The sequence below is a fragment of the Silene latifolia genome, unplaced genomic scaffold (genome assembly GCF_048544455.1).
Source record: "Silene latifolia isolate original U9 population unplaced genomic scaffold, ASM4854445v1 scaffold_20.1, whole genome shotgun sequence".
Lineage (NCBI taxonomy): Eukaryota > Viridiplantae > Streptophyta > Magnoliopsida > Caryophyllales > Caryophyllaceae > Silene > Silene latifolia.
In genome coordinates, this window is record NW_027413163.1 from 7,064,867 (window position 1) to 7,136,955 (window position 72,089).

The 72,089-nt window shown below is 38.1% G+C and overlaps 5 protein-coding genes and 1 long non-coding RNA gene across 7 annotated transcripts; 3 read left to right on the forward strand and 3 right to left on the reverse strand.

Moving 5' to 3' along the window:
* Positions 1–11,336: 11,336 nt before the first annotated feature.
* Positions 11,337–15,409, forward strand: LOC141638235 (tubulin-folding cofactor A-like). The gene is made up of 4 exons (XM_074447647.1): positions 11,337–11,663; positions 13,058–13,211; positions 14,248–14,334; positions 14,986–15,409. The coding sequence occupies exons 2-4, from the start codon at positions 13,059–13,061 to the stop codon at positions 15,085–15,087; spliced, it is 342 nt and encodes a 113-aa protein (XP_074303748.1). The 5' UTR covers positions 11,337–11,663; position 13,058; the 3' UTR covers positions 15,088–15,409.
* Positions 15,410–16,016: 607 nt separating this feature from the next.
* Positions 16,017–21,028, forward strand: LOC141638556 (phosphatidylserine decarboxylase proenzyme 1, mitochondrial-like). Its single transcript, XM_074447966.1, has 12 exons — positions 16,017–16,312; positions 16,434–16,522; positions 17,671–17,724; positions 17,824–17,889; positions 17,985–18,045; positions 18,142–18,251; positions 18,358–18,611; positions 18,742–18,848; positions 19,153–19,220; positions 19,375–19,452; positions 20,375–20,497; positions 20,714–21,028. The coding sequence occupies exons 1-12, from the start codon at positions 16,135–16,137 to the stop codon at positions 20,867–20,869; spliced, it is 1,344 nt and encodes a 447-aa protein (XP_074304067.1). The 5' UTR covers positions 16,017–16,134; the 3' UTR covers positions 20,870–21,028.
* Positions 21,029–22,281: 1,253 nt separating this feature from the next.
* LOC141638557 (uncharacterized) lies at positions 22,282–24,496 on the reverse strand. Of its 2 annotated transcripts, none has more exons than XR_012542106.1 (3): positions 24,364–24,496; positions 23,217–23,365; positions 22,282–22,680 (listed from the first exon to the last, which is right to left on the reverse strand). It is a non-coding gene; the product is annotated as an uncharacterized LOC141638557 (long non-coding RNA). The 2 variants fall into 2 exon arrangements; XR_012542107.1 differs by having other exon boundaries at positions 22,282–22,718.
* A 4,048-nt stretch (positions 24,497–28,544) lies between these two features.
* LOC141638525 (formyltetrahydrofolate deformylase 2, mitochondrial-like) lies at positions 28,545–33,458 on the forward strand. Its single transcript, XM_074447935.1, has 8 exons — positions 28,545–28,847; positions 28,987–29,099; positions 30,857–31,007; positions 31,107–31,180; positions 31,549–31,708; positions 32,285–32,383; positions 32,489–32,575; positions 33,120–33,458. Exons 1-8 carry the CDS (start codon positions 28,707–28,709, stop codon positions 33,264–33,266), a joined length of 972 nt encoding a protein of 323 aa, XP_074304036.1. The 5' UTR covers positions 28,545–28,706; the 3' UTR covers positions 33,267–33,458.
* Positions 33,459–34,339: 881 nt separating this feature from the next.
* On the reverse strand, positions 34,340–35,494 carry LOC141638276 (F-box protein At5g07610-like). The gene has a single exon (XM_074447683.1). The coding sequence runs from the start codon at positions 35,492–35,494 to the stop codon at positions 34,340–34,342; it is 1,155 nt and encodes a 384-aa protein (XP_074303784.1).
* Positions 35,495–49,080: 13,586 nt separating this feature from the next.
* Positions 49,081–50,220, reverse strand: LOC141638277 (F-box protein At5g07610-like). Its single transcript, XM_074447684.1, has one exon. It carries the CDS (start codon positions 50,218–50,220, stop codon positions 49,081–49,083), a length of 1,140 nt encoding a protein of 379 aa, XP_074303785.1.
* Between the last annotated feature and the right edge of the window lie 21,869 nt (positions 50,221–72,089).

Here is a 72,089-nt window from a genome sequence, read left to right on the forward strand (position 1 = left end):
CGGAACCGTACCACCGAAAGCGGTACAATGATCACACCCCCCTGGTCGTATCTGCCGCCGAGGTTTTCGCCCTGAGCAAAAACGAGGGTCAGAAGTGGGAAAGGCCCCTGTGCCGAGGAGTGACGGTGACACGAGCCAAGATCGTGAGTACCACGGCCACACCGCCACTTAACAAACGACTGCCGGCATCTGAAAAATGCCATTGAAGAGCTGATCCGGAAGGGGAGCCTCGGCAAATACGTCGCCGGAGGCCAAAGAACAGATGCCGACGGGTCAAATAAGAAATCCGTCTTTGAACGGGTAGGAGTAATCAATGTTGTCATCGGGGGCAACGAGAACGGTGGGTCCGCTCATGGGCACAAACGGCACCTGAATGAACTATATCAGGCCATCAACTTTGTGCCCAACACAGCAACCCCCGCTTCCAACATCCCCGATATGACCATTGGGAAGAAAGACTACGAGGGAGTCATCGCTCCTCACAGCGACCCACTCGTAGTCCACCTGGACGTAGCCAACCACTTGGTGAAGAGGTGCCTGATTGACACAGGCGCCTACACAAACATTATGTACAGAGAATGCTTTCTCAGCCTCGGTCTGAAGGTTGAAGACTTGAGCCTCTGCACCAACCCGTTGTACGCTTTTTTTGGGGCCGGCTACTGGTACCCCGGGATCAATCAGCACGGTGATGTTCGGCGAGGGAGGTGCGGCCAAGAACGTTATGTCTGAGTTCGTGGTCATTGACGGTTCATCTGCCTACAACGTCCTCATAGGCCGAGTCACTCTGAGTGAGGCCGACGCAGTAATGTCCATCCGGGCCCTGACATTGATGTATGTCTCGGACCGGGGGGAAGCGCATAAGCTCGTCTCAAAGAACGAGAAGGATGAGGTAGTCAATGTCCAAGTATCTGCCAGAGGGTGCAACGTGCAATCCTTCAAAGTGGCGAAGAAATCGGAGAAGGGGAAGAGCCCATCCTTGCAACAGGAGGGCGAACGCATGGATACCACCGTCGGCATGGTCGAAGGAGCGGAGACCGAAGAGGTGGAGATTGACCCAGGCCGCACCGTAACTATCGGTGTCAACCTGGAACCAAAATTCAGGGCCGCTCTCCTAGACCTGCTGAGGAAGAACAAAGACGTCTTCGCCTACTCAGCGGCCGAGATGCCAGGCGTGAGCCGGGAGGTAATTATTCACAAGCTTAACGTACTCCCCACCGCTCGCCCTGTCAAGCAAAGGATGAGGAACTCCTCAGCCGAGAAAGATGAGGCCATCAAAGCCGAGGTAGATAAATTACTAGCGGCGCGCTTTATCATGCCTTGTACTTATCCTGAGTGGTTAGCTAATGTTGTGATGGTGAGGAAGTCATCGGGGGCATGGAGAATGTGTGTAGACTTTACCAACCTTAATAAAGCATGCCCCAAAGATTGTTATCCCTTGCCTCGGATAGATAGTTTAATTGACGCCACGGCAGGCTACACTATGCTGAGCCTGCTGGACGCCTTCTCGGGTTATCACCAGGTATTCATGGCCGAGGAAGACATGCCTAAATGCGCATTCATCACTGCTAACGGCACATACATGTACAAAATGATGCCGTTTGGTTTAAAGAACGCCGGTGCAACGTACACAAGACTGGTGGACAAAGTGTTCCAAAATCAAAAAGGGCGAAACATTGAGGCCTACGTCGACGATGCTATTGTAAAAAGCAAGTCTGACAGCGAGCACTTGGCCGATTTACACGAAACATTTTGTTCACTAAGGAAATACAAGATGAAGCTCAACCCAATGAAATGCAACTTCGGTGTCCGGGCAGGTAAGTTCCTCGGCGTACTTGTCAGCGCCAGGGGGATTGATGCCAATCCAGACAAAGTCCGAGCAATCCTAGACCTGTCGGAGCCAAGGAATCGAAAGGAGGTTATGATGCTCACCGGGAGAATGGCGGCTCTAGCCCGTTTCATCTCTCGGTCAGCCGACAAGAGCACCCCATTCTTCAAAGTATTGAAGGGGAATAAAGACTTCAGCTGGGGGGAGGAACAGAGCACAACTTTCAAGCAACTGAAAGCTCATCTTCAGACTCTCCCAACCCTGTCCAGACCGATGCTGGGGGAGACGCTATACCTATACATAGCAGTTACCTCGGCCACGGTCAGTGCCGTAATCGTCAGAGAAGAAAACAAGCAGCAGCACCCAATCTACTTTGTCAGCCACACATTGTTGCCCGCCGAAAGAAACTACCCGCTTATTGAAAAAGCAGCCTTTGCTGTCGTCGTCGCCGCAAGGAAGTTAAAACCCTACTTCGACGCCCATCCCGTGACGGTCCTAACCGACCAGCCATTGGAGAAAGCATTGGAAAAATTTGAGCAATCCGGCAGACTCATCAAGTGGGCGGTAGAGCTATCCGGCTTCGGCATTCAATACAAACCGAGGCCTTCGATAAAGGGGCAAGCACTTGCAGATTTCCTGGCCGAGTGCACATATCAAGAAGAGATACACCCCGGTGTATGGGAGGTATTCACCGACGGGTCCTCCACAATGAACAGCGCAGGCGCCGGCATCCTTATCATCAGCCCAAACGGGGACGAGTTTGAGTACGCTTTGAAATTCACCTTCCCGGCCTCAAACAACGAATCCGAATACGAGGCGGTGATAACTGGGGTCGAATTAGCGTGAGCCACGGAGAGAACACATTGTGTTGAAGACAGACTCACTGTTGGTTACTAACCAAATCAGAGGAGAGTTCGAGGCGCGAGACGATGGGATGGTAAGATACCTGGAAAGGGTGAAAGCTGACACAGCAAAATTGAAGTTCTTCAAAATTCAGTGCATCCCCAGGTCCGAGAACAACCGAGCCGACGCTCTCTCAAAACTTGCCAGTTCAACCATCAAGAATATCAGCCGAACCGTGCTAGTGGATATCAGGACTGCTAAAAGCATCACTGACGCACTCTGCACGGTGGGCAACATCGAGGCCGAGACGACGTGGATGACTCCGATAATGAAATACAAACTTACAAATGAGTTGCCGGAGGACCGCAATCTCTCGGCCAAGATAAAAAGGATCGCCGCTAGGTACTTGTTGTTTGAAGGAGAATTATACAGAAGGTCCGTAATAAGACCACTCTTGAAGTGCGTCGGCCCAGCCGACGCGGAGCTAATTTTGACAGAAATTCACGAGGGCATCTGTGGTCATCACATGGGGGCAAGAACGCTGGCCCACAAAGCTCTCCGAGCTGGCTACTTCTGGCCCACCATGCTTAAGGATTCCAAAGCCAAAACGAAAAAGTGCAAGAACTGCCAAATGCATGCTCCGGTGATACACGCTCCTTCCCGAGACCTGCAACCGGTGCTTAATCCCCTTCCTTTTGCACAGTGGGGGATGGATCTTTTAGGGCCATTTCCAACGGCCTCCGGAGGAAGAAAGTTCCTGATCGTCGCCATAGACTACTTCACCAAATGGATTGAAGCGGTGGCGGTACCCGCGAAGACGACGGCGGCCGTAAGAAAGGTCATCTGGGAAAATGTCATAACTCGTTTCGGGTTACCCCAAGTCATGGTATTTGACCACGGCCGAGAGTTTTGGAGTGACACAATAATGGGCTGGTTGGAAGAACTTGGTATCAAATTTGCATACTCCTCCGTCTGCCACCCACAGAGCAACGGACAGGCGGAGGCAGCCAATAAAACAATCCTCAACGGTTTGAAGAAGAAAGTTGAAGACCTAAAGGGAAGATGAGCCGATGAACTACCCGGCATCCTGTGGTCCTTTAGAACCACGGAGAAAGAAGCAACGGGCAAGATCCTTTCCACTTAGTCTACGGATCAAGCGATCCCCGGTTGAAGCAACGGTGCCGACATACAGAACGCGAACCTTTGACCCAGCCGAAAATGACGAAGGCTTAAAAGCCTCCCTAGACCTGGTCGAGGAAAGTCGAGATACAGCACGCCTCAACTTGGCAGTATACCAAAACCGGATGAGAAGAGCCTACAACCAAAGAGTCCACAAAAGGGACTTAAAAGTAGGAGATCTAGTCCTAAGAAAGTCGGCCGCCACCAACAAAGGAAATATTCATGGTAAATTGACGGCCAACTGGGAGGGTCCCTACAAAGTGGTTGAAGAGATGAGGCCGGGTACATACCGGCTGACAGACATGGAGGGTGTGCCTTTGATGAGCCATTGGAACACCGACAACTTAAGAAAGTACTTTGTATAGCGGCGGAGGTGTCCAAGCCCATTGTGGACACCCCAACGCATGATTATATCAAATGAAGAAGCACCAGAGTTTGCCACCAAAGTGCTTGTCCTCTCCATAGTCATTTCGAGGTAGACGCCGACGGCTCCCACCGGGCAGTCACCCCAAGAAAAAGAAACGCTATCGAGCCGTAACCCCGATTACCTCGGCCAAAGCCGAGAGCGACGGGGACACAACGACCGATACGCTAGAAGAAACGTATACTCAGTGCAGTTGAGACGCAAATCTAGCGATCAATATGCCTACAGATACGAACGCTATCGAGCCGTAACCCCGATTACCTCGGCCAAAGCCGAGAGCGACGGGGGCACAACGACCGATACGCTAGAAGAAACGTATACTCAGTGCAGTTGAGACGCAAATCTAGCGATCAATATGCCTACAGATACGAACGCTATCGAGCCGTAACCCCGATTACCTCGGCCAAAGCCGAGAGCGACGGGGACACAACGACCGATACGCCGGAAGAAACGTATACTCAGTACAGTTGAAACGCAAATCTAGCCGCCTCGGCCAACCAAAGGCCCGGCAGAGGACGCGATCAATATGTCTACAGATACGAACGCTATCGAGCCGTAACCCCGATTACCTCGGCCAAAGCCGAGAGCGACGGGGACACAACGACCGATACGCTAACATGTTCACAACAGCGGTTGAGATACGCATTCTAGCCGCCTCGGCCAACCAAAGGCCCGGCAGAGGACGCGATCAATATGTCTACAGATACGAACGCTATCGAGCCGTAACCCCGATTACCTCGGCCAAAGCCGAGAGCGACGGGGACACAACGACCGATACGCTAACATGTTCACAACAGCGGTTGAGATACGCATTCTAACTGCCTCGGCCAGGCCGAAGTTAAAAACGAAAAAGCGCTCAATTAATAACGCAAGAAGACAAGTATGGTGATCAAAAAGCCCCGGCCAAGCCGAGGGCAAATAAGACGAACTTTATTGAAAGTGATTGAAAGGAGAATACAGACGACGGCCGTCCCCATAGGGATAAGCCTAAACACAACCTACCAAGAGTTTTACAACAAAACAAGGAAAAGAAAAGCAAAAGATTACAAACATATAATTTGAAGCGCCAAAAAGATGGCAGGGAGGAAAGGCTCAATAGTTGGCCCCCGAACAGCTAAAGCTATCCGAGAAGCCGGGTGAGTCTGGTGACGACCGCCCGTCCCCCTATGCCTGTTGCTGCCCTCCATCGGCAGCAGCAGTATCATCTTTGGTGGCCGGCTCAGGAGAAGGCTCGACATTTTCAAGTGCTTTCAGCCTCTCAGCCTCCTCGTTGGCCTCCCTCACCTTTGCATCATAGGTCGCCTTGGCCTCAGCAATCTGAGCCGCCTTCGCCGCCTCCGCCTTCTCCGCGGCCGCTGTTTCCGCAGCATCGGCCATCTCATCCAGAAGCTCGTCAAATCTATCCCACGGGAAGGAGCCTTCGGGGAAGAGCTTCTTTATTGCCTCCCTGGCCGCCTCCTCGGCCTGGTCCCGGAATTGGGCACACATTTTAGGGATAAGCTCAGTTTGAAGCATCTCAATATCCTTCTCCTTTTGAGCAAGGATAGCCCTTGTGCCCCTGTGCGCCTCCGACTGGGCATCGTACAGATCCTTCCACTCTTCCCTTTTGGCAACCACGGCGTCATGAGCGCCCTTATACCTGTCCCGCTCCTCCATCAACTTGGCGGTGGCGGCATCAGCAGCCTCAACTTTGGCCCTCTCGGCCAAAAGCCGCTTCTCAGCTTCCTCCTCACGCTTTCGGGAAGCAAGGAGGTCCAGCTTAGCCTTCCCGGCTTCCCCCTTTGCAGCGGAAAGATCAATCTTGAGCCGTGCGATCAATGGCCCAGCTTGGGCCATGGCCTTTTCTTGCTCCATAATGTGGGAGCCGGCCAGTTGAGTCCACTTCGCCAGCCTCTTGTAGATTCTCGTACCCTCTGCCACAAGCTCGGTGGGGGGAATCTTCTGAAGCAAGGAGTCAGCGGTGGCACTTCTATCATCCGCCTTCTCAGGCTGCTTCTCTAATTGCCGCTCAGTGAGAACGGCGACTGCCGACGGCGGATCTACAAAAAATTTACACAGAGCATCCATGTCAACATGCATTGACACGTCAGAGAGTCTATCATCGGGAATGTCCAACGAACCAGCTAGGTCTGAACTGCAAGTTAGATCCGTACCAGTCTGGACCCTCTTAGATGGAGGGCCAGCTGAGTCAGTCTTCTCCCCGGCAACGTTGGAAGCAGACGGTGGCTCTTTTCTCTTCTTTGGAGGAGGAGGGCCCTTTGCAACGGTCACCACCTCCCCAGAGATATCGACGACCTCCACATGCTTGTGCGATTGCTCCTTCTGAACTGCTGGGGTCGAAGAGGGAGTTGGCACTAACGCCGTCGCCAACTTGGACGCTGCCTTCTTTGCTCTCTTCGGCACGCCTCCGAGAACCCGTGCTTGGGCCGCCGCCGGATCCAATGCCTTCAGCTGCTTGTCCATAAGTTCGTTGGGAGCCAGTCTACGATCACGCGCGTCAGCCGTAGGATGCCGTTGAACGACCTTCCCGTCCTTATCAAGCCCTAACCTCTTCAAGGTCCTCTCAGACAGATCCTGGCCAAACCGGTCTGCAAGAAATTAAACAAGAGTTACATAAAATAAGTAAAACAAAGCTCTAAAACAGGAACATAACAGGCAAAGATGGGCCTCACACCGACCCCACTCACCCTGGTTGAGGGCCGGTATGAGGCCGACGCGGCAAAGCAGCTCATCCTAAAGAATAATCTGAGTCGGGGGCAGCCATCCCTTCTCAGCATCAAACAGCTGCATCGCCCGCTTCTCATCCGCAGTAAGAGGGACCATCGAAGCGTCCATCTTAACCTTACCCCGGGAGATACATTTCTCATATTCTTCCCGGTTCTCACACCGCAAGTAAACAAGGCTCTGGAAAGACCGAGGCAATGGGTAGTCCTCCGGCACTTGGACGTACACCCATCGCCGTTGCGCGATCCTGCAAGAAGTAAGCTTGGACACGGAGACGTAGCCTGGCTCCGTCTGCACGCTGTACCACCCCACTTTACCGGAGATTGACGGCCGAAGATGATGAAGGCGGCGGAATAAGTTAACTGTTGTGACCTCCCCCCTAAAGAGACAGAGCCACACGAAGCCAACTATCGTCCTAATGGCCAACGGATGCAGTTGAGCCACAGCGACGTTCATAGCTTTGATGATGGCCATGACGTGTTTATTCAAAGGAAACCGGAGCCCATACTCCATGTGCCTGATATATATGCCGATATGACCTGGGGGAGGGCAACAGACCGCCTGACCCTCCTCAGGGATAACAATTTTGTACCCCTCACCGAAGGAGAAATGGCCTCCGAAAAGAGTCCCACCGGAACAACTGGCGAATTTATTGGTCCAGACACGGTCAAGACCAGTCGTGCAGGCCTCGCCATGATCCGGGATAGGCGGCCTCTCACCATCAGAAGGAGTCCTCTCATCATCATCAGCATCATCATCCTCATCCTCCCATTCCTCCAAAATTGGTGGATCAACTACGGGAGAAGGAGACCTAGGGCCCCCAGACCTTATCGGGATGGCATCTAGTATCCCCTCCTCATCAAGACGCGACGGGGAACCCCCCGGCGCATAAGTGCTAGTCCCGGCGTCAGCAGCAGACATGATAGCAATGATTACGTAACGAAATAAGAGATTGAGAAAAATTTGTTTGTTTACCTTGAAGAAAAGCACTAGCCGAGGTGACAACTCTGAAAATGAGAAGAAAAAGAAGTCCTTGAAAGTTTAGAGAGATGAAAATTTTGGAGAAAATGAAATTGGTGGCCAATTTCACGGAATAACTGCCCTATTTATAGGGGAAAGCCCATGAAGAAGGACCAATCAGGGCACAGCCCATGAAACGTTAGCCAATCAGCGGACAGACACGTGTCAGACATGCAACCACGGAATGTCAATCGTTGCAACAGTTGAACGTCAATCAATGCAACAGTGACCAAGCGTCTTAAACACGCCCCTTCATATATCTTTGCCTATTCATCTTCCTCAACAAATTCCTAAGTATCTGCTCTCCGCCGGCCACATGATCAACCAAGCTAGGAAGCACCGGCCGGGGGGCAATCAAAAATAACCGGCACCCTCAACCGGTCAACCCTGGTCTCGGCCAGCGTCAGTTTCTTTTCCACATCGGATGCCCTTTACACATCCATGTGGAGGGGGGATATGGCACGGACTTAGCATAACCAGGCCGAGGTAGAAGAAGCCGATGCAGAAATGCGCATTTTTTACAAATTACTTGCGCAGAATATACGCTCAACATACATCGGAGCCCATACCACGGCATAGACTACGCTGGGGGCAAATTGATGGGGCATATTCTGCACCGCTGACCAAGTCAACATATTGAGCAAGGTCAAAGATATCCACAGCAAAGTCAACAACTTAGACAGCCTAGCCGATGCAGCCCATCGGCCTGTCACTTAGGTCTCGGCCAGGCAACTAACCAGCCGGGACACATATCCGCGTACTCATATCCAATACCCCTCGGCCGGCCTGCCATGGGCCCATCGGCCGAGGGTAGAACGGTCTTTCCACCTGCTAGCCACTTGGCCACTACGTGACAAAAGGTGAAAGTCTATAAATACTCCTCAACCCTCATTGAGGAAAGGATCCCACAATTTAACCTAAGAATCACTATTCATCTGGTAATATCTTCCTTATCTCTATACAATACATACTTCGCCAAGTAACACGGCTTATCTCTCTAAGTTTACTAACTTGAGCGTCGGAGTGAGTACGCTCGGCCAAAGCTGAGCCCTCAGTTTGTTCATCGTTTCAGGAGAGGTCAAAGGAGGACTCAAGCAAAGACGTCATTCTACAAGCCACGGGTGGTAACAATACTTGCTCTGGAATTACACCCGGAACAGGGTGATTAAGAGTAAAATTATGATTGACCCGATTAAGTCGATCTTTTGCTTGGGGATGGTTTTAGACTACCATTGTTTTCTCTTTTTTTTGGTCAAAAACTACTTGTGCTGAAACTATGGCGAGATTTGGTCGATTTACCGACATTAACGTATCCCACATGATTTTGATAACATCAAACAACAATGACCAAATGCGTCCAACCCACAATTTAACTTTACATAAGCAAAATTTATGTTTTCACATTTCAGTAATAACTACGAACATCTACTGAAGTTAACCGTAAGTACATTACGACTTCCCAAAATCGTGCCTAAGCAAGATTAAAACATAAAAGAGTCAAGGGAGATAGGTTTAAGCCGAAAAACTGACCAAATTTGTCTAGATTCTTAGAGTATATAGTTATTGACCAAGAATAAAGAAAACAAAGGTAGTAGAAAAAAAAAAATGTAAGGTAGTCTTTTTACAAATAACCCTAAATATAAGGTAGTTTTTGACAAAATAAATCCTAAAAATAAAGGGAACAATAAAATTAGAATAAAAAATACTCCCTCCTATTCAACATAACCTTCCCTCTTTCCTTTTTCATCTATTCACAATACTTTCCCTATTTCCTTATTTAATAAAGTTTTATACTTATTTTAATCACATTATCCCACAACAATACCCCACCCCACTCCTCAACAATACTTATTTTAATTAACTTACCCACAACAATACTTATTTTAATCACTACACTCACAAAAGTCACAATAATACCCCACAATACCTTCTCTCTCTCTCTCTAATTACCTAACTCCACTACAATACTTTACCTTATTTTAATCCATCTCCTTAATTCTAGTGCCCCCATGAATAGGGAGGGTTATCTAGAATAGGAGGGAGTATTAGTTTTAAGCAAACTATTAATTCATTTAACTGGGCCGGATATACAACTTAATCCATAATCCATTATTATACCCTATAGCAACTCATTTATAAAGATCTGCATATCTCATAATTTAAAACCCTAAAGCTCCTTCACCTACGACACCATTTTTTCCATATGCTAGCTACATGCCTCTCTCATACCCCTCTTCCTTCATCAGTTCATCACTCCATCATCTTTATTGAAATCTTAAACCAATCAACCAATGTCATTTACATCTTTAATGCAATCTCCAACTTTTTTTTATTTAGTTTTACAATTTTTTAAGCACAAATGATATTGGTATAAGCTCTATTCCCAAATAGTGATAATTTACAACCTTTATTTCAGAACCAATAAATATTATTGTTGTGATTTTTTTTCCCCGATTTTGATATGATTTTCTCTTAATAGTAGTGTACTTACGTATACGATTTCTTATGTTTTTTTTCGTTTCTCAATTTCTCAATTTTTTTTTTCTATTTATCATATATTTATATGATTAATTTTTTAAAAATTTAACTAAGTTCTTAAAATATATAAATGCCAAATTTTTAAGGATATAGTATTTGTTTTCAAACTTTGGGTCGAAGTGGTTTAGTTCTAGTTCAAGTACAAACACACTTATAAACTAAATTTAATTTTATCAAGTTTTTCCTTTTCCTTTTTATTTTCTTTTACAAAATTTTTAGGTATCTGAATTTATTATTTTTAAATTTTAATTTAATTATTTATAGGAAAGAATTATACTATAAATTTTAATTTTATTTACTACTCTCACAATTTATGAAATGAATTGTATTTACGTTGAACTATATTTACATGAAATCTAATACAGAGTAATTAAATAACTATGAAAACATGGGGGTCCTACCTAAAAAACACTTTTGCAAGCCCTAAACATCAGGAGCCAATGAGAAATTAGGAAAAAACCTATTCCCTCCTATTCCGAATAAGTGTCCAATTTGGACAATGGTACGAAAATTAAGGAATATAGTTAAAATAATGAAAATTATTGTATAAGGGTAAGAATATATGAGTTAAATAATGAAAAGTATTGAATATGATGGGTTATGGGTGGTTGAGGACTGGGGTGGTAAATAAAGAAAAGAGCTAAGGGTAGGAAAGTAAAAAAACCATGTCCAAATATGGCAAATGGGACAGTTATGTGAATAGACGGAAATGACAAATGAGACAGTTATTTAGAATAGGAGGGAGTAGCTTTTATACTAGGTAGATTTCTAATTATTCATTCCTCTCTCCAATCCACATACCACATCATCTTCCTTTATTTATTCTTTAATCATCTCCTAAAATTTTGTGCCCAAATCAAAGGGGAAGAAGATACCGAATAGAAGGGAGTATGAAAATTCAGATCGTATAAAACCGTATATCACATCGTATCCATATATTAAAACCGTATGGTATATTTTTGTAGTACTCAATAGCTACTACAGAAATGAAATTAGGACTCGTTGATCCCTGACTCCTTCCTACGCTACCATTTTCGATTGTTGCAAATCGCGGACCTCAGAATCCAACGCCATTGTCAAACTCTTCTTCCAGCACACACCTAACTCAAGGTATATCAATCCATCTATTTTCCTTTACTACTGCTTTTTTTCGCAATTTTATGAATATACACCAAATTATAATGTGCCAAATTTCTTTATTTGTGAAACTTATATATTCTAGGGTTTGATTTGATTGTTACAAATTAGGTTGAATATATAGTTTTAGTAATGTTGGAAAATTTAATGTAATTTTTCAATTAAAACGACGTTTCCATTGATATCGTCAATCTCACCTTCTTCTTCCCTTCAAATCGTCATTTGTGAATCTCACCTCCTCCTTCACCAATACTACCTCTCCTCTGGCCTCACCTGCTCAGCAGTCATGTGCTTAATTAATGAATGGTCATCATTAATTGAATCAATGATTTAATTGTTGTTTGAGTATGTTCTTAATTTTTTAAATTTTTGATGCTAATTACTCAGTACTCACTGCCGCACTGCCGACTGCCCTGCTACTTCATTAGTTTGATTTTTTTAATTTTTGATTAACTCTATTCTGAATTTGTAGTTTTGTTTTAGTGGTTGTATTGCTTAATTTGTTTTGTGACAGATTATTAGTGAAGTTTTTTTTGTTAAACACAGTACAACAACTTGCAACAAAACCATAAAGCTACAAATTTGAACTATTGTTTGGTTCCATTTATTGAGCGAGAATTTTTTGTACAAGTGATGATGATATCATTGATAGCTTCCAAAACATGAAATCTCGTCGAATGGTATTAGATTGACTCTCGTCGAATGGTATTAGATTGACTCTTTAGGTATTGTGTTTCAGTGACACTATTTTTATATGTAATGTTAACGATGAAATCTATGTAATGAAATTTCATATTTTTTTTTCATTTGTCTCTCTTTTTCCTATTGTGCCCGCTTTCTATGATTCCTAGGTCCGCCACGGGTTATCGCCCAATTGTGTTCCCTAATTTAGTGGATGCTCTTTTTTTGATATTGAATTAGTTTGAAAGGATCAGTTGCTCTTTTGGGTATGCTTTTCATTTGTTTTCCGTAGTTGTGTTGAGTTATATTAGTTATCAAACAAAAGGGAGTAATTATTGTGTGAGACGGTCCTTTTAAGTAGCAGATTCGCTAGTTTACTAGAGTAATCTTTTTACACAATTTACCGTCTCATAGTGTGTGACCGTGTTAGTCAATAGTTATTGGACAAAAGAAGGCTATAGATCTCAAACTGTGTGGAATTTAGAGTGAACATTAAAGTCTACATTTACGGATCGTAGGAGTTAGAGATTGAGCAAAAGATTAGTGTTTCTTGTTCGCCAGATTTTGTGGAATAATGTCTTGAGACTATTGATGGGCGCCTTCATGTTTGGTTTAGTCTGTGATTCTGTACTTCTTCAGGCTTGCATTTGTTTTCGCTATCATATTAATAGATGCTATGATTGTAGAATGGCAACCTTAAGGAACCTAAAGATCAAGACGAGCACTTGCAGACGTCTTATCAAAGAGCTACATTCCTATGAGGAGGAGGTTGAAAGAGAAGCTGCTAAAACTGCTGACATGAAGGAGAAAGGCGCTGACCCTTATGACCTTAAGCAGCAGGCATGTTTGACTCGGTTTCTTCCATGATTTTTTGTTACTTAATTCTGCTTGGTGGCCGGATTTACGTGAAATGCTCAGCGTTCCTTAAAATATTTAGTTGGATTATAATTACTCAAAAGTGGATCTGAGTGTTATCTACTTCCTTCCTCGATTTAAAAACAAATGCCCGGGTCCTAGCACTTCTATGAGATAGATTTTGAAATCATGTGACATTTGAATTCGAAAGAGAGCGATTAGGGAGTATCCTTTTATCATACAGGAGTTACAGCATGGTGGTCATTTTGTACTCCCGTTGTCTATCAAACAAAATTCTTGAAGCAAGTGAGAGTTAGAGGAATTACTTTGATTGTTATGATGTGTTGTATTGGGGTGCTTAAGTACTCTGATTCTGGACCATTCAGATTTTTGCGTCAGTGAATGTTTCATTCAATGACTATTTCTAGGTATAAATGGAGGTTTTGGAGAGTTGATTGATCATTGTATGGCATGTAAAATGTACATAGAAACTTCTCTTAAGCAAATAGATCATGATGCCATGGTGCTAGGAATTATTGTGTGTTGTTGTCTGACATCTGAAGATTAAGATGGATGTTGCGTGTTTGTAACTTCAGTAGGGTACTTCTTTCACCAATTGGTTTTAGGATGCGATGTCACTACACTTGTGAACATGGATATACACTTCTTGTTGGCGTCCCTGTAACAGATGATACTAAAAAGAACATTGTATACTGACTGCCATATTGATTTGAGGATCTAGACATTCGTAGACTACCCATGCATGCCTGCTTTCATTTCCTTTTTGTTCCCAATACCACGTAATCTTGTTTTTTCTAATTATTATAATTAGAACTATTACATGCTTATTCTTTTTCTTGTCAATTGCTTGAATTAAAATTAGTTATGTTACTTGTTAAGACAATAGAGTTGTAATTATATATTTATGTTATTTGAGTTTGTTGGAAAGTAAAATAAATGAACCTTACTAACCTGTGATAAGAGTGATCCTCTGAATTATTCTCTGTTTTAATTTCTGTAGGAAAGTGTGCTAGCCGAGTCAAGGATGATGATTCCTGATTGCCGCAAGCGCTTGGAGTCTTCCCTGGCTGACCTAAAGGCATTATTGGTATGTTGTTACTAGTGCAGATTGATAGTTAGAAAAGTTGCTCTTTAAACTGTAGAGCCACAAAAACAGGGTTGAGTGCAAATTGTGAATATTTTGGATTAGGGGGGCAAATACTTAAAAAATTGGATTGAAAACGTAAGAAATTGCAAATAGCGGCTTAGGAATGCCAGTTTTGAGTTCCTAGCCTCATTCGATTGACATCTTGGTGCTATGCCTAAAGCCTATGAGACTTGAGGAAACGAATTAGTAAACTTTGTTTGAAGGAGTGACCGACTAGTCTCTTAATCCAACTGTCTTTCCTCTTGTCATTTTCATGAAGTAGTGAAGTATTAGAAGTAGCATACGGTGTTCTTTTTGTTTTGGTAAAGGATAAACTGGAAGCACCGTCTTTGTTGTTGCCAAAGAAAAAATGCGTGACCACCTCTGTTGTACTTAGAGAGGTGGCTTCTTAAGCGGCGCTAGGGCAATGATACTGACTATATTAGTAGGTTTTCAAGATGACTGGTAGATGATAATGAGTAAACACCGTCAACATGTGAGTTGTGAGTTGTGAGTTTTGAGGCTTGATAGGACTTTGGTATATAGTACTCCATATGTGGTAGTGGAGAAGTAGCGTACCCATGAGATTTGATTTCTTGAAATACTTTGTAGGCGGAGCTTGAAGAATCAAACGAGAAAGAAGGCCCTGAAATTGATGAAGCTCGGAGCATGATTCTAGAGGTGGAGAAAGAATTCCAAACTGCAGATGCTTAGATGAGAGGCTGACCATCTGAAGAGACCAAACTTTAGTCTTCACAATCATCATGCAATTGCAAATGATGAAAAAGAGTGTATTTAGTTTCATTTTGTGTTTTATTAAAACTTACAGACTAACTTTCAGTATTGAAATCCTTCGTGGCGAGCTTGGTCCCTACTTGGTGAACAGCTTAGCAGCTTCAATGACGGCATAATGTATCCATTTTGGTTTTTGGGTGATTCAGAAGCAGTAAACTTAATTTGTACTACTTAGAAAGGCTGTGATTTTGTGCTTGAACGAGTGCAGTATGGAATTATGGATGAACGTGACTTTTGGGCTGAGTTCGAACCCCCTTTCCAACAGATCATGCTGTCTACAATTCTTCCGTCCATGCAACCGAAAATTAGGGTTTAGAGTTCAGAACAGCTCCTTCCCTCCCATCTAATGCATTGCATATTCTGCCGGAGGACAGAGGGCTGGTGGGATGTGGATAGTCTGGGACATGGAATGAAGTAGTATGTATGTATGATGTACCATAGTGGTCCATATAATTCAGTCGAGAACTTGAGATGGTAAAACATCTCGAACTTGGGTACAGTCCCAAACTCCCAGTCCTACCAATAAATCTTCTATCTCCACGACTTGGTTTTAAGTCCTGAGTGAGTCTCAAGACTCGTTCAAGAATACCAATAAATTATAAACACAATTTAAAAATCCATTTTATATAACTTTACTTATATATTTAATTATTCCAATATAATTATGAATATGGTTAAAATATTAAAATTAATTAATAATGTTTGATTTTGTAAAAAAAAATACTTTCTCGATTTGAAAAATGGTTAGAAAAGGTGTATTTCGACCCTAACTCGACTCAGAACCCAACCTGACCAATCCTATCCGATCTGTTCCGTTTGACAGGTAAACCTATAATAGGCGAGTCGAGATGATGTCTTGCCCACCAAGACAACCAAAGAGTAGAAAGTATAATACAAACGTAATTAACCAACAAAATTCTAACCAAAACCTTGAAAAACCTTGACCACCTCCTGTAGGCTGTAGCAATGAAGTATAAGGGTAATCATAGATTTCCATGGTTTATCCACCATTTATCCAATCTCAAATTCTTGCAATCTCATCGCAATATCAATTGTTCCAAACTCAATCAATTTCGTAGCTTATCTTCTTCTGCTTCTGCAAGAGCTTCGTTTAATAATGCCTCCAGCTCCACTTCCTCTAATGGTTGCTCTCCTCTCCTCTTTAAATTCAATTCAATTGCATTATGTTATATTTGTATCAATTTTATGGTATGAATTGGAGTAATTGAAATTGTGGTAAATCTGTTTTATTTTATTTTGCGCAGGGAAATCGTATTTTCTACCAGGTGCAACCGTTGCCACCATGCTTATGCTCGCTACTCTCCATGCTCGCCGCCTTTACGCCGATAACAAGGTCTTTTTTTTTATGATGCTTGTCTACTAGACTAGTTTACTGAATGTAGTGTAGTGTAGATGTTGATTACGTTTGCTCACTTTAGTCTTTGAAACTCTAGTCTCACGTGCATTCTAGTGTTTTCGAGTTCATGTCTTGTTCTTGCGTATGTGTTTTTGACACGGGAATTAAGGCGGAAATGAAAGTTGAGGAAAGATGCGGAGTCACAGTGTACAATGACTTACATGTGGATGATTCGAAAATCAAAGTAGGATCTTTATGGTAGATAGAGGGATTAATAGTGTTTTGAAGTTGTATGTAAGGCTCGGGTTCAAAAACACGTCCGCGTTACTACCCCCTTTGTGGCGCTGTGTTTGAACTAATCAGTGCAGAAAATTCCTTTTCAGAATGAAAGGCAAATATGTATTTCCTCCGTTCAAGTCATTTCCATACGTTTATTCAACATTCCTCTCACATAATTTGAACAAATATATGTAAATGCGTTAAAAAAGAGGGTCTAGTAGATTATTATGTGAGTGATTGTTTAGATATGTTCTTGAAAGATATAAGTTAAAATGTGAGTGAAAGGGTCAGTCACTGATGTTAGAGAGAATGAATAGGCTGGTGGTGTCACATAATAGAGAAAATATTGGCAGACCATTGGGCAGAGGCGATGGGAAGGTGTCCAGAAGGGGTTGTTTCATAGTATTCGTAATTTGTCAAGTAATGGAATGCATAAGACTAATGGGGAAACTTACTATTCGAAACATAATGCAAAAGGTGAACCCGTTTTAAGGTGTTGGAATCAGTAAACCATGTATGCTAAATAGAATGCATTACTTAAGTTTCACAATTTTCCTTGATGTTTTATATCCAAGTTCTTACCATCATTCGTATGGTGATTGCTAAATATCAATTGGCACGAACAAGGTCCCAAGTCCTTTCCAACCCAATATCAATTGGCAGTTGGAGTAACTCCTTAATTTAGAAGTGATCCACGCTATGCTCTCTAGTAAGCGTGGGACACTCGCATATGACTTTTAGCTGAAGCTCTCATCAGATTTGACGAAATAATGAACTTCTAATGTGCGTATTAGTACTATAATAAGTGTGTGCGTGTCTAACCTCTTACATTTAATTGATAATCTGGTATTTGATTTATTGGATAGGCTGAAGAAGCAAAAGCAAAAGGGATAGAAGCAGGGTTTCAGCCTGACGCTAAAGTAGAGCACTTATTCATATCCTTTCATGTCTATATCCTGTTTTACCTTTTTTTTTGCTTCAGTAACATATTATTTTTTTCCCTGTTTTGCTTGCCTTAGGCATCATTTTTGAGCATTCTTCCTTTGCGCACGATTTCCCGTATCTGGGGTTCAGTGATGAGTGTGGTGAGATTACTTTTAATCTTCTTCTTCCTTTATTTCCCTTTTGTAATGGGCTTCTTAATGATCTGAGAGCACACCTACTTGTCTATTTGTCGCAGGAACTACCTGTACAAATGCGGTCATATGTTTATAAAGCATGGGCACGGGCATTTCATTCGAGTAATTGTCATTTGCCTGCCTTTTTGTTACTTGAAAATTGAAATATATACTGCTTGAATCTTCTCATGTATTCTAATGTAATATTGTAACTTCCAGACTTGGAAGAGGCTGCTTTGCCTTTGACAGAATACTCTTCGATGCGTGATTTCTTTGCTAGGGGACTTAAAGAAGGATCCAGACCTATAGATGGTGATCCTCAATGCCTGGTAAACTGGTAACAGTTTCTTAGTTTCTGTAATCATCTAATATCTGATTCTTGAGATGTATCCATGTCAATTTACTCGCTAGTTCTTCTTAAATTTGCCATTATAGATTAGCCCTGTGGATGGAATTGTTATGAGATATGGGGAGTTGAAAGAATATGGTGCCATGATCGAGCAAGTGAAAGGTTTTTCGTATTCTCTTTCCGCTCTTCTTGGTCAAAACTCTTTCCTTCCTATGGTATCCCGGAGAGATGTGGATGAAGAATGCAGCGATGTTGGAGATAATCATAGGGATCAACCTAAGAAAGCTTGGTGGAGACTTTCATTTTCCTCTCCTAAAATTCTGGATCCTATACCACCTAGGTAAGTGGGTAGTCGAATCCCAGGTTTTGTCCCAGTAACAGCTCTCAATAATCTCTGCCAGAGATCATGAATTATGTTGTAAACTTGGTGCTGACAATTTGACTTATACCCAGATTTTTTTTTTTTGCAGTCCAATTAAAGGTCTTTTCTATTGTGTCTTATACTTAAGTCCTGGGGACTACCATCGAGTACACTCACCTGCTGACTGGAATGTTCTTGTTCGAAGACATTTTGCAGGTGATTCTTATTTTGGTTTATTGAAAGCTCTAACTAGATTGGAGTCTTAGACAGGATCATCTAAGGCACTCGATTGATATTATAATGAGATATACGTTATTCTTTTTGTTTTATTTTTTTGAGTTTTTAGCAGCATTACATTTCAGAATGTATATTTCATTAGTCATCACTGTCGAAGATCAATTTTCTTCGCCTGAACTAGTGAACTTTCTGTACCTGTTATAAAAATTTAGGTTCATTTTTTTCCCTTTTAACTGATTAAATATTTCCACAGTAATCTCAAGGGATCTTTTTTTCGCTGCAGGTCGTCTTTATCCTGTGAATGAGCGGGCAACCAGAACCATCAGAAACCTGTATGTTGAGAATGAAAGGGTATGCAGACTTGTATAATTATTTCCTGTTATAGAAAACTATCTAACTAATAGACTCAACTCTAAAGACAGAATTAAAGGGGTTACTGTCATGACTGAGATGACTGTAAACATTTTAGCTCCAACGACTCGCTCTACTTTTTTTACTTTTCCAGGTTGTCTTGGAAGGTCAATGGCAACAAGGATATCTAGCACTTGCAGCAATTGGTGCCACAAATACTGGGTCAATTGAGGTGAACTTTATCTGCATTTTGTATTTGTATAGGGAATTAGCTAATGATTTATGACTTATTTTTGCCTTGAGTCCTTGTTGCAGTTGGGAAAGGAGAGTATCCCATCAATTGTCTTTCATTTTGTACATTTGATATTTTGATGGTAGCTTAATTTGCAATTTGTCAGTGTGGTGTTAAACTGCTGAGGGAGTCTCATGTTCAGAAGAGCCCTAATCTTGTCTATGATTATGTTTTAAGAGTATTTTCAGTTTAGACTGGTTCTAAATCCTTGGACCTTGATACACTATTGCTGCGACATGTTTAGCATGTGCAGATGCACCACCTGAGAGAAATTCATTGCTCAGACCATAGCATTGGCTCCAGGGCCTCCAGAGTCCAGCCAATGGCAAGGCAAGTGGGGTCGGATGTCTACTGCCGTACCCATGTGTTAACATATACCCTCATTGGCTTGAAACATTCTAATGAGAAGTTGCGTTTGAATGCTTATTACGTAGGGTAGGGCTTGCTTGTAATAAGGGTAATTGTTACGGGAATAATAGAGTTCAAAATAGAAAGAAAATGATGGTAAGGGACTCGAGTGATAGCAGAGCTGCGAAGGGTGGAAATGAGGAGGCGGACGATTATAGCTACCCAAAAGGGAGAATTGTTCACCTTCCGCTTGGAGTAATACACTACATTACCTCGTATAGGAGTCATTATTCTTCCATCCCTGCCTGTCTCCACTCCTCCGCTACCACCATTTACCACCATTTTCTTCTTTTCCATTGTTTGAGCTCTATTTAAAGAGTTAAAAGCTAATTACAAGCTGGCCTTAAGCCAATTGTCTTATAACGTACTCTCCAACTGTCTGATAGACCGTCTTTCGTACTCTCCCCCCTTCTCATCTCTTACCTTCTGGATTTATTTATATTTTTGCACACAGCTTTTGATTGAGCCAGAGCTTCGGACAAATCGACCTATGAAGAACTTTGTACAATCAGAGCGACCAGCAGAGCGTGTATATGAAAAAGGAGGTGTTGGATTGATGGTCAAAAAAGGGGAGGAGGTTAGTTATGACATCTTTTGCCATATATCTTGAAATATTAATTTCTTTAAGGGGGTGATCCTTAGATTTAGGTTTTAGCACATTTCCGCATTAATACTGACCTTCACCCCCAAAAAACTTGTTAGCCTCCATTACAACCACCACCAAGTTGTTTTTAACAAAAAATATGCAATGTATGTTGTTGATAATTGTTTGTTGATTCCGCGTGTTTCTCAGGTAGCAGCCTTCAACATGGGATCAACAGTCGTCGTTATCTTCCAAGCTCCAGTGACAAAAGAACATACATCATCAGACTTCAGTTTTTCTGTCAGGCGCGGTGATAGGATTCGTACAGGTGAAGCACTTGGGAGATGGCGCAATTTCGCAGAATGAAGAGTTACGTGAAATATAGGAGCATGAGCATTTATGAAGTCTTTATTTTGTTTTAAGCCAAGCGAAATCTCACGGACATATAATTTAATGAGTCAAACTGAATTAATCTTACTCGAGTTTATATCTTTATGAATACAGAAACTCATTTTCACGAGCATGATACTTCTCTATTCGACAAAGGAAGAGTACAGTACGGTATAAACATTCATGTTCTCTCACTCTCCTTTCCTTTAGAATTCGCGTATTGGGAATTCTAAAGGAGAGTGAGAGAACGATGCTTTATCAATTTCTCCTATGACGAATTACAGACCAATGTTACTGCAACCACAATGAACTAATAAAATATTTAATGTCAAAGCACAACTAAAAGTCTCCGAATCTATGTTACTCCATCTCGATTACAAGTGTAGGGCACATCACAGTGTCGGACAGTACATGAATATTTTGTGAAGATGTTTCATGTTTTTCGTCTAAAACGAACTGTTCAAATACAGTGTTGTGCCTGGATGACCAAGTGTTAACACACGGTGTATAGCCAAATTGGAATGTCTAGATAATGTAGCACCCAATACCGACCAGTCGACCACTAAAAATCCTTGTCCCTTGAGAAAAACCAAGCCACGAACACAGCTACTAGGCTTTGAACAACAACATCAGAGCCTTAATCCCAAAATGATTTGGGGTCGACTGACATGAATCATCCTTTCGAACCGTCCATGGGTGAACGCACGCTTCAAAATGCGAATAAAAAAAGGGAAAATGAAAAACAAAAAGGAAGAACGAAAATGTAATGGAAAGTCAAGGTAAACTTAGGGGTTTTAAAATCGAATTCCGGATTTTTTTTATAAAAACTTAAAACTTAAATCGAGAGAAAAGATTAAAACGATTTTTCAAAACCGAAATAGAATTAAAGATCCGGAATGAACCAAGTAAAAGCTACTAGGCTTTCATTACTAAAAAATAGAGCATGCTGTACATTGGGAACTACTTGCTACAAGCTACACAAAGATCCGAGAAAGAACACTAATCTACTTAAGATAAGAAGCTTTGCATTTCCTTGCCTTCTGTGTTGAGCACACCACATATTTAGGGTCATGCTCGGCGATAACAAGGAGTCAAGGAGGCAGTGCCGTCTAATGATTTTAGGGGGCCTTGTGCTAAAGTTAAAAAATCTAATGTATCATATCCTTCAAAATTATGCAATAATCAATAATGAAACATGCAGCACGTAACATGCACACTCGCAAAAGCTGTATAACCTTATTAACCAGGAAATAAAAACGGAGTGACATAAATGTATGTCGCAATTGATAGCATGGAAAACCTCATTTCACGGAAACTTCAATCACACAAACATATCTATACAAACTAAGGGCTTGTTTGGATTAGGGGATTTGGAGGGGAAGAGAGGGGAGTAACAATGATTGTTCATAGCCTCATATGATGAAAGATCAAGCTAAACTTTGACAAGGGACCTAAGTTCAGCGATTGCCGATTGGACTGCAATACTGTTATTACTGCATACTAGAGAACAATAAAACTTCACAACAAATGTAGGCAAATGGACATCATTAATATTCATATACCATTGTCAAAAAGAAAAAGTATCACTTTGAATTAGTCTTAATAAGCACAACATCAATTAAAGGTCTTCGAGTACCTCTTTCCATAAAACAAAATTCAGCACTTCCTTTCATTTACATACTCCCATAATCCGTCAGGTCATCATATCAACTCGTCTGCATCTTCCAGAACAAAACTATATCCAACTCATCTAAAGTGAAAGTTTGATCTAATTTATGCCTTTGTTCCTGAAAAGCAACCAAAGTACACCTTCAGTCAAAACAATCTGCAAAACAATTCCAAAATTTTCATTCAAAAAAGCAGAAAATACAATTACATCATTTTAAAAAGGCTTGATTAAATCAATGCTTTTCCTTAATTAATGCTTAATCTAACCGAAAGCACACGAGGATTCAGATAATACTCCGCATTATTTAAGTTTCAATAATCAACATGCAACCCACTATTAAAAGTTTAAAACTCTCTCTTAGCACACTCTCCAATCAACAAAAACCATTACAGCCAAATAACGCTGGATTCTTATAATCGACACGAAGAATAAACTAATGGCAAAATCGAATCATTTATTAGTACAATTGTATCAGGACAAGTACAGTACCAACTTCAGGCAAACTAACCTAAGAATAACTTAACAAGCATAAAACAAACAATCAATTACGAAACCACAAAAAACCCTAATTGACGATTATTTCTGAGAATCTCAGCACAAAACATAAAACCAAAGACATTTTAGATGGGTAAGAAAGGCGGAAAAAGTACCTACGTTTGTTTGGAGAAAGAGGAAGTGGAAGGAACACGCATGTTGCGAAACATCAGATAACCCACTGGCAAAACAACTCCTACCATCATCACTATTGCTCCCATTAAGTACCTCATCGGGGTTGGTGCTTCTACTTCTATCCATTTTCCCATCTGCAATTACATATAATCACCAATTATACGAAGTTAATCACTGATTTAATGAAGAAATTGGGCATTGATTTGTTGATGACTTGCTACCTAAGTTGACATTTTTAAGGAAATCATTTACATAAGCCGCCGAATACACACAGCTTAGTCAGTGATTCAATGAAGAAATTAGGCATTGACTTGTTGAGAACTAAGCTACCCAAGTTTGCATTTTTAAGGATAATCAATCATTAACACAGCCCATTAAATATATTAAAGCTCAATCACTGATTCGATGATTTGTTGATGTAATAGCTACCCACATTGGTATATTTAAGGAATCATTTACAAAACCCGCCGAATACATACATCTTAGCCAGTGATTCAATGAAGAAATTGGGCATTGATTTGCTGAGACTAACCTACCCAAGGTAGCAATTTTAAGGACAATCAATCATTAACACAACCGACCAAACATATAAAGCATAATCACAGAATCGACGAATAAATTGGGGATTAAATTGCTGATAACCAAGCTACCCAAATTAGCATTTATAAGGACAATCAACCATTAACACAACCCACCAAACATCTAAAGCTTAATCACAGAATCGACGAATAAATTGGGGATTAAATTGCTGATAACTAAGCTACTCAAATTAGCATTTATAAGGATAATCAATCATTAACACAAACCACCAAACATATAAAGCTTAATCACTGATTCAACGAAGAAATCAGGAATTGAGTTGCTGATAACTTGGCTAACCAAGTTAGCATTTTCTTCAAGGATTATGATTTACAAAACCCACCAAATAATCAAAGCTTAATCATTGACTAACCTATCAAATCTAGCATTTTTTAAGGATAATCATACATTAACATAATCATAACCCGCCAAATATATAAAAATCATAATCACTGATTTAATTCAGAAATGGGTAACTGATTAGTTGATGATTATGTACCCAAGTTAGCATTTTTAATAAGGAAAATAAAAGGAGATAGGGAGAGAAGATTACAGGCATTATGAAGGATCACAAGTGCTGATGATTGTGAAGAGGAATGAGGAGAAGTTTGTTGTATACACCAACCTTGATCTTCTGACGGGCCTCTTCAGTTGGAAAATTTTCAAGTATGTTGTTTAGGTGATTCAAGTAGGGGCTAGAAACAATTCTAGTAAGGAAGAGATTTGGTGGAAAAACCTACGAACGGTTTCCTAAAGCTAAATTTTGACGGATCGAGAATAGAAGGTAATAAAGCTGCTTTAGGATATTCTATAAGAGATGTGATAGTAAAGTTGTTTTGTTAGGAGCAAAAAAGTGTGGATCCAATAGTATCCTTGTAGCGGAAGCACTTGCTTTAAAAGAAGGTATTTTAGCAGCCAAATACTTAGGAATCTCAAACTTAATTGTGGAGGGTGATAACTTATGTGTTATTAACTCGATTCGAGGTACTTGACAAATTCCGTGGGAAATTTCTAGTATTATCAAGGATGTGAAATTAGACCTTCATTTTTTCGATGAAGTGATAATTAAACATTCTTTAAGTAAAGCCAACAAGTTCTTGACTTCATGGCTTCAGTTGGACATTCATGTCCAACTCTTTCGAGGTGGTTTGATAGCCGGTGGCTTCAACTTACCTCCCTCATTCGAAAGGATGAGATAGGTTGCCCTAGAGGATCAACCCAGTTTTCTTTCCTAAAAAAAAAAAAAAAAAAAAAAAAAAAAAAAAAAAAAAAAAAGTAGGGGCGTTCAAAAACGGCTCGATTTCACCCAACCGCTAATTTAATTCTCTTTGGATGTCGTTTGGTTCGGCCAAACATTAACCACACAGTACTTAACGGTTAGAAAAGATTCGGTTAAACATTTTGAACGGTTATAAATAATTCCGTTAATGGTTAACCGGTAATCATATTAAATACTCTTTTTTTCTCCAATTTGTTTACTCTTTTAGGTAATTTTATTAAAAATAAGTTGATATACGTTATTATTAATCAATTTAATATTTTTGAATTTAATTAACCAATTTTCTAAAATTGTGGACCGTAATTGAATTACAATATTCTTGGCCTCTTTAACTCTAGAATCATGGGCTTGGAGAGTTGGAGGTGTGGCTTGAGCTCGACTCCGAACAACGAATTGAGATTGACTCAAACAAGCTAAAAATGCTTATAATAGGCTTTAAACCCACAAATTCTTGTTTCAGACGTACCATTTCATCTTCCAAAAATACGGTATTTAGTAACCATTTTATAGTCAAATATAACCATAATGGTCAAACTAGTTTTACAACTTATATAACTTGTTTTTCAAAAATAGTCACATTTAGTTGTAATTTTATACTTCCTTCATTTTCATATGATGTACCCATTTTATTAAAATACTCCACTCATATATTCAACAAATGGATACATCATTTTAAAATAGAGGAAGTACCAGAATGGTCCGTTCTTAAGAGAGACCAATTGTTTAAACACTAGTTATTTGCTTTGAATAAGAAGTTAGGAGTTTAGGACCAACTTTACTACTTTTAACTTGATAGTTTAATTATCTTAAATGTTAATTATCTTATTAAACTGGGGGCTTAATAGTTCTAGAGGTGGCAAATGGGTGAATTGTGTCGAGTTATTTCGGGTCTCATTTATTTCGGGTTGGGCTGGGTCGGGTCGGATCATTTTGGGTTTCGGGTCAATTTCGGGTGACCTGTTGTCGGGTCACTTCGAGTATGGGTCATTTTGAATCGGGTCGTTTCCGAGTTAATGGCTAAAACATTTTAGTTAGTACTATTTTGATTAAGAAATATTATTTTACAAATTTAACTATTTATTAAAAACTAGTTTTGAAACCCGTGAAAAATCACGGGTCTTGATAAGTTTTCCTCTTTTAGTTAATGCCATCTGTATAGACACAAATTATTTGGAAACATGACAAATAATAAAATAGGATGTGAATTATGAAAATTAAACATAATAACACGTTACTCTGTACTGTGACTACTGCCAACTCCCTTTATTTGTTTTCCTATTTAATCCTCGTTTGCTTTTCGAGAGTTAAAATTTTCAAATTTTGAGTGAAAATCTGTTAGAGATTTCGCGGTTTTAATTTTAAAGGTTTTTTTTTTCTTATTCTAAATGGATCTATTATTCAAAAAGATGGGGAGTTAGACGAAGATGTGGCTCACAGAATTAAAGCGGGATGGTTGAAATGGAAGAGTGTTTCAGGGTTTTTATGCGATAAAGATATGCCCAAAAGATTAAATGGAAAATTTTATCGCACGACAATTAGGTCTGCCTTACTTTACGGTTCCGAGTGTTGGGTCATGAAACATTGTCACATTCAAAAGATGAGTGTGGCGGAGATGCGTATGTTGAGATGGATGTGCGGACATACAAGGAAAGATCGATTAAGGAATGAGGTGATTAGGGAAAGGGTAAAAGTGGCGCCAATAGAGGACAAGATGATGGAAAACCGACTAAGATGGTTTGGCCATGTGAGAAGGAGACCTATGGACGGACCAGTTAGAAGGCTGGAGACTTGGAGGACAGAAAAGGTCCCTAGAGGTAGAGGAAGACCGAGACAGACATGGTTGAGAGTGATAGAGCAAGATATGAGATTTATGGGGCTAGAGGAGAGTATAGTGACGAAGAGGGCACAATGGAGGGAAAGGATACATGTGGACTTTTAGTGTGTGATATTTTTTTTGACATATTTAGTGTTTTTATTTAATTTAAAAATTAAATTATTTGTTCTTCTCTCCTTTATTACAATTTTTTACCAACCACTTTCTTATATATTTTACTTGGTTTACTTTTAAAGCATTCCGGATCCTTAATTCTATTTCGGTTTTCAAAATCATTTTAATCTTTTCTCCCGATTTAAATTTTAAGTTTTTATAAAAGAAATCCGGAATTTGATTTTAAAACCTGTAAGTTTACCTTGACTTTCCATTACATTTTCGCTCTCCCTTTTATTTTTCATTTTCTCTTTTCTCTTTGCTTTTTGAGGTGTGTGTTCACCCATAGACGGTTCTAAATGATGATTCATGTCAGCTGACCCCAAATCATTTTGGGATTAAGGCTCTGATGTTGTTGTTGTCTAAATTTTTAATTATGGTAATTATATAATCAAATAATAAATAAAATTAATTATAAAAATGTTCACTTGGAATAAATTGAATTCTTTAGTTAGACCTTTAACTATATTGTATATATTTAATTAATTATTGTTTCATAGATAAAAATGAAAGAAATTAATTAGGTGTACAAATCACAAGGGGTGTGTGCACATTAATGGACATGAGTTATTCGCTCGTTGCGATGAGCGGCGCTTAGATGGGCAAGGCTGCAGCCCCCCACTGCCGGTCTGGGTCTCCTGTTGCGATGGGAGCCGGCAGGTCTACATACTGTAGTCGATTACTAGTATTGGTGGAGTTTGGAGGAATGTGGATTGCGTGACTTGGATAGTTGGATGTTGTCTTGTTATTTTTTCTTACTTGGTTATACAGGTGACTGGCCCCGTGTTATATTTTCAAAAATATGGTGATCCATTCGGGGATGGTGAGCAGTTGGTTTAACAGGTATTGGTTGATATATTGCTTGCGGGACATGGAGGGGAATCGAGTTATCACGCTGTTTAGCAAGTTGCCGTTGTCACTCGTGTTTAGTAGTCTTTCAGTTGTTAGAGTTGTAATCCTGGTCACGTTGGTTTAATCTGTAAAGGACACTTAATAAATGTTCTGTTATTGTTTATTTGATATACTTACCTCCGGCAACCGAGATGGTAACACCCTTACTTAATGGAGAATGTCTTGTTAAGACTTTTTGATAAGTGGGGGTGTTAGAATACTTACTAAAAAGCTGGAGCTCAAGTCAAGCTCACACCAACCAAGTTTTTTTTCTTTGGAAAACGAGTCGGGCACCACTGACGACACTCAATCTCGGTGCTACCCTCTCACATATAATAAATGGGAACTCCTTCAATAAATGATGCATGTGACATTCGTGACACCCAATCTTGACGCTATCATAGACGGATATAGTTAAAGACGGGTCAAATACCTTAAAAGTTGTGACATTTTTGGCTCCCACCACCCCACTTATTACTTGTCCTATTAGGAAATGTGGTAATTATAAACAGATATATACCGTCTATAATGAGATTTTGTGATCCAGTAAATACCCTATCATTATCGTCTTTTTACCAAACTGATCTTGAGCGGTCTCGTCTCATAATCACCCAAGAACGAACTATCATCTCCCTGGGTGAAATCTCAGCTTTGACAGACTCCTCACCTCCAACTTCCAAGTTTCGATGAACCAAAATCTGATCACGAGCGTTAAACGTCCAAAATCATAGCATAAGACATGAATGTTATTAGAAGAACATCATCACAACAACACTCCATCTTCTCCAAAATCACAAAGAGATCCCTCAAAACATTGAAATTGCAAGGAGAGTCTATTGATCCACCTCTCACTCATGGCATCCATGTATTTCACTGCCCTGTATGTTATCCTTCCATTTTATTGATTTTTTTCATTGTTCCATTATTATCATTGATGCCCATGATTGTAAATTGTATAAAGGTTGAATCTTTTGAATATTGGTGAGAAATGGTGATATGGGTGAGTGATTAAATTGTAGGATGCTGTAGGAATTGTGGCAAAGTTATCAGAATGTATTGCTTCAAGGGGTGGTAACATTCTTGGTGCTGACATTTTTGCACCTCCCAACAAGCATATCTTTTACTCCAGAAGGTCTTTTTCTTTGCTTTATCATGTCTTTTTGACAAACTCTCTAAAAACAACTTGTACGGCGTACAACGGTCTTATAGTAAGTTATAAACCTCGTTGTGGCGTTTTTGTTATGTACAACTCTTTACATTTTTAGCAGGATTGATAATGTCCAGGGGGGTATTTGATTGAGGGTTTCGGAATGGAGTGGAATGGATTTGATCCATTCTAGCGTTTGGTTAGGTGATTTTGGAATGAAGGTAGAATACTTGATGAATCTAAAATTTGAAAGCTATTCCAAACCCTTAGCGCTGCAGTTTCCACCTAAGTTTCCAACTCCATTCCCCCCCTACGTGGATGATCAAACCAAATAACTATGAACTGGTATGGAGTTCTAAGTTCTAACTCCATACCTCCCCGTATCAACTCCAATCCATTTCGTTCTCCTTCTTAAATCAAACAACTCCTGGTAGGAATAGTTGATACTGTATTTGTTATTGTTGAAATGGATAGATTATAGCTAAATTTAGGCTAAGTTTTTCTCCTTCCGTCCTAATCATCTATTTATCTTTTTACTCTTTTTGAAGGGTATTTTAATCGAAGGCAAACAATTGATTGAAACGTAGGTCATAGGGAGTATTTTATTATATTTTGAGGCGTTAAATCGTTGGCTTAAAAGGGTAAAGAGCTATATAGAAATACATTGTATGCTATTTTTCATTTTGATGAAACAAATTTCTTATTATATTGAAGAGAGTACTGTTATATTACATTATTTACATGGATAAAGCTAATATTTTTAAAGCCCTTACATTACGTGGGTGGAAATGTTTCGAATGAATTGTGGAGTATGTGAAATAGAGATGCTACTATCATATTATCTGTTTTTTTTCTTGTGTATGGTTATGTATTTTTTATACATACTCCTATACTTGCTTGCATTACCGAACTTGTCTTCTATTCATATGGGTCACGAGTCACACGGATTTGAGGATTCCTAAAATGATATGAAAGCAATGATGGGGTACAGGCAGTAGGAGTAGATGTAAGGGTCTTCTGTTCTTGTTAAGGGGTTTTGTCAGTTATTGTTCTAGTCTACTAGTGTTTACTACATTAATTTTGGCCTGAGAGAACAGGTTAATGTTAGATTGTGCAGTTCTTATTAGAGATTGGTACGTAATGAAGTACATGCGAAAACATATTTTATTGATGTTTGAGGGCTTATAGACTGCTGAAGTTATTGAACTAATGCTTTTAGCTTTTGTTCACTTTGCTTCCCAAGCTGGGACCCTTGTAATTTTTTTGTAGCATCTGCTATAATTGTTATTCGGACCCTTGTGTTTTTACTGTCTAAGTACTCCAAACGTCCAAACGTCCATTTTAGGGCCTCTTTCACTGGCTGTAAATTGCTCCTCACATCCTTCCTTAAGGAAAAAATTACCACTTTTAACTTCTGATAATCACGTCTCAAGTCATATATTTTGGGTATGGCTAGGTATCACGAAAAATACTTGTGTCCACTTGGGAGGACCGTCCTCCTTACATCTAAAGGCAATCCACCAAATAGAATATTATAAACTTAGGTGTAACTTGTAAGGAGTACGGTCCTCCCAGAGTCCCATAGGACACAGGAATTTTTCAGGTATCATGATCGTTATTGTAATAGCTGGTGACCAGTGATGTTAAAGTAGGCAAACCTTCACCATGGGTTCATGACGAATGTTTTTGTAGTTTTGATGGTTGAGAAATGATATTTTTATTTTTATTTCTCTACTTTGCAGTGAATTTATTTTTGATCCCTCAAAATGGTCAAGGAAGCAGATGGACGAGGACTTCCTCAAAATTAGTACTATGTTTGGTGCAATAAGATCAGTTGTTCGTGTGCCTGATTTGGATCCAAAATACAAAATTGCAGTGTTTGCTTCAAAGCAGGTCTTCTTTATTTATATGCCTTCCACCATATTTTGCACATACTTTCTGCTTCTGGAAGTAACCCAATTTTAATACTATCTTGTTTTTAACTTCATGTAGGATCATTGCCTTGTTGAATTACTTCACGCATGGCAGGATAGAAGACTGCCTGTGGATATATCTTGTGTGATAAGGTGATCAATAAAAAACCCTTTACATTTATCTTAGTACTCTTGGTGACGATCATTTTCCCTTTCCAATGGAACCAATGCCTCATTATTTTTTTGGTTTGTGATCGAATAAAACAAAATAACTCACTAAAGTAGTTGCGCATCCTTTCATTGTTTAGAGCGGTCATTTGATGCAAACATTGACACAATTTTATTTTGGGTAATTTTACCCAATCTCTCTGTATTGTAGCACATGAAACATCTGACTTCCCTTATTCTGCAATTTGTAGAAGCCTATAACGCACTGGGGCAATGGTGTTGTTGACTCTTGTTGACGATTTAGGGATTAATATATTGTCCTTCATCTCCACGTCTTTACTTGGTTCTTGCAGTAATCATTATAGAGATCCAGACTCTCATGTGATGCGTTTTCTTGAGCGGCATCAAATTCCCTATCATTTTTTAGATACTACTGCAGTCAACAAAAGAGACGAGGAAATCTTGACTTTAGTCGACGATACAGATTTTCTAGTACTTGCTAGATACATGCAGGTACTCCTTGAAAACATTTTCTTGCCCTGTGCAAGGTGAAGTGCACTTATTCGCACTTTAGGTTGAAATGAAATTAGCTTTTATACCATTAGATTTCTTAGGCTTCTAGTGTACAAATTTCCATCATAATATGGATAGATTGGAGCTTACAAACAGTAGAGCACTAAGAAACAGACATTTTTTTTCCAGATTTTACTATGTGTGGGGGTTTATGCATGAAAGGATTGGTTCTTGTACTGGTGCTATAGTTTGTTCATTTTATAATGCCTTTAATGGGTAATTTGCAAAGGAATGGTGGTGAAACCGAGTTAAATATATTTCGAAGACATACTGTAATTTAGAAGGCGGATGAACTATTGTGTTTCATACAGTTATCCATCGAATAGAGTGCTGATTGCTATGACGAGGTTTTGTTTTGCACTGTTTTCATTAGGGTCCTTTTATTAGGCCTGCATTATCTGCAGACATCCTTGTTCCTTTCTAAATAAAAAAAATATTTCTGAACTTTTTTTTATCATTGCTGGACAATGACTTTGATCCTGTAATACTTTTTTTTTTCTCCTAATGTTTCTGTAGATATTGTCAGGAAACTTTTTAAAAAGGTATGGGAAGGACGTAATTAACATTCACCACGGCCTTTTGCCGTCATTCAAGGGTGGGAATCCTTCAAGACAGGTTAAAATTTGGTCCTTTCTGCCTCTGGAAATTTCCTCTGTTTGCAGTATGTGTATGGTACTATGGTGTACCCCTGTACTTAATATTTGCGGCTGACATTGACAGGCCTTTGATTGTGGAGTGAAAATGATCGGTGCCACAACACACTTTGTGACAGAGGAACTAGATGCAGGACCAATCATTGAACAAATGGTATGCGTCTGTACGAATCATGTTTAACCTCCTAAGCCTATGCTCTATTCAAACTTGGTAACGAGTGTCGATCACGGGTGCATATCCTATTGTCGGACCTGACTCAATGTTTTAGACACTTGGACTTTGCCTTAAAGTGAGAATACGGGTGCAGGGAGGTCACGTTGTAAAACAAGTTAGACATATGGCTTAAACTTCATTACAAGATGATATGAAGTTTCTCTTCACTATTGTCACGGAGGGTTCCCCTTTTGTGTTGTCTAGTAGTGTCTGTTTTATAAGGGTAGGGTATGGATACCACATCCATGTCCTTGATAGTGGTGTCCGCCATGCGTTCAACCCTAGAAGTGGGAGTCGAAGTACCATAGGTGATAACTCCTTTGTTTTGGTGTTCAACTTATAAATTTCCATTTTCCTCAAAGTTCCTTTTGACTAACTTTAATTTTCCTTTCCTATCATGGATTTTCTGGAGCAGTCAGACTCATGGCTATAACTTGTTCTTTGTGTGTACTGGATTTCCTAAACCACTGTTTTGGGGCTGTAGGTTGAGAGAGTTTCCCACCGAGATAACTTGCAAAGTTTTGTACAGAGATCGGAGAACCTCGAGCGACAATGCCTGTTCAAGGCGATCAAATATTATTGTGAGCTGCGGGTTTTACCATATTTGGAGAACAAAACTGTTGTGTTCTGAGAGATATAATGTTCAAACCAGGTCAAGTGTACGTCCGTCTATACCTTTTTTTCACCTACACCGTTACTATTTTCATATAAGATTACAACATTAGCTCTCTTACTTATGGTGGATATAAGGTCTGATGTACGCAACTTAACCTCCCAAAAAGGTGTTTCCTGATTTCAATAGATTAACCGACTATTTTTGCCCTGGAAGTTTCCATGATGAATAGATTTACCAAATTTCCAAAATGTTTTGTTCAACTGATTTCATTGTGTCTCTGTGTTTTTATTTATAACATAGGATTCCATTATTTGACCATGGAAAGCATAAACTCTTGAATATTTTGCCCTGCAAGTTTCTGAATCCCATCAACGCATTGCTGCTTATGAGCCTTGTGTTTGCACTTGAATTCCTAAATTCGTTTTTGACGTTTGAGTCCAAAATAGGTGCCTGGGTCGTCGTTTCCTTTTTCAGAGCCCATGCGTTGAACGATCACAAGCGCTAAGGGAGGGGGGGTATTTTGATCCCTTCGACTTTGATGGTTATGGTTATGGCAGATTTTAATGAATGCATAACCAATGTTACAAACCTTTAAAAGCTTAGATTGTTACTTATAGCTAGCATAAAAGGTTTTAAATTTAGTACAAGAAGATAATTCTTATACGTGACGAGATTTAACAAGAGCTGTCAGGCTCGTAGCGATATAGGTAAGTCATCAGAGTTTTGTAGCAGCTACTGAGTGTTAACTGTTTTAGACTTGTTGAATGGATCACTCGAGACATCTTTGTTAGAAGTCATTTTGGGTACATTTGTGTTCGGGTTGAGTTTGGTCAAGTCATTTCATATCGCATCAATTTTGCTAGGTGGCAACTAAGGTCACCCTTTCATTGTTAGCATTTGCCTTAACAATGTGATGCAAGAGCTGTTTATTTTCGCGGCTGTGGTGTCATTTGAGTAACCACTTTTGTATGCACTTCTAATATACGGAATATACGGAATAACATCTGTGTAAGGTAGTTTTATAACAGTAATTTGTGATTGGAATAATGTCTCAAAAAGTATTTGATTAAATCTCCTATGAGGGTTAATCAAACAAGAGACAATGTCTCAAAAAATTGGAAGGCTGAATGTATTCTGAGCCATATAGGTTCATCAGCATAACGAAACACGGGGTATGGTATGCTTGCTGTAATGCTCTCGAAATGAAGAACTATGACTTGCCCTGGTATTGATAACACAATCTCCAAACTTTCATCACTACTTGCACCATTGATGGCCAACACATCATTCTCACACTCCGAAAACTGCGTAGGAAACCCCCAATGTCGTCGACCCATAATCATGAATGTTGGCTTTAAAACGTCGAGATCTACCCTGTATTTAAAATCCCATCCTGAATAATGCTCCTTCATTTGGTACAACTCAAGACAGTGTTGAAGAAGGTTTGTAATTACATAGAACAATGATCCTTGTGACTTCCCAAAGTATTTGAATTTAATATTATAATGAAATTGCTCCTTCCTTGGAAGCTCTGGCATATCTCTTACTGTCATTGTATTCAGTTCGAGATACGATCCGAGTTTGTTCTTCACCCAATGAATGGCATTATTGCAGAAAACACCACTCTTCAAGTTCATGTTTTCAGGAACGAATACGGGTTGCTTTGAGGGAGTCCATTCACCATTTCGAGATGAATATTGTGAAATCTCGTAAAGACCGTTGTGCCCATTTACCTTTTGGATATGAACAACCTTGTAGTGAGTTGAAATGAGAGGATCCCAAACGAGTTTAAGGGCGAATTCACCATTTCCTATTTGAAAACATTTTGGAAGGATTTTGACCTTACGGGTTGTTGGATTGCAAATAGTATAATCGCCGGACTCTTGAGAATGGCAGATTAATAATCCATTGCAGGAATCAACAATCTGGAACCTTCTCGAGTTAAGAAAGTCGGAACATAGGAATTTGGGTTGTCTTTGATTGAGCGAGAGGAAGTGAACTTTCTTGGGGTGGCTATTGTGTCTAGGGATCAAGAATAGGCCAGACAGCGATGGGGGTTGAACGAGGGTGTGCCTTTGGATAAATGTAGGATCCGAGAGGAAAGAAAACCATGTTTTTGACACCCATGAACATTGAACAAGATAAGTTGCTGGTAAGCGGATGAATATCTCGTTGGATAAGTCTTTGTTTCCTGCAATAATCTCACCAGATTTTGCCTCACATTCATCAGACGACTCACTCATTGGTATATTTTTCTTGTAATCTTTTACGAATTATACAAAGGTTATTGCAAAATTTGTAGTATTAATCGACTTTTCAGTTACTTATTCAATGTTATTTTGAACAATTCTTATTACTTCAACGTGAGAACATGACACACGTTTTGAACTATTAGCACAAATTCTGTATTGATTTTTGAATTGGTTCGGCCAACGCTCTAAAGGGCCTACGTCAAATCTTCCCTTTCTTTTATTGATTAGTTAAGTGATCTACTCCGATTACTTAAAACCCTAACAATAAAAAGGACCAACAACATAGAATGTGTTTTCTCAAACTGATTCTTTGAAGAATTGAGGAGGACAACTTATGAGATCAAACGATTATAGGTGAGAGAGTACAATATCAATACTTAAAACAATAATAGAACTGTTATCACTTGAAGACTTAGAAAGATTTTGTAAACTAATGAAAAGCTTAAAACTCTTGAATTTTTTTTGCAAATTTAAATCAATTTCTTAGAAAAAGTATTGGGAAATAATGAGGAAGAGTGCTCCTTTTATAGAGGGGAAGAACTAGGGTTGGAAGTCAAAATTTTTGATGCAGGACAAATAGTATTAATCGACTTTTCAGTTACATATTCAATGTTATTTTGAACAATTCTTATTACTTCAACGTGAGAACATGACACACGTTTTGAACTATTAGCACAAATTCTATATCGATTTTTGAATTGGTTCGGCCAACGCTCTAAGGGCCTACGTCAAATCTTCCTTTTATTTTATTGATTAGTTAAGTGATCTACTCCGATTACTTAAAACCCTTACGATAAAAAGGACCAACAACATACTCCGGTTGCGACAAAAGTTCAAAGACTACTCCGTCTAAGAACTGGACACTCTAACTTAGAATGTTTACTAGATCAAGTTTCCTCAAACCGATTCTTAGAAGAATTGAGGAGGACAACTTATGAGATCAAACGATTCTAGGTGAGAGAGTACAATACCAATACTTAAAACAACACAAAATCTCATTTGTGACGGCACATATCCGTCACTCTTGAGTGACGGATACCATTTTACCTCACAAAGTACCCACTTTTTCTCTCTCTGCAACACTATTCATGTGGTCCCCTTTCTCCACTAACCCATTTTGTTACCATTTTAACTCACAAAATATCCGCCACAAATGGTGACCCGTCACAAGGGAGACCAATTGTTAAAACAATAGTAAAATTGTTATCACTTGAAGACTTAGAAAGATTTTGTAAACTAATGAAAAGCTTAAAACTCTTGATTTTTTTTTTTTTTTTTTTTTTTTTTTTGCAAATTCAAATCAATTTCTTAGAAAAAGTCTTAGGAAATAATGAGGAAGAGTGCTCCTTTTATAGAGGGGAAGAACTAGGGTTGAAAGTCAAAATTTTTGGTGCAAGACAAATAGTTTTGACTTTCCAAGTTATTCACACAAAAGCCAAACAGTATAGAACGGGTCCAATAAGAGAATTAGCCCACTAAAAATAATAATGAGAATTAAAAACAAACCAATTTAAAACCCAGAAAACCCTACTGCCTTCACCATACGTTCATTTGCTTCTTCAAATTCCTTCAATCCAATGGCCGTTAACCATCCCCGCCACCTCCTCGATCCCCGCCCCATCACCGCATCATCCCTGCAACCACCAGATCTACAACCTTTGCAGCGAATGCCTTTTCCCTTTCCTGATAATTTGTAACGTCGACGACAACAATTCGCTCTTTCTCTATAAAGAGTCGTGAAGGTCACAACTATAGAGATGACTCTCTGAGCCACGCACGATGGTGACAATTAGTCGATTACCAGCAGCCAAGTTCAAAATCTAATCGCGGTAACTTAATTACTCATGTATTTATATTGAAAACTTTTGAGTTTATAACTTAATATTATGGTTTTTTTTATTTGAATTCAATTACTCCACATGAGCTTTTGATTTACTCTGTTTATGGGTTTCAGATTTAATACTGTTGGGAATGTAACTTCAACATTATTGATATGTTAGTAACAACATTAGAGTCTTTATGTCAAAGTTATGTTTTATGTTACTAGTATTTACACTTTGTATATTAGATGTTTTTAGTAGTAAATATTAGGAGTTAGCTTTGAAGGATGTAATGGCTCTTTATGTTACTAGATAAGTTAGGACTTAGGAACTTATATAAATAAGGGTCATAAGTCATGTTGGATTAGTAAGAGATTGTATGCTTAATATCCCGAGTTAAGCATAGTTGGAAATCTTAACTAGTAGCTAAGTGTTGGAGGATTGAGATTGTATTATTGTTAGTGTTTGAAGAATAATAATACAAGGTTGGGTTGTGGTTAAGTCCATAACAAAATATTGTGAGTCTTTGCATTTTATATTATTTGTACCAAAAATCCCAACAAGTGGTATCAAAGCTAAGACTCGAAGGAGAAAAGTTTTGGTACAAAGTTTGAGATGGAGTTGTTCAATGGCAAGAACAATTTTTCGTTGTGGCAAAGCATGATAAAAGATGTTTTCATACAACACGGGTTGTATGCGATTCTTGAAGATAAAAGGCCCGATGATGTTTAAGTTCTCAAATGGGAGGACACGAAGTTGCGCGCGGTTAGTACAATCCGTTTAGACCTTGCACCAGAAATCAAGTATAGTGTGTTAGAGGAGACAAATCCTAAGGAGTTGTGGACCAAGTTATGTAGCATTTATAATGCGAAGTCCTTGGCTAATAAACTATTTTTGAAGAAGGATCTTTTCAAGCTCGAGATGGTAGATGATGGAGATTTGAGGGATCATCTAAACAAGTTTAATGGCTTGATCACCCAATTGGCGAGTTTGAATGAGACATTCAAAGAAGAAGACAAGGCAATAATGTTGTTGGCTTGTCTTCCCAAAAAGTATAACACGGTTATTACTAGTTTACTTGTGGGGAAGACAACATTGGCCTTAGATGAGACCGTTGTAGTTTTGCTTGAGTATGAAAAGTTGATGAAGCAAGGAAGTGGTGGCTCTTCAAGTTACGGTGGAGTTTTTGTGGGTGAATATCGTGGCAAGAAGAAAGACGGTTGGAAAAAGCACAATCCTAATATCAAGTGCTTCTACTGCGATGAGTTAGGCCATATACAAACTGTATGTCTTAAGGCAAAAGAAGATTTGAAAGAGTTGAAAAAGACCCGTGTTAGTGGGGTTGCAGCTATGGCAGAAGTTGATGATGGTGAGCTCTTAATGGTTCATGGCGAAAAGGAACCTAGTGAGAGCTGGGTGTTAGATTCGGGAACTTCCTATCACATATGTGGAAAAATAGAGTGGTTCTCTTCTTATGAAGAATGTGAAGGTAAGATGGTTAATTTGTCAAATGGTGACAAGGCAAAGATTGAAGGGATTGGTGAGGTCAAGGTAAGACTTCAAGATGGCCAAGTTAAAACGTTTGGTGATGTGACATACATACCAAATATTAGTAGAAATTTAATCTCGTTGGGTAGATTAGATGGATTGGGTTGTACCATTCATGTTAAGAATGGTGTTTTGGAGGTCACTAAAAAAGGTAAGGTGATTCTCAGAGGTAAAAGAGGTGAAACTAACTTATTCACATTTGATGGAAGATGTGTTGACGATGGGTTAGTTCAAGGGGAGGTACTCTCAAGTGAAGGGGATGTGCTTTCAAGTAAAGGTTGGGTCGCTCCGCTTGATGATTGACAAATCCAAAGTAATATTGGGCTTAAGGGGAGGTTTGTTGGGAATGTAACCTCAACATTATTGATATGTTAGTAACAACATTAGAGTCTTTATGTCAAAGTTATGTTTTATGTTACTAGTATTTACACTTTGTATATTAGATGTTTTTAGTAGTAAATATTAGGAGTTAGCTTTGAAGGATGTAATTGCTCTTTATGTTACTAGATAAGTTAGGACTTAGGAACTTATATAAATAAGGGTCATAAGTCATGTTGGATTAGTAAAAGAGTGTATGCTTAATATCCCGAGTTAAGCATAGTTGGAAATCTTAGCTAGTAGCTATGTGTTGGAGGATTGAGATTGTATTATTGTTAGTGTGTGAAGAATAATAATACAAGGTTGGGTTGTGGTTAAGTCCATAACAAATTATTGTGAGTCTTTGCATTTTATATTATTTGTACCAAACACCCCAACAAAAACTAAAGTTTAATACTTCTAAATTTTAACTGATTGTTTTAATTTGAATACTCATAATTTTATGTTGACAATTTTGAATTTTAACTCAGAATTTTCCTACCTGAGAAAGCATGTAAATTTTTTAACTCTAATAACCTCCAAATTTAGCTTAAAAACTTCATGTAATAATGAAGAAAAGTGACGTTGTTATTTCATTTCTTTTGGTATAATTTTAGAATTGCTTAATTTTTGTCACCTAAAATTTTTAGATAATAACTATTAATTTTAGTTTGAAAACCGTATCTTACAAACAAGAAAATCATGGCTTTGCAGGTGAAGAGGCCAAGAGGGTAGTCGGCGTCTGAGGCGGTATCAATAACTGGGATGGAGTAATTACAGGACAGAGGGCAAAGACATGAAGAAAGGTTAAGACTCTTAAGAGGAGTGAAGAAGAGTGTAGACGTGGGGAAGGAGTTGGTTATTCAATATATATATATATTTTAATATATTGGACTTTAGTTTATGGGCTGGTCTTATACTAAGAGACCGTCTTATACAACAATTTTTGAAAGCCAAAAGGTCACCTTTCAAAAAGGTAAAAGAAGAAAAGAAGCTTTGTAATCATCCAAAAAGGTTTTGAAATTCAGTCACAAGATAAATTAGACGATCAAAAGAAGACACTTTGAAAGATCAATTTTAGAGAGAAACAAGTTTTTGTTTTCAATAGTCATAATAAAATGTTTTGCCATTTTGAGAAATACCCTTTTAAGAGATGCCTTTGGAATATTAATTTTCTTCATAAAAAACTTTTCATTATTTTTAAATAATTTAGAAATATTCCCACCGTCTCGGTTATTTGTTGTCCTTTGGTTTTAGCACAAGGACCAAAGAAAGGGGAGGAAGCCAATTACTAAATGACAAGTAGAGTAAATTAAGTGTGAATGATCAAATTATTCATCAAGTTCCTTCTTAAAATCGAAAGAACAACAATTAACTGAGTCACCCTAAAATAGAAAAGAACAACAAATGACCGGGACAGAAGGAGTATAAGTTTGTAAAAAAGAAGTCAATATTTGAAAGCTAAAGTGTCTTAAAAACGAGAGTTCTTTATTTCTTCAAGTGACTCAGACTTGAGCAACTGTCTTGCTTACTGTTGCACAGATAAACAGACCGTTGCTTAGTAGTACCATACTTCCTTACCTTTACAATAGTGACACAATTACAACACAAGTCTTGGGCAGCAGTCTATTAACCAATCTTGACTTTGACATTGATTAATTCTTGCTTAAGGTGGTTGCATTATTCTTGAAATAGTACACTTAGAAACACGATTAAATTTGGCATGTCATCATCAACAAATAGGTCCTAACACGGTCAATGGTGTCAAGTTTGTAACTTTAAGAGTTTATTTCAGTCTATTTGTATGTTATCTTCATGTATTCAATATGGGTTGAAAGGCTCAATCTGTGGGACACCTTGATTCTAGAATATTTGGAATGTGTAATATACTAATGTGGAAGTTCAATCCTTTGGGACACTTTCATTTATGCATAGATTTGTTATTTTGTTGTTTTATTAAAAACAAGGGATACATTTAAAGGGGGAAGAATGTTAGTGATATTGATCATAAAGACATTTAAGTTTATTTGGGTTTTTCGAGTCAAAATCGGTTTGAGCTCAGAATCGATATAATGTGAGTAAGAGAGTACGGAGGGTACGTCGTTCATATAATCGAATTTATCGAGTACATAGTTAGGGGTCGTTTGGTTGTCCACTAAATTACACAAGAACTTTAATTCATGTGAATTGCAAAATGGGTAGGTTGTTTGGTTACCCCAATTCACATGAATTGGAACTTCCCATGAATTCCAATTCTTCCATAATGGAGGAAGTTGCTTACCTAGATCCCCCTAGGTAAGTGGGAATGCCTACATGAATTACAATGCCTACATGTAACCAAACAACATTTTCTAATTCACATGAATTCTAAATTCATGTGATATGACACTTCCTAGGCATTATAAGTTCCCGTATGTAACCAAACGACTCCTTAAAGTGGATAAGAAACACTATTTAACTGTGTTGTCGTAGTATATTATGCCCCCTATTGAGGTTATATACATAACATATTTATGTACATAGTTAAAGTGGATAAGAAACATTATTTAAAATGGATAAGAAACACTATTTAAATGTGTTGTCCTAGTACATTATCGCCAAATACATAACATATTAATATCTTAAATTCTTAACACTTAGATATTTTTAATGTACTTCTAAAGACGAATCAAACAAGACCTCATATTAATATATTTTCACTTATCTATTGAGAGAACACAAAATCGAAATTGAAGGCTCAGTTGTGAATAATATACAAAATAGAATTATATAGTGTGGAGTTAAATGGAAGGAGTATAACGTTTATGTAAGGTGGTTTTACAACAGTGATTGGAATAACGACTACTATTATTATATCAAGAATGTAGCTAACGCTAGTACAAAGAATTGATTTATTTACAACATTTCGAGTAAACTTGGTTACACACAATTTTTTTCCGAATTGATGATAAGTTTATTGTCAAACCAACCCAGTTATTCATTAATAAATTTATCGTTCTTTTTTTTTTTTTTTTTTTTTTTGACAATAATGAACTTCATATATAACGTAAAAAGAACATACAAATCATCCAGTTGCCAGGCTAACTGACCAGTGAACATACAGACGAAGGAAACTACGAATTGTGCACAAAGTGTGGCGCAATTCGATTGGTACTGGCTTCGAGGAGGCCAGAACAGAAGTTAATTTTTTTGAAGTAACTTTGAAAACAACGGAAGATTGCGAATCTGCGTGAGCTCTATACATTGAGCGAAGCAGGCCTTGCGTTGATGCTGCAAAAACCGTGGATGCATGCACCTGTTGAACAACAGGAGTGCCAGAGAGCGTATCCAAAGAAGAGATGATGTAAAAATCCTGATGAGATGCCCTGCAAACAGGAATAAAGTAAGTCACCGCAGAGAAAGGCAGAGCATAATCCAAGCTTGGTAAAGACAGTTTGGAGGTAGGTGCAGAATAAGAAGACCAAAGAACGGGCAGCTGAGAATGAGATGCAAGAAGGTAGTCAGATAGATTTAAAATCTGAAGTGGATCGCCACTGCAATTGTCAAAGACTACCGAGTTGCGAGTCATCCAAATGGCCTTAATAATACATAGGAAGCGAAGCAGACACTTATCTGCAGAATCCGTGACCCTGTGAAAATAGGTAATAAAATCAGCAATCCAGCGTTGCAAACAAACAGCAGGGTTAGCTACAGAATTAATGCCAAGAGCCGACGCCAACCAAACATGTCTAGAAACAGTACAAGATCGAAAAAGATGATCTAAAGACTCCGACTGTGAATTGCAGAACACACAACAAGTACTAACCTGGATGCCTCTAATAGAGATATTTTCTAAAGAGGGAAGGATATTATGTACTATACGCCAAACAAGGAGAGGGAACTTAGAAGAACAGCGAAAACCCCAGAGAACTTTCCAAGGAAAGGCAGAGTAAAAAGAGGGAGAGCAGGAAAAGGAAGTCTGTGACAACAGAAACTCATATCCTGAGCGGACCGTGTAGACTCCATCTTCCGTGTATTTCCAGTATAGGAAATCATCTATCTCAATATGAGGGGGTTCCATAGCAAGAATAGCCTTGGCACACGGAGACTGAAACCAACGATAAACAGAGAAAGGATTCCAATTACCTGAAGTATTGAGCAAGCCACAAAGAGTTGATGTTTCTGCTGCAGAATAAAGTCTCACAGAGGGGGTGTGGCCATTCACCCACGGACTGGTAAGCAGATCTACAGCTGAACCGTTACCAATTTTTCAAGCAAAACCAGGAGAAAAAGCATTAGCCACACGACATAACCCGGACCAAAAAAACGAAGGATTGGAGACCTTTGATTTTGAGGCAGGAATAGGTAGATCTTTCCGGTACTTGGGAGTCATAAACTTTGATAATAACCCAGATGGATGATGATGTATCCTCCAGAAATTCTTCATAAGGGATGCCTGACTTAGCAAAGAGACAGATTTAAACCCGAGGCCACCACTCTCAAGAGGAAGCTGCAGAGAGTCTCGAGAGAGCCAGTGAATAGATTTATGACGAACATCCTTGCGCCACCATAAAGCCGCAATCAGAGAATCAAGCTTCTTACAAATTCCAATCGGAAAAGGAATAGAAGCCATTAGAAACCGTAGCGAGGCCAAATAACAGAGTTGATAATAATCAGCTTACAAGGCTGGCTGAGGTGGAGAGAGGACCAAGCAACAATACGAGATGTCAGTTTATCCAACAAAGGATGAAAAGCTAAGGACCTCTTAGAAGGAAGATCTACCGGGACACCCAAATAATTCCCAAAGCAATCAGATGTTCGCATCTTCAGAATGGATGCCATATGGGACTTGAAATCAGTCGGAGCATTAGGACTGAATTTAATAAAAGACTTATCCAAATTTATCATCTGGCCCGAAGCGAGTTCAAACTTCCGAAACAAATCCCTAAGAGTCTCAAACGAAGAAGGATTTGCTTTGCAGCAAATGAAGGCATCATCAGCATAAAAAAGATGCGTGATAGGTGGAGCATATCGAGAAATCTTGAGTCCATGTAAGGTGCCAGTCTTTTCAGCTGAGCGCAACTGGCACGATAAAATCTCCATACACATAATAAACAAGTAAGGTGAGAGAGGATCACCTTGCCTAAGACCACAAGAAGGTCTGAATGTAGCAGAGGGCTCGCCATTGATAATGATATTATAAGTGACAGTCGATATGCATTCCCAAATAATATTTTGCCAGAAAATTGGGAAACCGAATTTCTTCATGATTGCAATAAGAAAAGTCCAAGAAACACGATCAAAAGCTTTATGCATATCAAGCTTCAGAGCGGCATAAGAAACTGATCCTCTCTTTGTCTTATTAAGGTAATGCATAATCTCATGCGTAATAAGACAACCGTCCGACATAAGCCGAGAAGGAACAAAGGCTTGCTGAGAATCCGAAACAATGGATGAAATAACAAGCTTGAGGCGATTAACAAGGCACTTGGAAGCAATACGGTAAATAACATTGCAGAGACTGATAGGACGATACTGAGAAATCAACTCCGGCTTCTCAACCTTAGGGATAAGAATAACATGTGTATGATTCCATTCTTTCAGCATGACACCCGAGTTAAGGAATCGAAGAAGAGCCAGAGTAACCAACTGACCTATCTGAGGCCAAAACATCTGGAAAAATTTGGGAGTAATCCCATCAGGCCCAGGTGATTTGGACCCATCGATACCATTGAGAGCATGTATAATATCAGATTCCGTAAAAGGAGCAGATAACAGCAGGCAGTCCTCAGGACTAAGCATCGGAAGATCAAGCGACTCCAGCAAAGGGGCAACAAACCCTCGAGGTGAACCAGGATCAAGAGGAGGTGTTGCACATAGGAGATCTCGAAAGAAAGATGTAATTTCTAACGAAATCTGTTTTGGAGTAAACAGCCATTCACCAGAGGTAGAAAGTAAAGCAAGAATACGCTGGTGAGAATAACGTTGTTTAACACGGGAATACAAGAACCGCGATGAGAGGCCATCTAGAACCTCAGATTTCAGTTTTGCCCGTTGTAACCAATAAGCATGTTGAGTCTGAATCAGTTGAAGCTGTGCAGAACGGATTTGTTGAAAAGAGGTTGCTGACTGAACATCGACAATCCCAGAACTAGAACATTGAGTTTGATCTTGTATCTCAGACCAATTAATACCATGAGACAACCGATGATGAATAACCCATTGCATGATAGAAAAACGGACCGCGGCAAGCCGGCGAGACAAAACATACATAGGAGAGCCAGCAATCGATAATTGCCAGGCACAAGCTACTAACTGGGCAATTTCAGGTGAGTTGAAGCACCAGTTATCAAGCCGGTAAGGGCGTCTACACGCCTTTGAAGGAGGGAAAAACTTTAGGATAATAGGAGCATGGTCTGAAACAAGAATAGGAAGATGCATAACAGATGCATCAGGGAAAAGGTGAAGCCAGTCATTGTTGGCATAAGCACGGTCGAGACGTTCCATAATTAACTGACCATCATGGCGATTATTTAACCAAGTAAACTTTGGGCCAAAGAAAGGGACATCAAGCAAAGAATTGTCAAGTCTCCAGGTTGTGAAGTCCTGTTGACCGCGAATGTCACATGATCCACCTAATTTATCGAAATGCATCTCTACCTGATTAAAATCACCAATAATTAAAAAAGGAGACAGACTAGAAATCAAAGCAGAAATAGAGGACCATAAAGCTAGACGCAACTCAAACGATGGTTCACCATATATAAACATCACATACATATCAGGTTTTGTACATACATGAGTTACTGGTAAACATAATTTACACAAAATAAAGTGGGGGTGGATACTAATAGGGCTAAGTACAACTGAGTCATCCCAACGCAAAATAAGACCCCCACTATGCCCAACTGAGTCAATGCCACAAAAATGAGGGAGTCCAAGATGGGCCGTCTTCGAAGCAGCAGCAGATAAAGATGACATAGTCTCTTGCAAAAACAAAATTGACGGATGATATTGACGGATACACCAAAATATAAACGGAATTGTAGGATCATCCATCTCTCCTAATCCCCTACAATTCCAGGCAAAAGTAGTCATTGGAAAACGGGTGGCGCATTATGGTCCACCACCAGACCTTCAGCTAGCAAGTCTTCAACGCTGAAAACAGGGAAACAAGAAACCGGTAAGGAATAAGAAACAAAACGAAAAAGAAAAAGCTCATCTGGTCGAGCGCGTTTGGGAGGAAGCTGATCATAATCATCAACCGAAACCGAACTGAAAAGACGCTTAGAACCAGACCTCAAAATAGCATCAAACTTGTTAGGAAACGCAGGAAACAAAAAGGAAAAAGGTGGAATACGAGACGGATATAATACCAATTCCGGAGAAATGGATACCAAATCCTCCGTACATTCCAAATAAAAAAACGAAGATCTATTAGTATGTTTAAAAGACGCACGACTGGAGGAGTTGAAACCAACTTTTACCTTACGTTTATAAACCAAAGCTAAAGACCTCGACACAGGTTCCACAAGGTCAAAAGTAACATCAGAAACAGGAGCGATCGAGTCACGAAAAAGGCAGCCCACATCTATAATTTGAGAAGGCAGAGCGGGTTCACGAAGGCCTAGCAAAGGTGACTCGTCCATAACATCTTCAGGAACGTGCATTCGGAACGCCGGAGAAGGTGGCTGAGCAGAGACCACAGGTGGAACAAAACGAGAAGAAGAAGGAGGATCAAAAGCAGCTTGTCCACGCAGCACCGGGAAAGACTCCAGAAGAACTTCTCGGGATAAATCTTCATGTACTTGGAGGTCCGGAGGAGCTGATGACGAAGGACCAGCCTCATCTGGTGCGTCTTCATCGGAACTGGAGAACGAAAAAACAGGGGAAGCTCCCTCTGAATCCATCACCACCGGGTCCCCATCCTCCGTAAGATCAATATTAGTATTTAAGTACTTATATCTTGGTGGAAGACCCATGATCTCCGTAGAATAAAAAGGAGTATTGGGTGTCCCATGAAGAACCACCAAACCACGCGCCGCAAGAGAGTCAATCCGGGCACGGATAGCACGAGCTCCGGCTACCTTGCTCGTAGGACAGAAGGAAATCATATGACCCACCTGGCCACAAGTCTTGCAAAATCTAAACACCCCTTCATAAGAAAAAGAAATCCATTGATGTTCAACCTCATTAAGCGCCAAATAGCACCCGGGAATCAAAGGCTTTGACAGGTCGATCCAAACTTTAACCCGTACAAAATTTCGTGGAGGTAACAAAGACGGGTACGATTCCTCTTCACATACATCACCAACATGGGAAAGCAAGAACGCTGCGACCGAGGTATTCATCAGATGAAAAGGCAAATGCTTCACCCGGATCCAAATAGGAACGATATGGAAGAAGAGGTTGTCTGCGGTTGAAGTAGCTGAAATAGGGCGGAAAACGAGCAGGCTTCCATCCAAATTAACTGTTTGACGCTGACGGAAATAATCGTAGTCTTGCTTGGAAGAGAACGAGAAAAGATAATAAGGCTCAAAACGACGGATAGAAACCGTACCATTCAACTTCCACTTCGCCTGGACAATCTGCAAAATACGCACAATTTCGAAGTACCTCTGATCCTGCAACTTCCCCAAAAGAGTGAGAGATGCATCAATATCCGTGAAGTCAACACACAAATGAGGAGGTAGCTGTAAACATGCTCCAGCTCTGCAAGGAGGCGAAACAGAGGACGAAGAAGAAGCCATTAAAACTGAGAAAAGCAAAAGGTTAAACAAGGGACGGAGGAGGAGAAAGAAGAAGCTGGGGAAAATTATAAAGACGGTGGTAGAAACATGTAGGTTAACACGTGGTATAGGTAGAAGAAAGAGCTGACACGTATAAATAAGAAGGAGAAAAGAGGTGGCAGGAAAAGAAGGAAAGGAAAACAGGGTAGGAAAGAGGCGGAAGAAAGGTGTAAGAAGGGATAAGCTTGATAAAACCAAAGTCAGGCGACAAAATAAGAACTCTTTTTTTGAGAGAAAAACTCTAGAAAGATATCGTTCTACTGGAAGGAAGTAGACGAAACTGGTCGACTGAATGTAGATGCAATTACACAGGAGACAAGGAGTCGAAGTTGTCATAAACACAATAAACATTGTACCATAATCTCCTATCTTTTGATCTGAGCCTCGAATCACAAATCTTCCACGACGTCTTTTTCTTACAATTATAACAGTGACGTCGCCAAAGGGGGTGCAGTGGGTGCGACTGCATCCCCTCTGGTTTCAGAAATAAATAATATTAAGTACAGTGATGAATCAAATTAATGTTAAGGGTCTGGTGGCAAGTCCCTTGTATTTAGATTGAATGATCCAAGGTTCAATTCTCCTAGTGGGAAGTTTTTTTTAGCTTTTGCAATTACTGGCGTCATTAATACCATGCCATATTTAAATCCTTTTGCTGTGTCAAATTTTCGTCAATAACTAGTTAACTACTCTATACCATATTAAATGCATTAATTACCTTGAAAAATTCATATAAAATACTTCGTTTTTTACTAAGCATATTTATTAGTTGAATCCTTTGAATTGAGTTGTTTTAGAATTATATATATACTTCCAAAGTTTATGTTTTGCTTCGTTTATTTTATTTTATAAGTCGTTTTAGTATACATATTATAAAACAAAAAGAGGGTATATATTACTATAATTTGAATAAATTACAACTCGTCAATTTAATAACTTTATATGAAGTATTTAAAATATATATATAGGTATTTAAGTTCCGGTTAACTTTGTTTTGGATCAAACACAATATTGCTCAAAACGATGAGATATATATAAATTTTACGCCTAAATGGAGCACCGTTGTCGGAGAGTTAAATTTCATCTACACGTGACATCTTTTGGTTATTAACTTTCTGCACCCCCATGATCTAAATCCTAGATACGCCACTGAATTATAAGCAATAATCTCACCAGGAATCGACATGATAACCTTCGGAATTTTACCATTTCTACTATGAACAACCGAAAGAACATGACATGGGTACTTAAAAAGAGCATTTTGATAACTAATTCCCCTGCCCATTTTTGGAAACTTGAATGCCAATTCATCAAGGTCAATCCAACACTTGAAAACCCATGTCGAATAATCCCTCTCCATCTCGAAAAGCTCGTAATAATGCAATCCTTCCATTGTGAACACACTATATAACCGCCCTTTAGACTGACCGAAATATTCACAGCTATATTGCTCTTTCCTTGGAATTTCGGGAATTTGGTTAATCAATTCCTTCTCGATTTCAAAATACACTCCTCTTGGGGTTCTTCTCGTCCAATGAATCACCCCATTGCAGTATATTGCTTTACTGAAGTCTACATCACGAGGAGCGGAAAATTCACGAGTTTTTGAGAGTCTCCAAAGCTTTATATTTGATGAATATGTTGCTATTCTGCATTTATCCTCTGATTTTTCAATGCAAATTATCTTGTAATGTATCGACTTTTTTGGATCAAATGCAAGACTGTAATAAGTAGAGCTATACGGAGAAAAGGGGATTTCGAGGTTTTTATTCAGTACTTGATTCGGGCAGTTAGGAATGAGTTGTGATTTTCCCGTCGTTGGATTGAAAACATAAAGTTTTTGGCCATGACAAGTGAGCAATAGTCCATTACAAGATTGTATAATTTTGATGCTTCGGAAATTTAAGAAATGTATTGCCGTGGCTAATGAGTGACTTTTCTGTAAGGGAATGTACTCGATAAGATTTTCGTCATTTTCATTTTGATGTTGAGGGACTAGGAAAAGGCCGGAAAGAGAAGGAGGGTGACGAAGGGTATACCTTGATAGAAAATGATGGTCGGATATCAAAGAACGCCACTGTTTCGCGACTAACTTGAAGCCCGTGAGTTGCTTTGTAGTTAACGGAAGTAGAATTTCGGAAAGAATTCCGTCATTGTGGCCTATGATCTCGCCTGAGTTGGTTGAATTGAATTCCGCGGAATTATCGTTGTTTTGGTGAAACATTTTGGAGACCCTTTACTTCCCTGCTTTTACAAAATGTCGATTAGGGGTTTTAAAGGGATCCAATTAAAGAGAATTTCCGCGTAATGAGAAAGTTAAGGACCAAGTCCTTTAAAAAATTACAAATAATTGTGAAATATTTATATGTTTAAAAGGTCTCACGAAGAAGAGAATTAGCCACTATGTAGAAAAAATAGTATACCTTCCTCCATTCTAATAAAGGAAAACAAAATAAACAAATAAACAATATTATATAAACCTTGAGATGCCCTATCCAAAAGCATATGGTTGAATAAAATGACATGTACATGTAAATAGAATAAAATTATGTTGTTGACCCTTGTTAATCAAGGCATGGACCATTCCTCAAATTAGCTTGTAAGAATTAATATATGATGCAAAGAAACCCTCCACTTTCTAATTATATTTTCCGTGTTTAATGGAGTTGGGTTGATCAAATAATGAAACATTCTTATCCACAGACAATTAAAATAAACGTTGACCTTAGCATATACGGAGTACTCCTTTTTTTTTTTTTTTTGAAATAATATACGGAGTACTCCTTAATTGTTTATTGATAATTTATTTAACAAATTATGTGGTTTTCAAAATTTACAAAGCCTGGACCACGAACCCTTCCAAAATTCACAAATCCTGTATGTAAGTAGTGGCGGATTTAGGGGGCTAGTCAGGGTGATCGCTCCCGCTCAATAATGGATATGCGAGAGTTTTGGTTTTGTGAAATTTTTTCGAGTTTGCCTTATGACATTACTAATTCGCATTCGCTGAACTTTTTCACCGCTATTGCATGTCCGTAAACCAAAAAAATCATGCTAACTCGATTCACGTCTAACTCAAGCCCGCTTTTGACCACCTCTAATTTCTAACTGAATGCATACAACATTGTGGTCTTAAGATTACGCAGAAGAGACCAAACCAAGCTTGTCACTGATTTTTTTACAAAGGCAGTTTGCTTAATGTGCTTTGTTAAAGAAACCACTAGTTAATTTACCCAAGTAACAACTTTTAATAACTACACTAGTTTTTATTCCCGTGAGAATCACGGGTGCATTTGACTCTAACTATGTAAACTCACTACTCATAAATGTAATCGTATTAATCTGGGATACGTTGATATCTTTGTTGCCTTGTGTTACATATAGTTGGATGTAAAAATGTGTGATTATATTTTGGTGAAAAGTAAAACAACATATTGATATTAATTTCACATGAATTAAGATATTAGATGGATAATTACCTGTAATAACATATACCTATAACCTCGAATTACTTATTTTAATAGTGAGAGTTGTGTTCAAAATTAACCATGTTAAGTGATAAGTGTTCGCTACGTGTAAAACTTATTTTTATCATAGACAGATGTTTTTTTATAGTATACTATACAAATATAGTTGTATAGACAAATAAATTTCATATTTTTCATACTATCTTATATAAATCTGAGAATAACACAATCTAAATTTACATTAACTACCATTATGTATTTATATAGTACACTTTTTATTTGCATACATTAGTTTAAAAAGACAATAACCATTAATTTTCAATTTTATTTAATGTTATTGATGATGTAAGTATGTCATTCTATTGCAATATCAACGGAAACACAAAATTAATAACTAAATAAGATTGTAAGTATTAGTTCAAACATAATAAAGATAAAAAGATAAAAAGTGAAATACTTTTTTTAGTTTCTATGTAGACTTTACCTACCAATATTTTTGAATAAAAATGAAAATTAGGATTATTATTATTATTATTATTATTATAGTGTTTATATAAGAAATTTTTATAGTTAGTTCTCGCATTATTTTCAACAATTTATTTGAGGGAAGAAGAAAGATTTTGTGAGTGAAGGGAATATAAAAAAAAATTATGGTAACATAAATACAAAGTATAATAATGTTGAGGGAAAACAAAAAGGTCATCCGATTAAATTAAAGAAATAAAGGTTAAATGAATAAGGTAGATTTTAAATAAACATTTATTTATTTATTTAAAAATTCCCTTTTTGTGTTTGCAACTAATATTTTGAAATTTTTTTTACTTTTTTGTATAAATTTTAAATAAATAAATAAATTTATAATTTTTAAGTACCATGATTTTGGAAAATAAAATGTTTTTATTAATTTAGTTTTTTGTGTGTGTGTTTGCACCTAATATTTTTGAAATTTTTCGTACTTATTTGTATAATTTTTAAATAAATAAATGAATTTGTAATTTTTAAGTAATACATTTTGAAAAATTAAGTTTAGCAATTACCAACGGTAAAGTATATAACTTTTTCGACCAAAATTTCATCATATGAAATCGGTTAAAAAGAAAATTACGAAAAACCTTAATCGATTCATTAACACGCTTAGTTACGAAAATTTTAATAAAAATGTAAATTTTAATTATAAAATATGAAACTTAGACGTGATTTATATATTTTACATTACTTTTTGATTTTTTTTAACTCATGAAATATTTATTGTACACAATTAATTTTGATATAGATATAATGTCATTTTTGTAAGGAATTTAATTAGTTAATTTATGTATAATGTGGAATGATTAGTTTAGTAATTTTACATGGTGATGAGGTGCATCATAATATGCCAGGAAAAAACCGTTTTTTTATTTATAGATTCATATAATTGACACTACAATATGTTTTTGATTCATTTATTAGAAACTATAATCAAATAACTGTTTTTATTTTTCCTTTATTTTAGTATTTATCTGTCTATTTTATTTATATTATTGAATAACGTGACTTTATAAAAGTTTACATGGAAGATTCTATATATTATCCATGTAGTACGATATACATTATTGACTTGCTACGTTATTAAAAAAATATGAAAATATAAGAATTTTTTTTTGTGCTCTAATGTGTGTTTGATGCAATAGATTTATTTAATTTCCCCCCTTTTTCTTTTATTAAATAACATGAAGGTGATGTGGGCTTGATAAAATGAACTTAGATATGGAGATGGTGACATATGGTATTTTTGTTTGTCTTTTATAATATTTATAGATGAGTTGAATTAGGGATATAATAGCCTTTTATTAAATATGTATAATCGTTTTATTTGTAAAACAGATTTACTTGAAACTTTCTCCATTCGATATTAATCTTAAGGATACATTCGATATGACTTGATTTGATCGAGGAGCCCAAAAGGTCAATAATTGGTCAAAATATTACATCTAATGAAAAAGCTTTCATTAGAAGAACCCATATATATATATATATATATATATATATATATATATATATATATATATATATATATATATATATATATATATATATATATATATATATATATATATATATATCTCTGTACAAAGTTGAGTTAAATCAGATTAACATGAGATTCAATGTTAATTAGGATTTGGAGTCAGTTTATGGGCTGTCTATTAAGGCCCTGTTTGACAAACAAATTTATGGTAGCAGATAACGTTAGTAAAATACGGTTGACATATTTTAGTATCAAGTTTGACCATCAAATTAAATTAGCAGAATTAGAAAATGCGTTTGGTAATTAGCAGATTATATGACAAATCTACCATTTTCATATATAAACCGAATATGCTATTACAATATGTTGATAATAACAACATAATCAAAAACAGTAGATTCTAACCAATATGCTATCTGAACATGCCATTAACCACACACTTAAAATTAGTTGATTGATTGGTCAATTTACTATTTAAGTCAGAATCTATTAATTTCATCTAATATGTTGTTGATAGCAAAATAACTAGGTGTTGTTAATGTACTAATTACACTATCAAATTAACAATTTGTAAACTTAACTAGACTCTAGAATACTCTAATTAATAAAATAATATAGTGCAAGTAATGGTCGAACCCAAGGGAAGATGCTTAAGACTAAAGACTCGATTTTAGACAATTAAACAACTACTAACCCAGATGCTAAAAACAATTTAAGAACTAACGACTAATTAAGACTCCACAATTACCTATAATCACAAACAATGAGTATAAACAATGATGAACATGTGGAAAGGCATAAAAGGAAGGGGATTGGTTGAAATTAGCATAAGAATAATAAAGGTGTGGACTTTTACTATTGTGACAATTTGACAAACACGTAGAACGCAAAAAATCAATATGTGAGAGAGTGGTGTAATTTTCCCTAAAGACTAACACAATAAGAAAGCATGAGTTCCTTCTTTCTTTCCTTCATTCACCCAATACATAACATGAGAGTTGTCAACCTACCAATCTAAGCCAACTAGTAGATTCTTTATTAAAAGGGTCTAAGTTGCTAAGCCACAAGAGAAACCCAAATAAGAGCACTAGGTACAAATGCTAGAATGTGTCTCAAACAATCTAAGCCAACAATTCAAGAACACACAAGTAATTTCCTACTCACAAAGGTTTGATTTCTAAGCCAAAATCAAACCCTTACAAGTTTACTTCCAAGAAATTCCACTTTACTAAGCCATAAAGAGAAACTATGCATTAATTAGATGAGTGACATGCAAGATTGGCCAAACCCAACATACAAACAGCTAATATGATAATCAAATGAAGGAAATTACAATAAAAGAGATAGGAAAGATTAAGAAATCCTCACAATGCTTTAAAATGTTGTCAATAGTTCAAATTACACCAAGAAGAAGAAGATTAGTTCCTCATAATTGTCTTACAACCCAAATATTGAAGAAATATTAACATAGAAATTGAAAGATTAAGTCTTGAAAAGCCAAAAGATTAACCCTAATACAATACTTAATTGGTGAAAGATGAGATCCCCCTCAACTTCAAAGACTTTAGCTATATATATGGCTGCACGACCTTCTAGGTTAAAACGCCATTTGGGCTCCAAAAGAAAGTTTAAGACGGATAAATGGGCTCAGGGGCACAGGAAACTGCAGGCTGCGGCCAGAGACGCAGGCTGCGTTAGTTGTACTGTAGGCCGCATGCTGCATTTTTTACTGGACTCTGCTGTTGATCTTCATCTTGTCTTGAACTCCCTTGGTCACTTCACTATTGTAATACTCCTGGGATGCGCGTTAGTGAAGGCAAAATGCTTTGGAAAGAACCCTTGTTGATCTGTAGGCCATGTACACAACCTTACAAGCTACCGTGATACTCCACTGAATCGAAGACATTATTCGGGTGGGGTACCCCCTTAAAGAGGTCCATTTATAGGCTTAAAATCTGACTAGTGTTTAATGGGATTGTATAATACCCGGCCCTTGTGGGACCCCTAGTTAGACCTTGGGACGCGTGAGAGGACCTTTAGACCGATAAGAGATCACTAGAGAGGGAAGGATAGCCTTACACTAGACCAAGTGGTGTTGCAGCGGATCGAGTGGGTCCACTCGGTCGAGTGAAGAGTATAGTCTACCGAGTGAGTCACTCGGCCGAGTAGAGAGTGAGTCCACTCAACCGAGTGGACTTGGCACTCGGTCGAGTGACACTGTTTCAAAATATGGGATTTAAATCCTCTTCTACCCTAACTCTAAAATCATTTCCACCTTCCTCCTTATATCTCCAAACTCTCTCCCTTCTCTCTAAACCCTCATAAACACCTACTACTTGGGACGGTTTCGGTCTAGATTCGAGTAGCTTGAGGAGATTCCTAAAAGATAAGTTAATCCTACTCGGTTTCAATAATATGATGTTGTAGTAAGTCTTACATAATTAGGGCATTTGCATTATAACATGTTTAGTGGTAATCACATCATCAAGAGGATGATTATGATATGTTGAGTGTGGTTCATGTATTGGGCATTATCATATATGTTGTAGGATTTGTTATTGTTGTTGTTGTTGTTGTTGTTGTTGTTGTTGTTGTTGTTGTTGTTGTTGTTGTTGTTGTTGTTGTTGTTGTTGTTGTTGTTGTTGTTGTTGTTGTTGTTGTTGTTGTTGTTGTTGTTGTTGTTGTTGTTTTGGAGACGTAAAACAGTTGGGAGACCGTCTTACGCTTAAGTCGCCTCTTGGAGTTTCCCACTCCAAGGGGGATGTGCATATTAATGGCTTGAGTTACGGAGGGACTCGTGTGGTTGAGACATGACGTCTGGCAGGGGATCCAGTTGGCTTCCGGACCCGATACGTCTTTGCGTGTCCCGTTACAAAGGTTTGTGTTGGTTGGTATATCTGGGCGTACCCCGGTACCAGTGTGGTTGTCGGCATGTCTGACCGTGTCCTGGTACCGTGATGATAGTGGTTTGATAGTGGTTCATTCATATTAGTAGTCATGTTGCATGTTCACACACTTGAGTCGTGTCACACCTTATTGGTTTATTGAAACTGATGTTTGTCTGTCTGTGTAATTGTCACCTATTTCCGGGGTGGCCTGTGTCGATCCATATGATATTTTAGATCATATTGGGAGCAGATTAAGTACAGGTCGTCTAGATAGCATGCGGGAGGCGGGACGAGCTCAATGACTCACGGGACGAGTATAGTTGTTTAGATGAGTATAGTAGTCATGGGTTGTATTTATTCATTGGTTAATGGTTTGTAATCACTAAACTTGCCATTTTTAATAAATGTTTTTTTTTATTGTATCTCCAATTCACCGCCTCGGGAAACCGAGAAGGTAACATCTCCCAATTACCCTGGCCGGGTAAGAAGGGGATGTTACAGATTGAAAGTACTAGTCATATCAACAAAGTGCACTTTCTTTTCTGGTTATCCATGCGAAATAACACCACAATTAAGCGTGCTTGGCTGAAAGTAGTCTTAGAAGAGTGACCTCCTAGGAAGGTTCCCGGGATGCACATAAGTGAGGATAAAATGCGCTAGAAAGAACCAGTGTTGATCTATGGGGCATGTACACAGCCTTGCAAGTTACCGTGTGTGACTGCTCCCGACCCAGAGTTTGTGTAACACCCCCATATACCAAAGTGTCTTACCAAGGACCACCTTAGCATATAAGGGCGCTACCATCTCAGTTACCCGAGGCAGTACGCATCATAGAAAACATAATGAAAAAACTTTTATTCAAACAACTTAAATGAAAAGGTTACAAGTCCAAAAAACTCCAATCGGTACAACCAAACACAAAAGTCATAAAACTAAACTCAGCTACAGCTAATGACGCAACAATTCATGACTCCACCCATCCATATCCCGCGAGCTATCTGAACATCGATCACCTACTAAGTCAACTGCTTACCATCCCCGAATAAATCACTACAGTTTTGAAAACATAAAACGGGGTCAATCAACTGTATACCCAAATTAAGCATACGCAACGGAAACAATTACAAACAACACAATCCACCAATACTTTGATTCCAACAATCGCCAATAACTGACTAGTCACTAGAATGTGTAGCCCTGCCAGGTTACCCATCGCAAAAATTAACCCACAAAGCTAGTGAGGACTGCAGCAGTACCACCTAAGCCCCCCTCATCGCAACGAGAGATCCCAGCTCCTTAATGTGCACATCCCTCTTGTGATAGAAGTCACAAGGGGCGAACATGGGGATGAAACCATCTCCCAACATGGTCCCACAACAACAACCAACCAATAAGTATAATCCAACAAACCTCCATCAATTCCAATCAAAGATAACATGCCAACAATTAATCACAAACAACTTAACCAATTACACAGTCAACTGAGTAGAGAAAACCCTACATTACTCGCAATCCAATCAACCACAACAATCAAATCAGAAAGGCTCTCCTACGAACTCGTCACCTATAACCACATCATACAATCAAAATCTACCCTAAACTCCCAATCAATCCGATTAGGGTTTATAAATTACAACATGATAACAATAACAAGAGTATAATGCTTACCGATGAAATCGACGCGGAAAAAAGATGTAAAAACCCTTCAATATATCCTTAGCAGTGATTAGAATGGTTGGAGAAGTTATACATAGTTTAGGTTTTTAAGAGAATAATTAAGAAACTGTTAACACGCCTTTATATACTTCTCCAACTATTTTAATCAAAACCGCGAAAATTAACCCGTCAGACCGGTTACTCAGCCGAGTACTAGATGTACGTACTCGACCGAGTACGCTTAACTCGACTGAGTACTAGCATGCTCGGTCGAGTACTGACGTTCCAGAGCCCAACCTCAGCACACCCAACAGCCTACTTGGCCGAGTAAGCCCTACTCGACCGAGTATCCCATGGTCAGAAACATGTGGTATTACAGTTTCCGCTCCTTATAATCGAACTTCATCCCCGAAGTTCACACCTATGTCGGACAAAACACAAAAACCGCCCGACACAACACCAACGTACCAAACACAAGACAAAAATAACTTAAAAAGACTCAAAAGACAACCCACAACTGACTCGAAAACTTTATAAACAAACCAAAACTGTCCTAAAACTCATGCGATTATCTCCTAGCCCCCTTAAAAGAACAAGGTTACAACCCCGTAACCAACCATACCTGATAAAAAAGGTGAGGATAAAGATCTCTAATAACCTCCTCCGCTTCCCATGTAGCCTCTTCAGCATTATGATTAGTCCACAACACCTTAAATAACATAGTTCCGCCGTTCCTTGTCTTGCGCACCTTTCGATCCAAGATCTCTTTCGGTGTTTCGACATAAGTAAGTGCTTCATCCAACTCAATATGTTCAACCTCAAGCACGTGAGAGGGATCAGTCACATAATTCCGAAGTTTAGACACATGAAAAACATTATGCATCCGATCAAGCTCCAGTGGCAAGTCCAATCAATAAGCCACCTCGCCTACTCGATTTAAAATCTCATACGGTCCAATGTACTTCTAACTCAACTTCCCTTTCTTTCCAAATCGTACGACATCCTTCATAGGTGACACTTTAAAAAGGACCTTGTCACCCACCTTAAACTCCATAGTTCGGCGATGTAAATCTGCGGAACTCTTTTGTCGATCCTGGGCCGCCTTCATCTTTTGGCGAATTAACTTTACTTGCTCAACCATCTCTTGTACCATTTTTGGTACTAAAATAACGACCTCTAAACTGTCATCCCAAAAATGGAACTCCTACACCTCCGTCCGTATAAAGCCTCAAAAGGTGTCATCCCAATACTAGTATGATAGCTATTATTATAGGAAAACTCGATCAAATCCAACCTATCTTCCCAGCTTGCACCAAATTCCATCACACAAGCTCTCAACATGTCCTCCAAGGTTTTTATAGTTCGCTCAGTTTGTCCGTCCTTCGTAGGATGGAATATTGTACTTATATTCAATGTAGTTCCCACCAACTCCTGCAACTCCTGCCAGAATCGTGATATGAACCTCGCATCTCTATCTGATACTATGGCTTTCAGCACCTCATGCAATCTTACCACGTTCTTTCGATAACCATTAGACACTTGCAGCTTGCTCCATGTATCTTTCATCAGAATAAAATGAGTTAACTTGGTCAGTCGATCCACAATCACCCAAATCATATTGTTACCCTGCTGACCTTACCCCACGGTCTTCGTTGCTCACCCTTGACCCTCTGACAAGTCAAACATCTAGCCACAAACTCAGCGACATCTTTCTTCATCCCGAGCCACCAAAAAATCTTTTTCAAGTCTTTGTACAATTTGTCACCACCCGGATGCACTGAATAAGGAGTGCAATGAGCCTCAGTCATGACCGCCTTTCTCATCTCTGTATCACCAGGAATGCACCATTTACCATCATACCAAACACTCCCATCCGAATGAATCGAAAATCGCGACATATTGTTGTTGCTTATCCTTCCCCTTTATTCTTGAATTTTAGGATCAAGCAATTGTTTATGTCTCAAGTTATCATAAAACTCTTGTTGAACTGTCGAATCCCCGATGGCATCCCCCTTGAGAATCATATGTATACTCATCTTAGTCACTTCATCTTTTAGCTGCATTAGTGACAAGGCAGTGCATAAGGAATGTACACTCTTCCTGCTCAACGCGTCAGGTACAACATTAGCTTTCCCCTCATGGTAGATAATCTTCATATCATAGTCTCCAATCAGCTCCATCCACCTTCTTTGACGCATATTCAACTCCTTTTGAGTGAAAATATACTTTAAACTCTTGTGATTTGAAAACACCTTAAAGGTTGCCCCATAGAGGTAGTGTCTCCAAATCTTTAGAGCAAAAAAAATGGCACCCAGCTCCAACTCATTAGTAAGATAGTTCTCCTCATAAGATTTCAGTTGCCTCGGTGCATAAGCGATGACCTTCCCATTCTGCATCAAAACATAACCCAGTCCATTCTTCGAAGCATCAATATATACCTCAAAGTTATCACTTTCCTCAGGTAGTGCTAAGACAGAAGCTGTAGTCAAACGCTTCTTTAAAGTTTGGAACGCTATCTCACGACTCTCATCCCAGCGAAATCAGTTCTCTTTCCTCATCAAAGCTATCATCGGCCTAGCAATGGTAGAAAAGTCTTTCACAAACCTCATATAGTAACCAGTCAAGCCTAAGAAACTCCGAATTTCAGCCACATTTTTCGGTGCTTCCCAGTTTGTCATTGCTGCAATCTTGTTAGGATCCGCAGACACCCCATCTTTCGAAATCACATGGCCCAGAAAAGCCACTTTCTCAAATAAAAGTCGCACTTGGACTAGTCTACCCTAAAGTCATCACCACGTACTCATAGTGACCATATCGCGATTGATACCGTCGTTTTAGTATCAAAAATAATTACCTAGGTCAACTATCAAAAGTTAGCGGAAGTAGGTTCGATCTCCACAGGGAGGCTAATGTATCTATCTGCTAATTACGTCTACCTAGTAACAAATAAGGGTTTTAAAGTTGATTTCTAAACTAAAAAAGATTAAGGCAAGAGAAATAAGGCTAAAGAGCAGTAAAGGGCAAGAAAAGCAAAGTGTGATCAGATAAAGAGAGATATGCTAGGATTTCGGTTCACCATGGTAGTTCACTAACTCAGTCATAAATGGTACAGACGATCTACTGTGAGAAGGGCAAGGGAAATGTCCTCCCGGTACGCTATCCACCTTATATTACGACTAACTTAACTTCTGTCCTTATTAGGGTAGTCTACTGTTCATAGCCGGTCTGTCCATTCCAATCTTCCGATCTAGGAGTGAATTTAACCAAATTAAGGGGTTTAGAAGCGTGCACTCAACTAAACTTATTACAGTTATATTGCTATAAGACAGTTCTCACAATCAATCGTCTAGCCTATTCACAACATCGTCACTTCACTACCATGGCTCCCCTAATCCTAACATAAGGGAGTTTAGCTACTCATGCTATCGATGATAATAACAAGAACAACAATGAACATGCTAAAGGAAGACATAATAAAGAGATTAAAGGGATGAAGCATAAACTAATAAACAAAACAAGAAGACAATAATTAAGAGCAAACAAGGAATTTAATTGAGATTAAAGAGAAGGGAAAAATTACAAAGTTTAGATCCGGAAATAATGAGGCAGAGAACAAGTTCCAGCAGTAATTAGAAGAGTAATTAAGAGTAGAGTAAGTATGATAAGATGTGGTTTTTTAACCTAATGACGTCTTCCCTTATATATGGAAGATATTATTAACTAAAATAAACCTAAACACGGAATAAAAATCCCGTGTAAATAAGTAAACCACTCGAACGAGGCATTTCATTCCTCTCGATCGAGTGATTCTTCAGCAATTCTCCTCGATCGAATAAATAGGGCTCTCGATCAAGCACCTCCAATATAGCATACTTCGATCGAGTACAGCAGGGACTCGATCGAACTCGCTGCTCTGCCAAAACAACTCAATCGACTACGAAAGACCTCGATCGAGTAACTTGCCACTGAAAACGGCTCAAACACCATTGGTTAGCTTCCAAGGACCTCCTTCATGCTTCCCGAGGTACGGCATTCTGCTCTAAATCTTCATCTCCTTAAAATGCATGCTAAAGAGGACTGAACAAGGTACGATTCCACTATTTTAAGGTCCATTCCTGCAAACGAGACAAAACAAACCAAATTAGCCAATTCGGGGCATTTTGCAATACAAAGCAATATAAATGACATAGGAATGCGTGCAATAAGAGGCTAAGAAGACTGTATAAATTGCAAGTATCAAATCTCCCCAAACCGAACCTTTACTCGTCCTCGAGTAAACTAAATGCAAACTAATGGAACGGATAAGAAAACTCAGAGCTAGCTATAACTTGTCCACTCAAACCGTTTAATGCAATCAAAACTAACAATTATAGCTACAAAAGTCAAGCGCAAACGAGTTATATGATGTCTATAAATAAGCTGACCTGTCGACCTTGCAAGACCTTTAAAATCGGACTCTCACGGGTCACTCTTCTCTCATGAATCAAAGGGTGAGTATAAACGTGTAAGAGAAGAAGAGAAATCAGTCACTCACCTAAACTACGACCCACATAAACATGCATGCAACAAAAATGATAGACGATTCTAATCACCATACATACATTCCAACCAAATAGTGTCCGTCACAGCCGAGGGCTTACAAAAGTTATAGGAAAGTGAGGCAATGGATAAGAAAAGGCAAAATAGTTATGAGATATGTGGAGGTAAAGTGTCAAGGTAGCACCTAAACAGTACCATATACGAACATCCAATTCTCAGCAGATGATACATACAATTTATATAGACTTTTTAGCCTCTTATTGCACGCATTTCTATGCCTTTTTGTATCGCTTTGTATTGCAAAATGCCCCGAATTGGCTACTTTGGTTCGTTTTGTCTTAATTGCAGAAATGGACCCGAAAGTAGCAGAATCGACCATTATTTGTCCCATTTAGCATGCATTGTAAGGAGACGAAAACTTTGGAGCACGAGTCGTACCTTGGAGTGCATGAAGGAAGGTCACACGAAGCTGCCAAAGACGTATTTGTGGCTGATGCGATGGATTTCCACTCGATCGATATGAGTTGATTGAGTGGTTTGGCAGGAACAAGAGGTCGATCGAGTAGTTCTAAGAGCTCGATCAAAATGTGCTTTATTGGAGTTACTCGATCGAGAGCCTAAAGTGCTCGATCGAGTACAATTGCTGGAGAAGACCTCGATCGAGTAGCCTGAAATCACTCGATCGAGGGGTTTGCTAGTTTACAGGGGTTTTAGTAATCCGTGATAGATTTATTTATGTTAATTATCGATCCTCTATATAAAAGAGACGTAATTAGGTCATTAGGGACTTCTTATCACTTCTTTTACTTCTGAACTCTCTGCTTAATCTCTCTAAACACTTCATACATTACTTTTCCTTTTCCTACCGTTGAACACTGTTTTTCTCTCTATTTGCCGGATCTTAATCTGTAATCCTCTATTTACTCTCTCTTTAATTTTCAATGCTTATTATTTCTTCATCTTTAATTTCGCTCTTGCTTTATTTTCCACTATGCTTAGCTAAATCCCTTGCTAGGATTTAGGGGATTCAATGAATTATTGTTAGTTGCTAATTAGGTTTACAGATCTTTCGTTGTTATCATGTCTTTGTTGTTAATCACTGTAATTAACTATAATTAGATGCTTGAATCGATGCATTTAGCTAATTTATTTGGTAAGCCTTAACCTAGACCGAAAGGTTGGAAGGGGTGAGACCTGCAGTGAACATTATGATGCTTTAGTGAAGGCAGAAGCTAAGCTAATAGTGTTCTAGGGTGAATTGAGACCGGAAGGAGATATTTGTTGCCCCTTAGACCGATACAAGAGACCGATCTGTGACCTTAGCTGCAATTATCTGACATTCATTGATGACCCGGCAATCCTAGTTATCTCTCTCTATTTTGCTAATTCCTCTTATTCTTTTCTCTCTTGCTTTAATCTCATTTAGTTTAGTTTAAACAATTCAAACCCCCACCCGGTGACCTTAGACAGACTGAATTGACAAGTAGATAGTGACCGCCTACCTGTGGAGATCGACCCTACTTACCGCTGACTTCTGTTAGTAGTACTTAGGTATTTATTTTTGGTACTGAAACGACGGTATCAAACTTTGGCGATGTTGCCGGGGAGGCAACTATTTTATTTACTTGTTTATTTTTGTCTGTCTTTAGCCTCAAGAGATTTATTCCTTGAGGCAGTTTTCATCTTTTTCTCTAGTGTTGTTTTGATAGGTCCTACAGGTCCTACCTAGACATTCTAGGTAAAAGATCATAAAAGGGAAGGCTTGAGTACCTTTGATCTTCCACCTATGTTCCATCCTATGATGCAGCAGGTGGTTTACTGTGAGAGATGTGGTGCTGCTGGGCACAATGCTATTATTTGTTTGACGGGGAACGACGAAGTTTATGCGTTTAGGCAGCGTAGACAAGCTAGTCATCCCTTTGCATATGTGCCGCCACATCCATTTCAACAACGAGGCTATCAAAAGTTCCATTTGTTTGGCCACCGCAACAACAAGCTCCTCCTCTTGATAAACAGAAAGAAGAGATTGCTGAACTGAAATCTTTGGTGAAGGCACTTGTACTTCGATTGTAAGAACATGATAGATTTAATGAAGTTCAAATCAATGAGCTTGAGTCTCAAATAGCTCAGTTAGCTGCTGGGACGAACTTTAGGCACGCAGAGAGTGGTCTTTCCCATGATGGACCCGAGTTACCTATCGATACTGATGGTTTGTATGACTCGGAGTAGGAAGGTCTATCTGAAAACGAAGCAAGCTACGAAGATTTCTGCGCAGCACAACAACAAACGCTCGATCGAATTAGTCATAGTGTTCGATCGAGTGGATTATCTGAGGAAGTGTTCGATCAAACAGAAACTACATCTCGATCGAACAGATATTATGAGGAAGACCTCGATCGAGCAGATCTATGTGTTTGATCGAGTGATATTCAAGAGGAAAGCTTTCGATCAAGTTCCATCTTTTCTCGATCGACCCTAATGGCCACGGAGAGCAATGATATGCCACTTTGGTCCGTTTTGGATGACGATTTTGAAGACAATGGTTACAGTGAATCTCCCCTTTTCTAAGCCGAGTTGGATGCTTTAGAGGCTGCGATTTACGGGATAGAACCCACAAAGGAGGGGAATGAGAAGACAGCTGAGTCAGTGAACGTTCCTAGCACGGCAGAGGTAAATTATTCTGTTATCAATGATTCCGACGTTAAGAGCGGCCGACCCGAGGTAGTTATTGATAATTTCATTATTATTGGTATTGATAGTACAATATCTCATATGACTCCTGCTTTTTATTTTGATGCTCGACCCCCTCCCGGTTGGATGAATAAGTTAATAATGTTTCACCATACTTGTCATCGAAAATTTGTTAAGCTAAAACGGTACCTTAGATTGTTTTTAAATGCTCCTAAACTCCTTTATTTTCCACTTACGGTCAATTTGAGGTTTTATATTCCGCCCGTAGCTGGAGGGCAGGATTATTTTGTGGATAATTTTGGGAGCTGTCATAGGAAATTCGTTAGGCTTAAACGGTTGTACATTTCAATTTCCTATGTTATTATTGTATTGTGGTGCTACTTACAGTTTTGTATAGGACATGCGTAGTTATTTGATCGGCTGCTTCGTGCTTTTAGCTGTTTTGACTGGGTTAAATTAGAATGGATGGAGGAAGAAAAGATGAACGAGCTGGTGTTGGAATATGTGTCCTCCGACAATAATGCGATCACAACTGTTGATAATGATGATCACATGTTTAAATCTCATTCTAAGAATACACGTGGGATGTAATATTTTACAGTCAACTGGTCCACACATATCGGTAATGATTGGCTGACTAGAGTTTGACATAACTGTCGTGCGACGGTGGTGATCAGCTGATCCCCTTAGGTCATACCTATAGAGAAATACTCTTAATTGATTATTTAATTAATCGTATGCCGATACGAGTTAATTAAATTGCTTAAAATTGACGGGTGATTTGTGAGTAAGATTAACATGTCTTATTATAATTCGATTAAATTAGTTACGGTCTGAGTAATCAAATTGTTTTATTACTTGGATAAAATTATTGTTTACGAAACAATTTAAATTGAAATTGAATGAATAATTTATTATAAATACAAGACGTTGTAATTTATAATTTGATAAACCGTTTTGGTACAAGTAATTACGAATTACTAGTCAATTTTGTATATGACATATTTTATGAGTATGTTGATTTTTAATATGTTAAAAGTACATTACAATTTCATATGTCAAGTAACATGTCACATATGTTACAATTGACAAATGACAAAATAAAATGGACCTCTCATTTTATATATGTGCCGAAAATTAGAGGGTATTAGTGGATAAATTGTGTTGATTATTTTAATAAGAGAAAACACAATGATAACCTACCTATATGTAGCCATGCAAGCCTACACTTCTTGGGAAGAAAGTTGGATTCATGCATTGGCTCCCCAATAGACACCCCCACCGGTTTTGATGAAGAGGCACCAATATGGATTCCTCCATATTCATTTTCTACAATTCTAATTTCTCTAGTGTAAGAAAAATATAATCTCTCCATAATTTATGAAAACTTAGAGAGATAAATACACACAAATCTCTCCTCTTGGCCGAAATTTTCAAGAGGAAATACACAATATTTATGTGTCAATTTTATAGTAAGACTTATATTATTTCTAGTACAAAATAGTATTAGTTATTAAGAGATTTCCTTGGGTATTCACATTTGGGAGAGGTTTCAATTTAGACCTTTTGTTCATCCATTTTAAGGAAAGATCAAGAACTAACAAATAGGTGAATTTGTTGGTGCCCATAAAACCGAAATCATATAGTAAGATTGATGATTTCTTCTCTTATCTTATTTAGTTTGCATGCATAAGATCTAGTTTTAATTTTATGAATAAATTAAAATGTCACATATATGAATATATAAATTAGTAAGATTAATTATTTCTAACAAGCGGTATCATGAGCATTAGGTTGTTTGCATGCAAATCGGTTTATAGTTTTTCCGAGTTATATGATTAACATACAAAACTAATTAAATTGGTTTTATGAAGAAAAACCTTAAAATATATTTGCATGTTAAAAGTTTCTGGTCCTAAGTGATTTTTAGGACATTTTGGTTTATTTATGGATTTTATTGTTCATTTTATATAATAATGGCATTAAAATGTGATTTTTATGATAAAACTGACATTTTTGGACTAAAAATAGCTAAACTTTGATTTTTTCAGTGGTTTTTGGATATGTTTTCACATATATTATCTACTGATGGCCTGTAAATTTTCATGATAAAATGAGTTGTTTTGCTCGAAACATGGATTTTTCAAGTTAAAATCGTATTTAAATGAGTAAATAGGTTAATATGAGTTATATTTCGAATATGGTCATAAAAATTTAGTGTGTTGTCACATGCAATGTTACAAGATGTGTGTAAAATAGTTGGCTATAATGAAGTCTTTATGCATGATTTATGAATTTTTGATGAAAAATCACATAAATAGTGACTAAAATTAGAAATAATGCTATAACATACTTCACGACTAAAGGAAAAACGTCACATGTTGCATTTTATCATATGTTTCAGATCTAAAAGTGAAAAGTAGGTAAAAATAATTTTTCTCATATTTTTATGGTCATAATTGTTAAAATCGATAAACCGCAACATTGTTTTTCTCGATAAATTTTCAAAATTTTTAACCTAAGTTTTGAACATTATGAGTGTCATGGTATTTTTCAAGAATGTTCATGAGTTTAAATTTCAAATTTTGAAATTATTTAAAATTTTTATGATTTAATTTGAAGTTTATGGCATAATTTTGTATTTTAGGTCCATTTATGAACAATATTAAGAAATCTAGGTTAATTATTGTCAAATGTTAATGGAGACTAATTTTGAGTCCTAAGATGGTTAGGGTAATTAACTTGTACATAAATATGATTTTATGTAATTATTGTAATTATTGTGATTTTAAAAGGTTAAATTACGCAAATCCGTAAAAACCGATTAATGTACGATATTGGCTCTTTAAAGGCGATTTAGCATAAAATTTGGCATGTTCATACATATTATAATGCTGCATTTTATTTATGATTGTCATATTTTAATTTTATCTAATTTTTGAATTATGTAATTTTACTTAGTATTGCCTTAGTTTTAATTGATATTACTCGAAATGTATGAGAATATCGATTCGGTTGTAATTTATTGTGATCTCGTATCACCGTTTTGTAATTTAATAGATTTATTTTATTTTAATTACAAATGTATAATAAGAAATTATGTAATTCATTTTGTAATTTATTAATTCCGGAGTTCCTTGAAGACGGTGCCACTCGAGAAGGTGATCCATCAAAGAAAGTGTTGCCTTGAAATGCGTGCCAAGACCGAAGTTCAAGGGACCAAAGGAGTTGGTTTCCGAATTTGTAATATTTTATTAGATTTACTATTTTAGGAAGGCCATACTAGGATTTTATTTATGCTTTGCATTTTATTTATATGTTGTATGCATCGCTAAATCGCCATAACTAAAACATGAATTATCATTTTATCGAGTATATCGACCGTGTCAATTACAATTATCGTAGTTCATCGCTTTAGTTCACTTAAAACGTGATAGATAATAAATTGACATGACCTCTCGTTTAAATAAACAATTGAGACTTAGCCTTACCAAAAAGTAGAAACCATGAAAACCTATTTCATGAGGGAGTGCACTCGGCCCTACCGGGATACAAACCTTGTTACGTAGGGGAAGTGGGTGATAAATGTCTATCCGCCGAATTCATGTTGATAAGGGATGAATCGGCCCTACCGTGTCCAAGTTGATTTGGATTTGGATCATGGACACATTTATTTGAAATTTGGATTGAGCTCAACGGAAGTATTCGTGACCGTAGTTGCATGTGTTCCGGGCTAAAGATAAATATTAATGTAATTTTATCGACCAAGAATTCTAAAAGTAGAATCGATTAAAGCGTTAATCCACCGAGTTATACTAATAAGGGATGAATCGGCCCTACCGTGCCCAAGTTAATATGAATTTAGATCTTGGAATCATTTATTATAGTTGGGTAGAGGTCACTATATAAATGCTCATATCTTGTTAAATTATTTACAAGTATTATTATAACGATAAATGTTAGTTTTCATCATTCCGTTGTCGCAATATTGTGTATTTATATACGATATACGATATCATTCCGTTCGCATCATTCTATTTCTTCACCACAATTTATATACGATATCATTTCGATTTTAGTTCAAATCTCCATTAAAACATCGTAACGGAAGACAAAATTTGAATTTTCTTCTAAAAACCTCGTATTATCCATTGTAAGGATCTCTTGTGAAAAGTATAGATAAAAGTTATTCGTGATCAAAAGGGTTTTTGATTCTTGACTAACATATCTACTTACAATGAATTGTTTCTCATATGCTTAATTGAATTAAGTACTTTGAAACATTATATCATTTTGGTAACTAGATTTGTTGGAAATCAAAATTGACCAAAATACCGCAACCACTTCAAAGAAAGTTTTAAGACTAAAACAAACGAATGAAGAGTAGTCTTCATGAATTTCAATTTTTGCTTCTCTTAGCAAAGACTCATTGAAATGAGTGGGAGCATTCTCTTAAACCGTTAAGAAAAGGGTGAGGTTTAAAGAAGTAAAATTAGAATGGAATTGATACAAGATAATGTTAAAAGTAAAGTTATTGAGAATAACGATACTAAACCTATCAATCCCGACCGATAAAGTTTCCATTGTCTTAAATTGTTGGACGCTAGAAAGGAAACTACCCCAAATTATTGAAGAATCAACAAGTTAGTTGTGGGACATCTAATGGGACCTTCTTCTTTAAATGTTTATTTGATTGACATAAATTTTGCTAGTACTACTTCGTCAATATTAGAAACCGGTGGTGGTTTACATCATTGTATTTGATACATAGGATGATTAGAATATGACGACTAGCAACAATGATGTTGAGAGATAGAGTCATTGTGTACTCAATCTATTTTTGGGTTTAGAGTTGTACTTAATTGTGACTATTAAGTGCATAAACTCTAAATAAAAATATAAACTTGTTAAGATACAAAAGAGGTTTCACTTTTGTGACCCTATACACCATGATTTGATGTATGGCTAGCCCATTATCAAGGTGATTATATTCTAAACCAAACTAGAATGATATATCATGAAAATGATGCAAGACTCAAATTGGTAACCCAAGATTAAACCTTATATTCTGGAATGATGAACACAAAGAGTTATCGAGTACTCTTGAAACCATTAGATCTTATGGTATATGCGAATCTTGTATTCAAAGCAAGATGTCTCGTGCCTTTTAGTTAAAAAGGAGATCGAGGTTGTAAATCATTGATCCAAAATAGGTTAATCATTTTCTTTTACCAACGATTTGAGTTGACGCTAATGTGTTCACTTAATAAGGTAAATAGAGAAATCTTTGAAGAAGTTCAAAGAATCACGATTTAGTCGTGATGGGATTATCAAAGTAAAGACTTTAATATAAGCCAAAGAAAATGTGATATAGTATCACAAATTAATCTCTCTTAGCACGCATTATGGGATAATATGTGGTTGGATAAAGAAATCAAACGCTATTCGATATGATTTGGACTTCAATCAAGTTACTTTGAGTTACTTGATCCTTTTTGGGGATTTTATCATTTTGTCTAAATTATTTTTCCACTAAATCTAAAACGATTCATATGAGATATGAAATGGTAGGGTACCATGCTTGTAAGTTTTCACAAGAAACAAATGCTCATTTTTCTTTACGATAATCACGAGTACAACGAGTTTGTGGCTCGTGAAGTTGTCTTTCTAGAATACAAGTTTATTTCTAGAAGACAGAGTGGGAGAAAATATTCAAGAGCCACAAAAGAAATTTGTCAAAAATTGTATGTCGCAACAAAATGTTTTTTCTTGGCTACATGATGTTGTTTCTTCGAAACCTAGGAGGTTGAACTCATCACTTGTTGAAGATGATGAATTCGTGTTACTTTTAGAAAGTAAAGAGTTTGCAACTTACAAAGAAATTGTTTGATTCAAGTTACTTCTGGAAAGTAATGATCATATGACTTAAATAAGAGTGTTTAAGTCACAACTCAATACAAGGCTTAGAGCCATGAAAATCCGAAATAAATTCCAAGTGAAATTGTTGGATATCAAAAAGAGATATCAGAGCTTGATTGGTGGCAAAGAGTTTTGCACTAGTTGAAATGCTTAAGTCTATTTGGATCTTCTTAGGGATTGTGTTTCATTATGATGATACACATATAGCAAGTGAATCTAAAACCTACTTCTTCAATTAGAAGGAATGTATTCAATACATGTCTTGAGTTTTGTAGATTCTTGCCATCCTAAGATAATGTGAAACTTTAGAGAGGATCTTAAGTAGGACATCAATGAGTTGGAATCAATGTTTTGATCATGTTATAAAACTTTTATCGATAGGTCAAGAAGTTGTGTTTATACATGAATTTTAGTGGGAGTTACGGTAATTTTAATTAGTCTAATATGTGGATGACATATTGATCATTGGGAATTATTTAAGACTTGGACTAATATAATACATCTTTAATATCCAGATTTATGTAGATAAATCCACATGATATTAGCGTCAAATAAGAAGTCTTATGTTGATAAGATTCATGACTAGTTCAATCAAGTTGAACATATTTGATTGATTCCATTTGCTTCCGCTGCCGGATCAATTAAATGAGTAATGATGTATAACACTTCATATACCTTGAGTATGATGAATTGTTTCAAATTGAATTTAAGTAATAGTTACCAAGTAGCCATATAGATTATTCTTAAGTGCTTGAGGAAGCATTGAGGATGTAAAGCAAAGTGTTTTTTATGCAATTTTGTGTAAGGATGTTACACAAATGACAATTGACAATTGAGATTGCGCATGGTTTCCGACAAAACCATGATCAAAACACATTAGGATGGTTAAGGAACCATTATGGCTATGTTATTTAAGAAATAGATTTGC

Excerpts from the sequence above, each read along its gene's own strand:
- LOC141638525 (XM_074447935.1), top strand. The coding sequence starts at position 28,707 with ATGAATGTTATTAGAAGAACATCATCACAACAACACTCCATCTTCTCC. Across the intron at positions 28,848-28,986 it reads TCCATGTATTTCACTGCCCT|GATGCTGTAGGAATTGTGGC; the intron begins GTATGTTATCCT and ends ATTAAATTGTAG. Across the intron at positions 29,100-30,856 it reads CATATCTTTTACTCCAGAAG|TGAATTTATTTTTGATCCCT; the intron begins GTCTTTTTCTTT and ends TCTACTTTGCAG.
- LOC141638276 (XM_074447683.1), bottom strand. The coding sequence starts at position 35,494 with ATGAGTGAGTCGTCTGATGAATGTGAGGCAAAATCTGGTGAGATTATT.
- LOC141638277 (XM_074447684.1), bottom strand. The coding sequence starts at position 50,220 with ATGTTTCACCAAAACAACGATAATTCCGCGGAATTCAATTCAACCAAC.
- LOC141638556 (XM_074447966.1), top strand. The coding sequence starts at position 16,135 with ATGAAGTATAAGGGTAATCATAGATTTCCATGGTTTATCCACCATTTA. Across the intron at positions 17,725-17,823 it reads GGTTTCAGCCTGACGCTAAA|GCATCATTTTTGAGCATTCT; the intron begins GTAGAGCACTTA and ends TGCTTGCCTTAG. Across the intron at positions 17,890-17,984 it reads GGGGTTCAGTGATGAGTGTG|GAACTACCTGTACAAATGCG; the intron begins GTGAGATTACTT and ends TATTTGTCGCAG.
- LOC141638235 (XM_074447647.1), top strand. The coding sequence starts at position 13,059 with ATGGCAACCTTAAGGAACCTAAAGATCAAGACGAGCACTTGCAGACGT. Across the intron at positions 13,212-14,247 it reads CTTATGACCTTAAGCAGCAG|GAAAGTGTGCTAGCCGAGTC; the intron begins GCATGTTTGACT and ends TAATTTCTGTAG. Across the intron at positions 14,335-14,985 it reads CTGACCTAAAGGCATTATTG|GCGGAGCTTGAAGAATCAAA; the intron begins GTATGTTGTTAC and ends AATACTTTGTAG.